The 72,089-nt window shown below is 43.4% G+C and overlaps 1 protein-coding gene across 1 annotated transcript; it reads right to left on the bottom strand.

Annotated features, from left to right (window-relative positions):
- Nucleotides 1-15,934: 15,934 nt before the first annotated feature.
- On the bottom strand, nucleotides 15,935-56,578 carry CTDSPL (CTD small phosphatase like). Its single transcript, XM_089659260.1, has 7 exons — nucleotides 56,348-56,578; nucleotides 48,569-48,601; nucleotides 43,469-43,570; nucleotides 37,656-37,712; nucleotides 25,881-25,973; nucleotides 18,690-18,875; nucleotides 15,935-17,099 (listed from the first exon to the last, which is right to left on the bottom strand). The coding sequence occupies exons 1-7, from the start codon at nucleotides 56,576-56,578 to the stop codon at nucleotides 16,974-16,976; spliced, it is 828 nt and encodes a 275-aa protein (XP_089515386.1). The 3' UTR covers nucleotides 15,935-16,973.
- Between the last annotated feature and the right edge of the window lie 15,511 nt (nucleotides 56,579-72,089).

Genomic DNA, 72,089 nt, shown 5'->3' with positions numbered 1-72,089 from the left:
CTTGCAGGGACATGAATTTATGTCAGTTATCATGCGCAGTTCAGTGAGTTTAATATATGTTGCAGAATCCTGCGCAGGAAAAAATCCTCACATTATTTCAGTGTTGTGATGTGAACAGGGCACATTAGAGAACAATTGCTTTTTTTTGTTGTGCCCTTATAGACTGCGTGCAGAAAATCTTATGTCTCTGCACCATGGTGTGAATGAGGCCTTAGAGATGCTGTCAGAACCCTTGACAACTGTTCTCTGAACAGAAGGTCGTCTACATATACCACAATGGGGATGCCGCAGGAATGCACCAGAGCCAACACCTTGGTGAACACCCCAGCTGCAGGGAAGAGGCTGAATAGCAAAGCCACAAACTGGCAGTACAGAGACCCCAGAGAAAAGTGTACAAATCTCTTATGTACTGGAAAGATGGGAATGTGCAAGTAAGGCAAGCCATAGATTATTGCATTTCTTTCCTGCAACCAGAGTCAGTGTTGATGGGAGAATCCCTCCTGCAGCGCTACTGTGTTCTGCCAGCAGAATATAATGATCACTTCTAGTGGCCATACCTCCCAGAAGTAATAAACTTCAGTAAAACCAGCATGTTGCATTTTTTTTGCACGCAATCGATGGATCAATTTAGCATAGCCATCCTACCCTTGCATGGGTCAAATTGCAGCCAGCCCATGCTGAACCAGCCAAGATTCAGTCCATCTACGGCTGGCATTAGTCTCAATGGTTGATGGCTGATGACTGATCTGGTAAATTCCATACGGAATTTCTAAAAACTCAAACATTTCTAAACATTCAGAGCCTTAAGAACCAAGTTGAAACGAATACTCCCTTTGCATTGAGAACAGTGAACAGGTTGGGGTGAAACCCCTGGAACCATTCTGCCAAAGGGACTAGGACAATGACCCCTTAATCCAAAAGTCCCGAGCAGGTTCAATGAAGATCTTAGTCAGTGAGGAGAAACAGGAAAACTCAAGTGAGGGCAAAAAAAAAAAAAAAAAAAAAAAAAGAGGCAGGGAGCAAAACTCTGGGAAACCACCTCCCTCAGCCAGACTTCTGGAAAGCAAGCTGTCCAAGCGTCTCCAAAGGTCATTGTGGAAGTGGGGGTGTACCTTCATATAGACAAAGGTTTGTCTGAAATTTAGGACCTTATGGGGAAACAAGCTTGGGAGGTGTCAATGTTGAAGAAGGGAGTCGAGAAATAATTCTTGCCAATAGGAGAGGGAAACAACTTCGCAGTCTCATCCTTATGCCTCTTCCGCTAGGGAAATGGTGTACTTCTACCGCCAACAGAATGCTTGACAATATTAGCAAGAGCTGGTCTGAAGGGTGGTTTTACCTTGAAGGCCAAGTACCCTATGCCTATGAACAGACATAAGGCAAACGTCAGAAATGAGATGGAAGGCTTCCAGCAAACCATCACAGCTGAAATGTAATATTACAGCCTCCTGCTCCATACTATCAAACAACGGAACAATCCCAGCAGCCATTTTGCATTAAACTCCTTTCCACCTAAGGGTAAAACAAGTGTTAATGCCTAAGCACAATTCTGCAACTCTGACCTGTGTTAGGAAAACTGGACAACTACTTTGTCCTGAAAAAAACAAGGTATAATGCACCTGAATGCACAAATTGGGCTTTTTTTTGTTGGTAAATGATAAATATCTCCTGATTTTTTTTTTAACCCCTCGCCTACCGGGCGCTTTCACCCTCTTCCTGCCCATGCAAATTTTCAGCTTTCAGTGCTGTCACACTTTGAATGACTATTGTGCCATCATGCAACACTGCACACGTAACATTTTTATCACTTTTTTGAGACAGATAGAGCTTCCTTTTGGTGTCATTGGACACAGTTAATCATGTGGTAAAAGAGCGCGGGGATTGGCTCTTTACATGTGATGTGATGTGATCAGCTGTCTCACAGCGTTCACAGAGCTCACCAGGTGTGGGCCCCATGGGGTGCATTTCTGGAAAACGTCATATGACGCCCTCCCAGAACTAGACAGCCACGCTGTAGTTGTCATTCAGCTATAGCCCAGTTGTCAAAAAAAAATAAAATAAATAAATATATTTATTATATATAATTTTTTATTTTTTTTTAAATTTAGCTGTATATTTCTTGCTACTACCATGACCCCACAAAAATTCTGCTCCTGATGATCGCAGTGATACCACATGTGTGTATGTTGGTTGTACCTGTAGTATGGCCCAGAAACAATGGGGAACATTTTGCTTTTTTTATCCTACCTAAAAACACACCGATACAATTTTTTCAGAGAAAGAAAACATGGGGGCAGGCTTCAAAGTGATTGATCACTGTGATAGCCAATCAGAGGCTATCACAGCAATTAGGGGACCTGGAATCGGGAGTTTAGGGTCCTGACCGTTAGTACGGGACTCGGGGCTCTCAGTGAGACCCCGGTCTCTGCTGGGAGCGTGCCATGCAGCATGCTCCTGGCACGAAGACACATATACGCATAGATGTGGACCCCACAGAGAAAAAGTCTATGCACCACGTCTTCATTTTTATACAATGCTCTGCATCCCACATCAGCAGTGTGAGGTGATTTGTGCAGATCAATGAAAAGTACCATTTCTGGACAAATGTATGATAGGATAGAATGATAGCAAGTACAGGGGTGCAATCTACATATCTGGTGTTTTCCAAACTTCATAGAGAAAATGTAGAAAGATGGGTTTACCGCCCCCCCAAGACTTCCTTAAGAATCTTTAGAAATGGAGCAAGCACTGAGGCAATTGCTGGCAGCTACGGGTGTGAAAAATGCTTCTGGTCTTTTCTTTTACCAGAATGGAGTCTGTAAAGCTCCGCCCACAAAAGCCAGTGCTCAAAAGGTCACTTCCAGGCTATTCCCGCAACGTCCAGTCCAGTAGACTCCGGAAGCTGCATTCCAAAAGCCAGGCTGAGGGCAACCACATCAGATACCTACAAGTATTGACTGAAGAAAAAAAATGTAGAAAGGCTATAGCAAAATAATAGGTCAGTCTTTACGGGAGAAGAGCTGAAGAAAAGATATGCATCCACTTAGGGTACTAGTAGTATGACAGATTATACAGGGCTGGGATACAGCTTTCTTGTTTGCCAGCTTCCAATCCTACACTGGTGGCCAAAATTGTGGATATACCTTACATTTTTACAAACTTTTGCAGCTTCAAGTACTTTTTATATAAAAATGTCATAGCACAAGTAAAATTTTATATAGTAAATGAACGCCTTAACAAAAAATCTTGAAATAAGTTACATTTTGGCTGGAAATGTTCCAGAATGCATCTTGGCTATTCTATAGCATAAAAATGATCATTTCAAGTTTGTCACAATGTGTTTTTTCAATAACGTGTTGGATAGCCTTTGGCCTTAACTAATGCTTGACACCTTCTAGGCATTGACCCTTCAAGTCTTTTAACATCCTCTTCTGTGATCAACTGATGCCAGAAATTGATTATAGCTTCAATGAGTCCTCACTTGTTGCTTGGATTCTTGCTCGAGACCATGCGTTTCAATCTTGACCACAGATTTTCAATGGGATTCAAGTCAAAGCTACTTCCAGGCCAGGGAAGCAGACAAATTTTCTTGTCATTGAACCATTTAAGGCATTTATGAGCTGTATGGCATGGAGCTCCATCCTGTTGAAAAGTAAATTCTGTGCCTTTGTCTGCTAAGACGCTTATTGATGGGATCAACTTTGGTTTCAGGACCTCTTGATGTATCGCTCTGCATTAATAATGCCATCAATAACCTACATTCATCCAACACCATACCAAGACATGCAGCTCCATATCCTGATGCATTGAGGGTGTTTCATTGTTGCTGTCATGCACTCAGGAAGGCATTCTTCGCCTGACCTTCTTTGCACGTATCGAACACCATCGCTTCCGAAAATAGAAATTCGTGTTTCATCACTCATTCATTTTTTAACAATCTTCTGTTGTTCAATTTTGATGTTCCTTGGACCATTCAACTCTTTTCTTTCTTTGTTGGCAGTTCAAAAATGTTTTTTTTCTTGGTAATCAAGCTCTTAATCCAGCAGCAGCAAGTCGACTTCTTACTGCTCGGACAGACACTGACAGTCCTCCATCTGACAACACCTTGTTGATATCCTTCGCAAAGGATTTTCTATTCTGCAAAGCAAGTCTTGCAATTCTTCTGTCAGTTTTGGGTGTTGTAGATTTTTCCTTCCTCTGCCTTGCTGTGTTTCGATACTTTTGGTGTTCGTAAATCGTGCACACAGCTTCTGGACTCCGGATGCAGAAACTCCTTGACCCATTTTCCTGGCAATTTCATGAAAATTATAACCTTCATTTCTTAATGTTATTGCTGTTGATATTTTCTTTGGTGACCAGTCTGACCTTTTAAATGATGGCATCATTAATTTCTACAAATGTAGTTATCTAAGTACATTTTAGGTCAAAACACCACAATATTATTTTATTTAATTATTCTAATATAATTAAAAAAATACATAAAATGGAAAACAATTTCCTAAGCGCTATATAAAATTGCAGGCATTACTAATAGAATCTCTGTAATGCAACATAATGCTTTATTCTGACCAAATACTATAGCACTATAGCATATACACAATAATACACAAACTAAAATTGGCAAAATTTTCTCACTTTCTTAACTTCCTCACCAGCTAGCTTTGTCGCTTAATTTTCAGTAAATCTGCTCAAATTAACTCAAAACCTGTATCATATGTTATCAAAAATATTTTGTTTACCATTTGCATAGAATAGCTAATGTCTATAAGAAAAAAAACAAGGGAGTAAGTAAAGATATCAACCAAAACTGACAAAATCAGAAGGTGTATCCACAATTTTGACGACTAGTGTATATGCATACCAAACTGAAGAAATTGGTTATGGATTGAACAAGTCCTGGTTGAATCCATAACCAATTTCTTCAGTTTGGTATGCATATAGGTGTTTGATTGGGGATTCCCAGACTAGAACTTTTGAGACCTTGAGGCCCTTTTTTCCTGTGAGATTTTGCAGCTTCCAATCCTCCCAGAAGCATGAATCCAAAGGTTCATGAATTTCTGTGTCCCTCAATGGATGAGAAAGAAAAAAGGTTTTGGTAATACATACACCAAGTTCAGGTGTTTCCAGTGAAGGTTACAGTCAACACTCCAACATACAAAGACTTTGTGGAGAAATTCATTGGGCCTGCACAGAACCACAACCTTAACCCCAGTAAACATCTCTGGGTTGAATTGGAAGACCGACTGCGAACAAAATCCTCTTGTGCTAGTTTGTGGTCATTTCCATTCAGCCAAAAGAGCATTTGTGAGGTCAGGCACTGGTGTTGAACATTTTGTAAAAAGCCTGTTGTAGCTAAAAAGTGGGGTCCAAATCCATAATAATGGCCTTGGTTTTAGAACAACCAATATATTGGCCTATATTTTTGAGTTTTAGTTATATGAGCTGGATATACTGAGTTGGCTATCCCCGCTTCAGTCCATCCTGAATACGGCTGCCAGACTCATTCACCTTTCCAACCCCTCCGTCTCCGCCACCCCCCTCTGCCAATCCCTCCACTGGCTTCCGATTGCGCAACGGATCAAATTCAAAATCCTAACACTGACGTACAAAGCCGTCCACCATACTGCCCCGAACTACATCACCGACCTAATATCCAAGTACCGCCCAACACGCACACTCCGCTCCTCACAAGACCTCCTTCTCTCTAGTTCCCTGGTCTCCTCCTCCCATGCCCGCCTCCAGGACTTCTCCAGGGTGTCACCCATCCTCTGGAACTCCCTGCCCCAACCCATCAGATTATCACCTACTCTCCTCTCCTTTAGGCACACCCTGAAAACCCATCTCTTCAGGGAAGCCTACCCCACCCCCTGCTAACTTGCCGACCTCCTCCACTCTTCCTACCACTCCATCCCCCACAGCTATCTCCTCTTGTGCCACCATCCCCTCCCTCCTAGATTGTAAGCTCCAAAGAGCAGGGCCCTCAATCCCCTCATGTTTTGCATTGTATTGGTATTGTTCTGTCCCCCTTTGTAATGTACAGCACTGAGCAAACTATTGGCGCTTTATAAATACTGTATAATAATAATAATAATAATATACTGAATGTAAGCATTTATAAAAGAACTTATTGGGTCATTTTATTTGGGGTAAAGGCTTTGTAGAAATTGTGGTAAAGGGGGAATTTCTGAATGTCCAGAATAATGCCCAAGACCCAAATTGACAATGATCACTCATAGCTTTATGAGCAAATCATCCAATATTGAGTAGGTCCCTCTTTTGCCACCAAACCAGCCCTGATCCTGACGCCTACTGTGCTATCTGGCAACTAGCTGTCAGTAGCAAGTCCTGTAAGTTGTGAGGTGGAGCCTCCATAGATTAGACTTGTTTTTTCCAGCGCATCCCACAGAAGCTTGATTGGATTGAGATCTGGAGAATGTGGAGGCCAAATCAACACTTCAAAACTCATTGTTATGTTCCTCAAATTATTCTTGAACCATTTTTGCAGTGTGGCAAGGCACATTGTCCTGGGGAAAGAGCCCACTGCCATCAGGAAATACCGTTTCCATTAAGGGGTGTACTTGATCAGCAACTATGTTTAGGTAGGTGGTACATGTCAAGTAACATCCACATAAATGGCAGGAGCCAAGGTTTCCCAGCAGAACATTATCCAAAGCATCACATGTCCTCCACTGGCTTGCCTTATTCCCATAGTGCACCTTGGTGCCATCTCTTCCACAGGTAAGTCACACTCGCGCACGCACACATACATATACACACACACACACACACACACACACGGCCAGCCACACAAATGTAAAATAATGCATCAGACCAGGCCACCTCCTTCCATTGCTCCGTGGTCCAATTCTGATGCTCACATGCCCATTGTAGGTGCTTTTGGCTGTAGACACAGGTCAGCATGGGTGCCTTGACCAGTATGGTGGCTACTCAGCTCCAGATACAACAAACTGTTTTTTTCTGCTTTCAGGACAACATGTTTCTGTTCTGCCTAATCTATCCCACCAACTTTCAGGTGCCATTGAAACAAGGTAATCAATGTTTTGAGATAAATAAATGAGAAGTGAGCGCTCCAAAACCAGCAGCTAATGCACTCAAGGTAATCACAGCAAACCTTAAAGGATAAATAAGGATAAATAAATATAAATAAAAGTGCAGCACTAATAAAATGGTAAATATGAGAATGATAAATTGTCCCATAAATATTATAAATGTGTAAAAGCAGTTCGTAAAACAGGTGAAGGATAATCCACTTGATGCAGCCGTATGTCAAAGAAAGTTGTCACAGGAACAAGTGATATAAATGCGCATTTGCCGGGCGCGCTAAAATCATGCGCATGTAGTCAATATCCACTCAGATCACTTAGCACGGCGGAGGTGAGCATCCATCTAAAGGCAAGAACTCCTGGTAATCTTGTCTCAGTAGTGTGTAGTAGAAACTTCCAGGTCCAGAGGTCCCCTTAAGGCTGGATGGGTGCCTAAACTGGATACAGGAGCTCCCTCCCTCTGGTGGTAGTGGATAATGGTGGGATGTCCTGGAAATCAATTAGCTCCAATGGGAGCCAAGAACGGTGCCCATAGTGTAGTATGGTTAAGAAGATTTTATTCAAAAAGATGCAGTGATAAAACAGGGTAGTATACACTCCTTGTAAATCAATAGGTGATAAGGAATTGTACTGACCCCTTAGTAAAGATGGCCGCCGGGCCTCCTCATGGCTCCGGGCGGCTGTGACGTCACGCTCTGTTGGCTCCTCCTAAGGTCTTTCGTGCTATGCACATCATCAGAGGGGAGGCCAACTGCAGCATGACAGACCTCCATTCCTATTATAACCTGATGCGGCGATCGCGCGTGCGCATATCAGCGCCATTTTGTTAGAGTCCGTGAAGTGCACACGCGCGACTCCGCGGGCGCCATCTTGCCGTGGATCAAGCTCAAAAAAACGATTCTCCATTACAGGGAAAACACAAGCACTTATCCTGTCACTGATCTGAAGACATAACAATCCACAGTGACACAGGAGCGGCATCTTTAGCGCCCTAATGATATAATCCAAAACATGTAAATGCTCCCCAGCAAATGTCATTATGTAAGATAAAAATCACATAAATATCTTAAAAATGTAAATATTTAGACAAAGTATAGGTGCTTATGCCTGAAGTGAAGGAATGAAATACATCACGGCAAAGAGGTGGATAATAAGGGTGACATTTTCACTTACCCAGAAGAGATAAGAGTTATCCTTATCAAAAAAATTAATCCGTACCAGTACAATAAAAAGATGTAAACATAATGTAAGCAATAAAAATATTAGAATGTAGTTAAAAACATGATTGAAGTACAATAAAATTATAAAAGGGACCAAATATTAATAATGCTCAGTACGACATAAAATGTATCCAAAAGAAAGTAAAAAAATTAAATTATAGTGTACATAATGGATGATGGTATGCGGGTGTGTTAAAAAAGTATGAATAAACCAAAACCTTCTCCTGTACAAAAGAGGGTCATATTTAGTAGTACATGGCCAAATAATGGTAATGAAAGGATTTGTATTAACTATTAGCAATAAAACAATTCACATCAATTTCAATGTTATGAGCGGAAGGGTATAGGGTACCAAGCTCATACAACTATCTGGTTTCTGCTTGAGAGACCGCCCGGGTTTTGTTCAGACCCCTCCAGTGACGGATAACTATGTCAATGGCTGTAAATCTGAGGGAGGTGGGGTCCTTGTTGTGGTAAATTCTGTAATGGTTGGATAAAGAGTGCTCTCTGTATCTGCCTCTTTGCCGTGATGTATTTCATTCCTTATTCACTTCAGGCATAAGCACCTATACTTTGTCTAAATATTTAAATTTTTAAGATATTTATGTGATTTTTATCTTACATATTGACATTTGCTGGGGAGCATTTACATGTTTTGGATTATATCATTGGGACGCTAAAGATGCCGCTCCTGTGTCACTGTGGATTGCTATGTCTTCAGATCAGTGACAGAAGTGCTTGTGTTTTCCCTGTAATGGAGAATCGTTTATTGAGCTTGATCCACGGCAAGATGGCGCCTGCGGAGTCACGCGTGCGCACTTCGCGGACTAACAAAATGGCGGCGCCGATATGTGCACGCGCGATCGCCGCATCAGGTTATAAAAGGAATGGAGGTCTGTCATGCTGCTGTTAGCCTCCCCTCTGATGATGTGCATAGCACGAAAGGCCTTCGGAGGAGCCAACAGAGAGTGACGTCACAGCCGCCTGGAGCCACGAGGAGGCCCGGCGGCCATCTTTATTAAGGGGTCAGTACAACTCTTCATCACCTATTGATTTACAAGGAGTGTATACTACCCTGTTTTAGCACTGCATCTTTTTGAATAAAATCTTTTTAACCATTCTACACTATGGGCACCGTTCTTGGCTCCCATTGGAGCGAATTGATTTCCAGGACATCCCACCATTATCCACTACCACCAGAGGGAGGGAGCTCTGTATCCAGTTTAGGCACCCATCCAGCCTTAAGGGGACCTCTGGACCTGGAAGTTTCTACTACACACTACCGAGACCGGATTACCAGGATTACTTACCTTTAGATGGATGCCCACCTTCTCCGCCGTCCTAAGTGATCTGAGTGGATATTGACTACATGCGCATGATTTTAGCGCGTCCGGTGAGTGCGCATTTATATCACTTGTTCCTGTGACAACTTTCTTTGACATACGGCTGCATCAAGTGGATTATCCTTCACCTGTTTTACGAACTGCTTTTACACATTTATAATATTTATGGGACAATTTATCATTTTATTAGCGCTGCACTTTTATTTATATTTATTTAAGGTAATCAATGTTATTCACCTTACCTGTCAGTTGTCAAAGTTATAACGGATTGGTGATGATCTCGTCTACATTTTCTATGTCATCCAAGCAAACAGCAAAGTTCATGAAAAAAAAATACCCTTTTCTTTAAAATGATGAACGCACCATCAGGTTTTATTACAAACATGATACTGTTTACAAGAATTTCACTGATCAACGCTGCAAACCGGCACAGTACAGTGGCAGAAGACAGTGAGCCTCATGTTCCAAAACAAAATCAGTTTTTATCAACCAACAAATCTTGAAAAAAAAAAAAAAAAAAAAAATCACAAACCAGTGATCACCAAACCTATTTTGGGGAGTGTGGTGGGACAACAAAACAAAAAAGTATAATAATTAAAAAAAAAAAAAAAAAGCGTCACCCATGATCTTCCACCATGCTTGAAATGTGATTACCCTACCCCTGATGGGTGTAAAGGACGGCTTCACTCAGTTATTTTTTTGTCTGAGAAAGTCATATGTTGTCTCCAGCTGGACAGTTGTCAGAACCCTTTTATGCGGTTTAGTAATAGCTCTCCGATCTCTTCTGATAAGACACCCAGCCTTAGGACAGTAAAGGGCAAGATCAGAGGGACGGTCTATGGAAATGTCCTCTGCAAGGCCTCAGCTACAGGTGGTGCAGGGATACAATGGCTCCAGAACACAACACCTCCTGTGCATGAGTGTGGTAGTCTAGTAACAGTTCTCCATTCGCAGAACAAGGATACTCCAAGCCTTGCTGCCCTCTGAGGACTGGGGGAATCCCGGAACACAGCGACAAAAACACCAACAAAAGAGGGCGCACCAGCCTAGTGCATTATCCCATGTAACATTGATTCATAATCTGCATTAATATATACTCACAAAACATGTGAAAGAAACGGCATATCAAGCTACACATTATTCATCAGACTCCACGTACTCCAGAGCTCAGAACTACACCAGGATCCTAGATGGCTTATGCTTTTCAAGGGCTAGACCCTCTTCGCAACTTATGCCACGCTGATCATGACATGAGAACGACAAGCCCCTCCCATCATGGGAGAAGGCCACACATTACCCTGGGAAAACGTGGCCCACCCCATGATGGGAGGAGCTTATGTTTCTCACATCATGATTAGCGTGGTATAAATTTCTGAGCCGAGAGGGTCCTGATGGTTTGGCTCTATAGCCCTCGAAACGTGTAAGCCATCTAATATCTCTGTGGAGTTCTCCTGAGCTCTGGCATGTGCTCAGTCCGGCGAACACCCGTGCTACAGATGCATAGCTTGATATGCGGTTTCTTTCACATGGTTTGTGAATAGATTTTAATGTGGTTTATCAATAAATGTAACATGGGATGATGCACTAGGCTGGTGCTCCCTTTCTCGTCTGTGTTTTTACAAGTGGTCCAGGGCCCAGCCGTGTACAGGATAGGTGGCACTTTTCTGTCCTTCATCCCTCATCTGCCTTCTCTTATGTGTCTAGTGAGCTTATGATTGATAAAAGGTAAAATCTGAATCTTTATTAAAAATTAGCACCTCTTGAACTGAACTTGGCATCTCAGTGATCTACATAGATCTCTATGGGTTTGTATTCCAAACATGTCCAGGAAGGCCACGGCTGTCAGATTCATGTAACTGAGCATCTGGGGCAGGTGGGTAGTTGAGGGGGTGGGGGGCTAGACAGGATAAGAGCACCTCATTTTAAAGTACATTTATCCTTTGAATGTATCATGAAGCAAGTCCATTGCAATTTCAGCATTCATAAAGCAGATCTAAACCCTAAATGACATTTAATTTGCTAAAGCACACGTCACCTTCCTGCCCATCTCAGCTGCATATCATTGCTCTGGGCTGGGTTCACAACTGACAACGCTGAACCATGTCTGCACACTGCTGCAGTAGGGGTGGAATTGAGAGGGTGACAACGTAGGAGAACTTTAGTGACACTGTTGTCACCCAATAACAGGAAGTTCCTGAACAATGGCCTTCATGATAGGATCATCAGTTATCATTATATTAAAAATATTTCAAACAACTTTGAAAAATTACATCGTGTTAATGCTCCTATAGGAGGCGTTAGAAATCGGGTTTAGATCCAATTTAAATGCCACCCTTGCGGCAAAGAGGGACGGTGAGGGGGGGAAAGGGTGTGTTTTCCTGAGCGCGCACACACGGGGGGGGGGGGGGGGGCTGCGGTATGTAGAATAAAAGTGAAGTGATTTAGACGCCTGTGTACTGCCCGAGTTTGCAGTAAACGTACTAAACGCCTAGGCACAGCGGCAAAGGAACAGTTTCAAGAGCCGGTGGTCAACATTTTATGGAGACTGTACAGTAGCAGCAGTTAAAAAATAAAATCCTTTTCTCTTATAAACCAACACAAAGCATCTGCTAATTATATCCAAATTTAAAAACATTTCTCTCTTATGATCAATAAATAAGACCCCCCCCATCTTCCCCACAACCATTCCATAAAGGATTAGGCCTAAGACTGGGATTGCAGTCCTTGGCGTAGACTGGTCAGCTGAATCACAGGCTGTTCTAGATCTACTGGGACTCCAGTTACAAGGTCTCCTTGCAGGAAACTTCTGTTCACATTGCTGTGCATTAGAAAAGCATGCAATTGTATATGCATATAAGCATTTTTCATGCGTAAAAAATAGTAAAATGCTGTTAAATGGACTCTGACATTGGATGAAACAATTTAATAGGAGCACCCGGTAAAGAAAAGGTTGAATACTTATCTGTTCACACTCTTGAAGAGCTAAGCATAGGATAATTCAGCTACTTTGTAAAAACTGCATGCATACCACGAGTTAGGTCTAACGAGGTGCCTGACTTATCTCTATTTTTCACATTGGACAGGTCTATTGTGCTCCAGGAAGAGAACTTCCACAACTCTGACCTGTGGTCTCAGTTCCTTCAAGAGCAGAGCCGCTGGAACGGCTATACCCGCCATTCCCCTCCTGCCTATTCACAGAAGCCTTTGCACTGTGATCCAATTTACAAAATACAAAGGCTTCTGTGAATGGGCAGTGGAGAAGAGGGGCAGGCATAGCGGATCTGTGTGCTTCTCTCCTCCTACATGCAGAGTATGTCCTCCAGGAGTGCAATAAATCTGTCTCATGAGTAACAGAAAAGTCCGGGAGGTGACATGCATTTGATTAGACTTAACTCACAGTGTGCCTGCCCTTCTTGTAATACCTGGAATTCAGCTTAAAAACTTCTCAGTAAGCTTAGCTCATCTGGTGGACAGACAAGTACGGTTTTATTTTGGGGGGTGGGTGGCCCTTTAAGGGGATCTTAGCACCATGCCTTCCTGATCATGTTATTACTGTAAACAGCTATAACAGTGGTCACATGACCGGGAACCAATCCTACCAGCTCTAGGATCTAAGACAGTGATTGAAAGCGGTTTATGATAGCACCATCACAGTGCCGGATAGGCTGATTAGGCGCACTTCCAGCACAGAACAGGGATGCATGCATATACAGTCAGGTCCATAAATATTGGGACATCGACACAATTCTAACATTTTTGGCTCTATACACCACCACAATGGATTTGAAATGAAACAAACAAGATGTGCTTTAACTGCAGACTGTCAGCTTTAATTTGAGGGTATTTACATCCAAATCAGGTGAACGGTGTAGGAATTACAACAGTTTGCATATGTGCCTCCCACTTCTTAAGGGACCAAAAGTAATGGGACAATTGGCTTCTCAGCTGTTCCATGGCCTGGTGTGTGTTATTCCCTCATTATCCTAATTACAATGAGCAGATAAAAGGTCCAGAGTTCATTTCAAGTGTGATATTTGCATTTGGAATCTGTTGCTGTCAACTCTCAAGATGAGATCCAAAGAGTTGTCACTATCAGTGAAGCAAGCCATCATTAGGCTGAAAAAACAAAACAAACCCATCAGAGAGATAGCAAAAACATTAGGCATGGCCAAAACAACTGTTTGGAACATTCTTAAAAAGAAGGAACGCACGGGTAAGCTAAGCAACACCAAAAGACCCGGAAGACCACGGAAAACAACTGTGGTGGATGACCGAAGAATTCTTTCCCTGGTGAAGAAAACACCCTTCACAACAGTTGGCCAGATCAAGAACACTCTCCAGGAGGTAGGTGTATGTGTGTCAAAGTCAACAATCAAGAGAAGACTTCACCAGAGTGAATACAGAGGGTTCACCACAAGATGTAAACCATTGGTGAGCCTCAAAAACAGGAAGGCCAGATTAGAGTTTGCCAAATGACATCTAAAAAAGCCTTCACAGTTCTGGAACAACATCCTATGGACAGATGAGACCAAGATCAACTTGTACCAGAGTGATGGGAAGAGAAGAGTATGGAGAAGGAAAGGAACTGCTCATGATCCTAAGCATACCACCTCATCAGTGAAGCATGGTGGTGGTAGTGTCATGGTGTGGGCATGTATGGCTGCCAATGGAACTGGTTCTCTTGTATTTATTGATGATGAGACTGCTGACAAAAGCAGCCGGATGAATTCTGAAGTGTTTCGGGCAATATTATCTGCTCATATTCAGCCAAATGCTTCACAACTCATTGGACGCAGCTTCACAGTGCAGATGGACAATGACCCAAAGCATACTGCAAAAGCAACCAAAGAGTTTTTTAAGGGAAAGAAGTGGAATGTTATGCAATGGCCAAGTCAATCACCTGACCTGAATCCGATTGAGCATGCATTTCACTTGCTGAAGACAAAACTGAAGGGAAAATGCCCCAAGAACAAGCAGGAACTGAAGACAGTTGCAGTAGAGGCCTGGCAGAGCATCACCAGGGATGAGACCCAGCGTCTGGTGATGTCTAGGCGTTCCAGACTTCAGGCTGTAATTGACTGCAAAGGATTTGCAACCAAGTATTAAAAAGTGAAAGTTTGATTTATGATTATTATTCTGTCCCATTACTTTTGGTCCCTTAAGAAGTGGGAGGCACATATGCAAACTGTTGTAATTCCTACACCGTTCACCTGATTTGGATGTAAATACCCTCAAATTAAAGCCGACAGTCTGCAGTTAAAGCACATCTTGTTCGTTTCATTTCAAATCCATTGTGGTGGTGTATAGAGCCAAAAATGTTAGAATTATGTTGATGTCCCAATATTTATGGACCTGACTGTATATGGCAGCACAGCATTAAAGCCGAACACCGTCCTACTGCCACAGATATACGTATGGCCAAAAAGAGGCAGATAAAGTGCCCTTTAATTGTAATTTTGTCACTATATTGCTTTTTAAATAAAGTTGAACTCCTGTACATCTGAAATCTATGTGGCATCCCTGCCAGACAGCACAGCCAGGTCCCTGACCTTATTCTCCTCCTGTGCAGTTACGCAGAACAGTTTGGTCAAAGGCTCACTATGAGCCCACTGATTGGATAGGACAGAAGCAGGCTCATGAGGTCATCACTTCCATTGTTAGACTGACAGCACTGGGCAAAACTGAAAAACTTGCCTGGCTCAGAGTGCTCCTCTTAGAGTTCTGCTATGCACAGGAATGCAGAAAACAAGCAAACATTAAGACATGTACACATGATATATAGAGTTGGGAAAACATCAACCCTCCAGTTGTGGGGAAACTACAAAGCGTATCATGCCTCTCCCTTTGGGAGTCATGCCTGTGGCTGTCAAGTTTAGCAATGCCTTGTGAGACTTGTAGTTCCTCAACAGCTGGAGGGCTGAAGATTGGCCACCCCTGATATTTTGGACAGCCTAATTAAACATTGGTCTTCATACCTATCTGGAGTTCACCATTACAAATGCACAGATTCTGAATGCACTTCATCATTAAGAGCTCTCCTGTGGCCCCTAGACATCATGCAATCAAATTCCTCTTGCTGCATTCTCTGCAAAAACAGGAAAGGAAAAGGGAAATATCAATCCTTATTTCATGGCGGGTGGACGGAGCTGGAGTCCCTGAAGAACACTGAGTGAACACGCAGGCACACAGGCCTTCACCTGAAACTGAACAATCCCAGTCTGGACAGGCTGACCTTTCCAAAGAACGGCAACAAAAAGGTTCCTGCAATCTCTGCTTTCAAAATGGAATCGCGAACATGAGCTTTAGATACATAGAGGCAAAACAAAATGTATTTTGTTATCATAATGTAGACACGGGGGAAAAGAGAAAAAAAATAATAATAATAATAAACACACAAAATCGCAATTAAAAATTTACAACGGCCTTGTCTGTGGACTGTAGAGCAATGAATGCAACGAAAACAAAATTACAAGATGGGGCTGGACCGCCCTCCCCAAAAAACTGCAAACCTGTAACCCAGGATTTGGGAATTCTCCTAAAACAATAGTGTTGCAGCATGCGCTCTGCATCGAGAAATCCATGTTTAGTAGCGAGTGTCCTGACAGTACTTTATAAAGTCGTGTTTGCTTTTTTTTTTCTTTCTTTTTTTTTTGTTAGACGGTAGAAAGGTAAGAGATATGTAAATTTTTTGTTGAGTAGAAAATGTTTTTTTTTTTTTTTCTTGTATCTTCTTAAAATCAAACACTTGAAAAGGCACTTCATTCTGTAGGAGAAAGAAAAGCGGCCTCGAAGACAGGTCAACTGCTCGAAGCAAAGGATAAAGATATGTCTGCATAGTGTAGGGAAAAACCAAGAGGGCAGAAAAGGAGGGGGGGGGGGCCGATATGTTTGCTAGCATTAAGCGTGTTCTTACATCCTCTGTAGAATCAAATCATTTGGTGTTTTTTTGTTCCTTTATAAAAGCCTGAAAAGTTCTTAACAATTTGTTACGAAAATTAGTGAAAAGCGCTCTTTAAAAATATTTTCGTTTTTTGTAACTCCGTGTCAGTTGTTCGGTAACCAATGTGACGCTGAGAAAGCGGCAAGATTTATTTTTGTACAAAACGAGGTCCCTCTGCGGAAAATATTTTTGTTCCGAGCTCAGCGGAAGGATGGCTCCAGAGGGTTCAACGGCCTTGGTCACCAGTGGGAAGAATGAGAGGCTGTGGCGGCTCAATCGCCTTCTGCGGGGCTAATTTCATAGCAAATGTGGAGAAGCAAAAAAATAACTGTGGGCCCCAAAAAGACGAGCTTTAGCCTGCAGGTGTTGCAGATCACAGCCACCCGCTGGAGGGCGCCATTTGGGGCTACCTGGTGCAAAGTTTATGCAGCATGTTGTAAACGTTCTCTTCTTTGCTTAGCCCTTCAAAGAAGGGAATCAATTCGAGCAATTCTGTATCCGACATGTCATCAAACCAGGACTGCACTGGGACCTTTAAAAAAAATAAAAAATAATGCACATTTATTAGCCATAATTAAAGGGTAATTACACTTTCATGGGAAAAAAATGTTTAAAAAAAAATATAGCATATATAACTGCTATACAAGTTATATTGTAATTAAATATTAGAAATGAAGATATAAGTCTGATTTTGGGCATCCCCTGCAACAAATATTTCATTTTTGGTGAGATACTCCCAAAGAGAAAGCTGTTCCAAAGGGATGCAGACCCTGCCACTTTCCTCATTAGAGCCCTGATTGCAGATTGATACTTATAAAGTCATTGCCATCCACTTTGCACATGGACACAAACAACTATTTCTTCAGAATAACAAAAGTAAAAACCTGTTTGGGTGATCTCTGTACATTGCAGGGATTTTAACAAAGGGGGGGATGTATTGCTCAACAAAAGTGGAGTTGCACTTTAAACTCAAACCATTTTAATGTTTTCATACACTGTACTGATGATGGCCAACAAATCTGATACATCAACAGCTCTATAACATTAGACTTTATGGGAGTTGATTTATTAAAGGCAAATAAGCTGTTCACTATGCATGCTTAGCGATTGTGGTAAAATCTCACTTTGCAAAGAACATCAAATCATGGACTCCAAATAAAATATGCAAACCTCTTCACACCAGCACTCAGACTGGGGGGTGTGGGGGACTATTGACAATGCAGGAAAGTGTCATAGGCAAAACATTCATGGGTGAGCTGCAATTGCCGAACCACTAGTGACCGATTTTAATGCTCAGGGGAGGAGAGAGTGGTGCAACACCCATAAATCATGGACTATCGATCAATGGAAGACTGTAATACGGTCCGATGAATCGAGCTTCACAGTGTTCCCAACCACCAGATGTGTTTAGGTGTGGTGAACACCGACCCAAGCTTATGACCAGGACTGTCTTGTGCTAATGCTAAAGCATGGTGGAGGAGCAATCGTGGTTTGGGCAGCCATGTAGGTGGAGTCTCTGCCAGTGACTATGTACAAATTCTGGCCAACCATTTGCACCCCATGGTGCACACATTTTTACCAGAAGACAGCGCCATTTACCAAGATGCTCCGATTCACGCAGCTGGTGTTGTCAAATCGTGGTTTGATGAGCATGCAGACGAAGTATAGCACCTTCCCTGGGAGCAGCAGTCACCGGACTTCAATATCATAGAGCCACTATGGTCACTTTTGAAAAACAAGGTTGAGACTTGTTTCCTATCTCCAGCATCTCTGTGAGAACTGGACCGAACTTTGCATGAAGAGTGGTATCAGATTCCATCCAAGACTTATATTTGTCAATTCCCAGGAGAATTCAGGCCGTCTGGGATGCCAAAGGAAGTCCAACACCATAATAGGTAACAGCTTCATTTCTTTTGTTTCCATAATTTTGTCACACACACACATATAGATATACACACACACACATATATATATAGATATATACACACACACACAAACATATATATATATATATACATACATACAGACACACACACACAAACATATATATATATATATATATACACACACACACTATATATATTTTGTATACATACATGAAACACACAGTAGGTTTACTTACCGCATTCTCCGGGTGGAAGATGTAGGACGCTGGCGAGTTGTCCACTATGATGACCTTGCTCAGCTCTCTTCCTAGACGACTCAGATCTTTCACGTAGTTTCCTCTGTGGAACACGCAGGATTCTCGGAAGAGTCTCGCCTTAAACACACCCCAGCGATCCAGCAAGTCAGCCACAGGGTCGGCATACTTAAAACAGAATTGCGATAGATGAGATTAAAGAAATGGTGAACGGATAGTCTGTATTTACAAGACTCACGGTCAATGGCAAACCATTTGCTGAAAGCATAGGGGGGGGGGGGAGAGACACACTGACCACTCTGTGGATAGATTTGTGGCCAGTCCAGCAATTTCAGTTTTGGCAAGTTAAGTAATAGGCTATTCAAGGCAGAGTTACAGTGCCTTCCAAAGTTCAACCCCCCCCCCGCCAGCAAGGTGTACTCACCGATCCTCTTTCCCTTGCTACCTTAACACTCTGCCAGAGCCTTCCCTCCTTGGCTCTAATGGAACCAGGCTTCTGGATATGGGGCAACATCTGACCCCCCCTTTGTACAGTCCTCCAGCCTAAGCGGCCACGCCTGAACACCGTCAAGTGAACAGAGCAGTAACATCACTCTATATGGTGAGCTCCAACATTGGACCTTAAATCACAGTGGACTCATGGACTGTGGAGGTAGCAAGGGAGAGTAGATGGGAGAATACGCCTTGCTGCGGTAGTCCGCTATTAAGATGTTCTGTCAAGTGGAAGTAGCAGGTGATCGTGTTTAAGGTTCAGCTGAGCTACATTTCACATACTATAGAAAACAGAATAATCTACCGCTGCGTCTAACACCTAAACTACCAGCGCTGCAGAAATAACAAACATGAAAGTATACAGTGCTAGAGTACGCTTTAAACAAGCCAAAAAATACAATAAAACCGTCAAGGATAACTAAAGGCAAAGCTTCTTTTCATTTTGGACAGAGTGGAGAGGGATTAGAACGTCAGTTTTTATTGCCGTGTCCCCGTCAGGGAGATTCCACCTCTCTATCTTTCCTGTTTACCATGATCACTGAAAATGGAAGTAAAGAAAATCCCAACTTTTGGGTTGTCCCCAGAAAAGTAAGAGGGGAAATCTTCCAATGGGGACACCAGTTCTGGTGACACCTCAGGATTCTCTCACTTTGGAGGGATTTCCACTTACTTCCTGTTTTGGCTATGGGGTAGGAAGTGAAGGGAAATCTCCCCAATGGGACACAGATGGTAAAAAAGCAAAACATGATGGGGGTTATGACCCTCCCTTACTTTATCCAAAATAGGAAAAAAGTGTTTTGCCTTTAGTTACCCTTTAAATCATTTACCCAGCAGTAAGTTCTAATCTAGTAATTCATTTACCAAAATGGTGAAAAGAAAATACATGGCAACAAAAGAAGTTCTGGTGATTTGGGGGTCCCCAAGGAATTCCCTTAATTTGCAGGGATTTCCTCCCTCACTTCCTGTTTGGCTATGGGACAGTGAAATCTCTGCAATGGGACACAGATGGCAAAAAAATAAATCTGACCGGGGTTATAACCCTCGCTTGCTCTATCCAAAATGCCTATAATTCTACTTTCAGTGTAGAAAGAAACCGGGTACAACACATATCTTTTTTCCTTTACTTCATGACAAAGTGAACCAGCTACAACTGGGTTATTGAAAGAATTGGATTATTCATTCAAATTATTTGATTACTTATTTGCCCTCCAATTTAGGGGTCAAGGCTGGAGGTGCCCTCTATTGGAAGGGTCAGGTTACAACTTCCAAGGGAATGCTTGGTGGTTCTGTAGAAATACTGTATAGGTAGGTATACACAACTGTTACCCATCAACTGCAGATTTCACAATTCGTCCTAAAACAAACAATCTCGCATATAAAACAACGGATTTCTTTTTAAAGGCTAACGCCGCTACCACGTTTAAAGATCGGAGCCCACACAGCCACGTCTTTCAGTCAGAGATCTGTGAATCAGTAAACTACAAGTCCCATCTGCCACCACGGCACAGTGCTAATTTTGAAGTCATATTTTGACTTGGTTTTAGTCTTCAGAATTGTTTTAGTGGTATTTCAGTCGCCTAAAATCTAATAGGTATAGTTACACTGTAATGCATTATTTGAAGTAGTTTTCTTACCTTCATGTATTCTATGCATGAAGGTAAAAAAAAACCTTGTGTCTTTTTTCAGCGGACATAGAGCAGAATACATTTTGGCTTAAATGTATGATAAAATCTGGATTTTTAAATTTTTTTACTGGATATGTTTAATAGCAAAAAGTCAGAAATTTAGTTTTTTTTTCTCAAAATGGTCGGATTTCTTTTTTATAGCGCAAAAAAAAAAACAAAAAACGCACAGGCGATCAAATACCACAGAAAGAAATCTCAATTTGTGGGGGGAAAAAAGGGTGTAAATTTAATTTGGGTGCAGCATTGCATGACTGCGCAATTGTTAGTTAAAGTAACGGCGCCGTATCGAAAAATGGCCAGGTCAGGAAGTGTGTGTGTCAGACAAAAGAAAGCTCTAGCGAAAAAAATGATATAAAACTAATTTGGAATGTGGGTACACTACTGCATGACCGGGTAACTACCAAACTATCAATGAAAATAATTTATTTTTTTTAAATGGCCTGGTAAAGGTATAGGTTGGTAATCAAGTAGTTAAGGACATCGTCGTACACATAAATCCACCATGCCTCCAGGTCATAGAAATCAAAACCGTGTATGTGCGCTGCAACTGCCCAAACGGTCTCCAGCACTTACAGCTGACATATTGTCCTTCCTCCTGGCTACAATCTTAGTTGTGATGGAGCTTTGTCAGCACCAGTCCTTTCTGTCAGTATGCTGCTGAGATATGGTTCAAAAATACATGTGATGTACAATATTCTTGTATTGATCTAATATACAGTGTATGTATATATATATATATATATATATATACACACATACACACACACATATATATATATATATATATATATATATATATATATATACACACATACACATATATATATATACATACATACATACATACATACACACACACACGGTGGGGGGGTTACCAGAAATTGTTGGTCATGGAATATCATAGATATTACCTTGCGAGATTGGGAAGGAATTGTTTTTCCCCTCTGTTGGAGCAAACTGGACCATGCTTCATGAGGGTTTTTTCTGCCTTCTTTTAGGTCAGTGGTCTGCAAACTGCAGTCCTTTGCTTGCATTTATCTGGCCCTTGGGGCACCATTCCTCCCACTGACATACCAAAAAAACAGGCACTACTCCCACTGACACCAACGACGGGGCACCACTCCCCCCAGCGACACCAACGACGGGGCACCACTCACCCCAGCGACACCAACGACGGGGCACCACTCCCCCCAGCGACACCAACGACGGGGCACCACTCCCCCCAGCGACACCAACGACGGGGCACCACTCCCACCACTGACACCAACGACGGGGCACCACTCCCACCACTGACACCAACGATGGGGGCACCACTCCCACCACTGACACCAACGATGGGGGCACCACTCCTACCACTGACACCAACGATGGGGGCACCACTCCTACCACTGACACCAACGATGGGGGCACTACTCCTACCACTGACACCAATGATGGGGCACAATTCCTCCTTCTACTGCCAACAAGTGATATATATTTGTTTTACTTCCACTGACCACCAAGCTTGAAACATGGTCTACTCTCACCGATACCAGGGATCAACTGTAGGTATAGGATTCTGTATATGTACGTTTTCTATTATTGGTGGAACTTGATGGGTCTTTTTCTCAAACGATGCAGAAAAATGACATATAAGCCTGGTTTCTTGCTGTGGGCAGAACAATTGTCTTTGTGAAAAGTTTATAAACATAGAGGCCCTGACTTTGATGAACTTCTAAGCCGCGCTGCTGTACACATGTTCACACTGCACAATACCTACTGCTAGCAAATCAAGAGGAATATTTTAGTTTGTTTTCAGTCTGATACCATCTCATTTATATTAGAGCTCCCAGGTATCCACACCCCGGTGCCTATGTACAGCTGTACAGTGAACAAAAATGTAAACAGACTGCTACAACTTCTACCTGATACAAGCAACTAGTAAGCTGCTAGGAAAAAAAAAAAATACAAAAAGCAGACCTTTAGTGAAAATACAGCCTGAACATCCTGCCGCCTTAAAGTAATTTGCAGGGAAACACAGCCTAATACATTACCAGGATCCCATGTATGTGCAGGCATTTATTCACTGGATCTCAGTTGAAGGGACATGCAGCTGGATATGGAGGCAAAGCTGGCCAGTAAGCACCTATGCCTCTACTAGTCCATGCCTCCTACTGAGATCATGTGACCAGATGCCTAGGCACATGATCATGTGATCAGTCTACCATTAGAACGGTAACTGCAGGCAGCTCATACTTTACAGGAGTATGGTGGCCAGTATGAGTCCGGGGTTAGCTCTTCAGGTCTACTGGAACACCTCTAACGTGCGAAAATACCACTAGTATTGTTACTAGGCCACCAAACTGTACCTGCCTCATACATAGAGCTGTCCGCTAACTTGGTTCTAGGAGACCACTGCTGAAAACACTGTTTTTACTGCCCCCCCCCCCCCCCCATCCATTGATGTATCTTAGTGTTGCTGACCTTTTGCAGCCACTTCCTATCTACAGGCACTCCAGCGATAGATGCATGGTATCGCTCAAAACCAGCATTGTGATGGTGGCAACAATGAAACATGCCAAGGGGGTATCAAGTGGCGGTGCAGCTTATAGTCTCCATCGCAAATGTAAGTGACAGGGTGACAACACAGGAGAGAAACTGGAAAACAGGGACAGAGTGTTGTCAAGCGTAGGCTGCTTTCACATTGCAAAATATCTAAAACGCACTATGCGTTTTTAAATATGTGGCATTACAGTGCATATCAGTGAATAGCCAGCTGTTAACAATGCCATTGGGTACTGGCTCCTTAACATCCAGCTAGTCATTGGTTGTTAAGGACTCAGAACCCGCTGGCATCCTTAGCAACCAGTGATAATGCTATCCCCAGTTTCTCCTTGATGCTCAGCCTGCTCCAACTCCTCTGGTGCAGGAGAAATACCACCGGAGAGAGAAGGAGGCGGAGAGACAGCATGCAGAACAGCGGAGAGAGTGGGCTCCTAGAATCTGAGGGTAGGAGGTGGAGGAAGACCAGAAGAATATCTACAGAATGGAAGACTGAACTCCTGAGCGCCTGGTGACCACCAAGAAATCCTCTGAGTACAAGAGTGTCCCCACCACTCCTGCCCTTGCACACTAGCCATCTTGTGAATAGGCTGTTCCTGACATCATCACGCCCATAGACCGACTCTGGATGTGAGGACGGCAGGATCCGTCCACCGCTGCACGTGGGGGAGTGCAGTTTTCCCGGGAATTGGAGAACAGGGTAAGTATAGCTTTTCCCTGAGCCCCTGTACAGAACGAGCAGTTCTACTTTCTTTGCCACTACTGATCTATTCGCTGCTTGTTAACAACATCAGCGGGTGCCCGCTCCTCAACAACCAGCATTCTTTTGCCATGTGACCCCACAAACGCACCTAAAAATGCACCTTGATTGTGTTTATGGTGTGTTTCCCATAGATAGAAGGTGCAGCTTTGGTGCACTTTTGAAAAGTGCACCAAGATGCAGCATGCAGTATTTCAAACTGCAGCGCAGTGATATTAAACATCTCATAGAATTTAAAGGGAATTCATTTTGATGCTTTTTTTCTCCACTAGAAAGGTGCATTCCAGCACGGCAAAAGCGCATTAGTGGGAAAGGGGTCTTTGCACTGAAACCAGTATGGTAGCCAAAGAAAAGGCATTATTCAAAAGGAACTTTCTGCAATGATAGCCCACTTGTTTAATAACAACCGTACCTTCCAATTTTGTGAGAAAATTTGCAATACATCCCTAGAAAAATAAATCTCAAATAATTGTTGAGAGATAAATCTCTCCATCCTATTTTATTGCAGGGAGGAAATTCAATGCAAACACCCCGTATGAACTAAGAAGGGTGTGGCCCTTTCATGGGAGATCCCCTTCACTACAGCAATAGCTGTTCTCCTGAAAAACCAAAGTAATGCAAAGAAAGCAACAATACAGGGTTTTCATAGTGAAACAATATAAATCACCCCAGTAGACCTAGCCATTATATGGAGACACCAATAAAGTGCCACTCTAACCAAAACTTTCTCTACTAGTTTTAGATTGGGTAGGGAACAGTTAGAACCTCTGAGAAGTTTTTTTTTTTTTTTTTTTTGCTGCCTGTGGCTTGTTAAGAAGAATTCTCTTCACTTCCTGTCCTGGTGACATCATTGGCACTCTTGCCAGTGGAAATCTTAAATGGGGACCCAGGCGGCAATAAGGGTTTGTTCACATGAGCTTTGCCCTCTTAAGAGTGATCTGTGTTCAGGTCACTCTTCAGAAAGTTGACAGGTGGTGTCACCTCCTCACTGCCTGCTTTAACCCTGCACTCAACCACAGGGCGCTTGCAGATCCCCCCTACTTGAAAGTGGCAGGGGTAGGATTCCCAAGACCAGCTCCAAAGTGAATTCTTCAAATGAATAGAAGGAGAATGCGCTGCAATGAGGGGGAAGAAAAGTGCAGCTCATAGGTCACCAGGAAGAAAGTCAGCGGACATTTCCCAAGCTGTGGCACAGGCAGCAATAAAACTGAGAGGATCTACCTCTTCCCCATTCTACGCAAATAAAAAGTGTCTGGAGTGCAACATTTCCCAGCATGCTCTGCTCCACCGTGCTGCTTTGAGGGTTAGGAGCCTTGCCTGCAAATGCAACAGGAAAGGGAGACGGAGCTTGCCAAGGTCTGCAGAGAAACATATTGTAATGGCTGCTATTTAACCATGGTAACGTGGGGTCTCTACATACAGGCTTCATGAGCGGTGCATGGAGTCTACATTATGAGCATAGCCCATATGTCTTTGAACTGTTACCATGGGAACACTTACCCACAAACTAGCAGAAAGCACAAAGACACACTGGCAGACAAAAGAAGCAAGGAAGAAAAGGGAGAAAGGTAAGACAATTTCTGAAAAAAAACAGCCTTCGCCCTCAAGAAAAAGAAAACGAGAAAGGCTAAAGACAAGAAAATAAAATGAAGACATACAAAGAGTGCAGAACCTGGCAGGGCAGGACCTGCTCACCTTCGCTAGGCTGGCCGTGAACAGGACGCACTCAAACAACTCGCCCATCTTCTGAAGGAATTCATCTACGTGCGGTCTCTTCAATACGTACACCTAGGAGGTACAACGGGCAAGAAAATGGAAAAGTAAAATTAACGGAAAAGTAAAATTAAACATTTTAGTCCAGACCTATCAAAGTTATACAAGAAAAAGATATACGCTCTATGAATGAAGAATGAAAACTACATCAATAACTAAACCATTTCTTTTTTTTTTTTACTTGTGAGAAAGCCATTAACAAGAACAATGGCCACAATATTTGGCCAACAAGTCAAATCAAGAAAGACAATAGAACGTATGTTAGTATAAGCTGGGAGAGGTCTAACAGTGCTGGGTCTAATGGAGTATATTAAGAAACATTTGAATGGATGGTGGTCAAACTAGTAGGTAGCAAGTAAATGAAAGAGGGGGAGGCCTCAATTTGTAGATTAGTAAGTGCAATTCAAATTAAGAGCTCCAATCCAGTGAAAAACCAACCCAACAAGTCCAATGTATAAGATGGCCTCAGCTGCTACTCCGGTCATGCCGCTAACACATTTCACCCTGCCTCAACCATTGTGACCAAGTCCAGGTGGGCAGGGCGAAACGCATCACAAGGCATGGCCGGGGTAGCGGTGAGGCCATCCTATACATCGGACTCATTTGTGCAGCATCATTTTTTTTTCACTGGATTGGAGCTACTTGCGACACTGCTCCTTTCTTCCATATACCGGCGGGGTGGATCTTCTTTACTATATGGCGTGCAGCGGAACCAAAAGTTAATTCTGCTGACCATCAATTTAGGAGGGGTGTGGAATACCAATTGTAGGATCACTGCTTAAAAATCTAAGTAGATACCATTGAATATATTGAAAGTGTTGCATTACAGATTACTACAGGCAAGGTTTGAATGAAGGATTCCCAAATGATGAAGAAACTTTGAACCCGTAATTCCCTATGCAAGGAGGCCTCCACCCATTTCATGCGAAAAACGCAGGACAATTTGGCTATGAATATAGAGTTAGTAGGGGGTTTTGAGTAAATCCATTTATGTAAAATATTTTTTTTTTGTACCACAAGGGATATGATGGTAAGGAGCTGCTTGCGGCCCATTGAGATTTTAATGCCCGAAAAATTGATCAGTGCCAAAAAGAGCCCAAAATATGGAGGAGAGCAAGTTGGTGCAGAGCATGGAGTCTAGTGGGGGGGGGGGGGGGGGGTAAGAGCAAGGAGCAAGCCTCTTCCCAGTTTTAGATTATAAGAATCTGCATATTGGGTAGCTATAACATTCTTTTAAGAATGGAACTTCATCAGAAGGGGGGAGGGGAGTGCATGTGTATTTGTACTGCAATTGATAGCTAATCAGTGGGGTGTGTCCTATGGATGACCACTACAGAGATCACTGCACAGCATACTGTACTTCATCTCTTCTTGCATACAGTAGAATAGCTATGTTTGGGCAGGAATGCATGGTAACAAGTGCATTTAAGTTTTTTCCGAACTGTGGTCAAAAAGTTTATTTTTGGTAGTCCACAACCAACATGGTAAGGGTCCATATAGCAAAAGTCTAATTCTCCTTTAGTCTCCAAACTATATGGCCAGTGGTCTCCAAACTATGGCCCAGGGGCCGAATGCGGCCCTTTGCTTGCCTTTATCTGGACCTTGAGGCACTATTTATAGCACGGACAAAAGGCACTATTTCCCCTGCTGACACCAACAGTGGGGCACCAATTCATCCCACTGACACCAAGAAAAGAGCACTATTTCTACTGACATCAGAAATAGGGTACCATCACTTCCACTGACACCAACAGTGGAGCATTATTCCTCCCACTGACACCAACAGTTGGGCCCTATTCCTCCGACACCAACAATGTGGTACCATTCCTCCCACTGACACCAGCAATGAAGCACTATTCCTCCCACTGACACCTACAGTGGGGCACCATTCCTCCCACTGACACCAGCAATAAAGCACTATTCCTCCCACTTGCACCTACAGTGGGGCACCATTCCTCCCACTTGCACCTACAGTGGGGCACCATTCCTCCCACTTGCACCTACAGTGGGGCACCATTCCTCCCACTTGTACCTACAGTGGGGCACCATTCCTCCGACTGAGAGCAGCAATGGGGCACTACTTCTCCCACTGATACCAATGGTGGGGCATTATTTACTCCCAAGGTATTTTCTACTCTACCCCTCTGTCCAAGTCCAAATGACAGTAAACTGGCCCTGTGCTTGGAATGTTTGGAGATTTCTGTTCTAGGGGACAAGATTTACTTACCTTATTTCTTGCTTCTGGAGGCTTCCTTTTGTCAAAATTACAATTCTCCAGAAACAGCTTCTCTTCACCAGTTGTGTGGCTTTCCCCTTGCTGACGTCATCATGTACAATGCAAGACCGGTTGTCCTGCATCGTACATGAAAACATGACAGGGATTCTAACCCTTCCCTACACTATTCAAACCTTAGAAAATAAAAGTTTTGGCTTTGGGTTTGCTTTAGCTCTGTAGCATATAACTACTGGTCTGTACTGTACAGAATTCACTTTTTAACCTAAAAGTAAACACATTCAGATCATGAAACTTTGTGGTAGGTGTTCCATGTGAAGGAGATGAGCCGCTGTCCGGGTGCAGAGAGATGACACACAGCTGTCTCCCAATGCAAGTAATCGAGGGTAGGCCAGGTGCAGAGTGAACAGCCTATCCTGGATTACTTGAACCGGGCACCAGCCTTATTCCACCTTACAGATCCGAGATCCTCTTCACTGCAGCTATGAAAGGAAATCAAAGATTGAAGAGCTAATGTAGGCAAGAAGTAAGTTTACTTAGTAAATGGCTAACGCTACCCAGGAACTATTTTACCGTACTGAACACAGAAAGTCAATTTACCATGACAAGTGAGAGGTCTATCTATAATGTGGTGGCACAGACTAATTATGACCTCACCACTGCGTCCCAATGAAAATATTCCAACAAGAGCGCTGGACTCCTTAGTAGGAGATCCAAATTCTGGAGGCAGCTCTCTATCAACCAGGAGATCCATAGGGGTCCCTAGGAGTAGTGTAAAGGATGTAGCCAGGAAGAAAAGAGCACCACTAATCTAATGTGAGTCCAGTAAGCCATTATTGCCAATTAAAAGAGGTCAGAAGAGAAAGCCAATGCGTGCTGGGGGCTCAACCCCCCACCCCCACCTTTCATCAAGGTTTAGATGCTGGCAGTAAGGCTCCGTGCACACCGGCTTTTTTTTTTAACCTCCCTGGCGGTCTGATTATTTCAGATTTTTGGTGCTGAAAGCGGTACCATTATTTTGCATGGAAATATGTAGTTTTTTTTATTGTAAGCCTGTAATTTTTAGGAATAACTCACTGAAATCTGTCCGAACAAGAGTCTAGTAAACATCCCGGGTAGGCTAAAACTTGAAACACGAAATCATAAATTATAATTGAATAAATAATCATAAAAAAGAATATAATAATAATAAAATTCAATAATATAATCAAACCAAAAACACTGAAATGTGAAATAGAGCGCCAAGTTCGCACATCACTGAGCTCAGTCGCAGAATCGTTTTCAGTGTCTGATGACGAAATTCCCCCACGAATCATTATCACTCAATTCTACAAGTGGTTCTAATTTACTATCGCTGTTCTCTAGCCGGTCTAAAACCGCTTTTGACCTAAAGGGACGCTTTTTGGACGCCATGGACGTTTCTCAGTTTCCAGGCAGAAAACAGTCAAAATGCAGGCAGGGCGCAGGACAAAATGTTTGTGAAATGCTTTGAAACAGCAATGTTTTGCTATGTAATATTCATTTACAAAAGAATTACAGTTTAAATTTGCTGCCGGTTCCGGCCCTCATACGTCCCGAAATCACAGGGACCGGAAGCCAGATGCCGGCATCGGCCGGAGGAGATGGCCGGGGACGCTGCAGGAAGGACATCGTGGGAGCGCAGAACAAGGTGAGCGCTGCAGGGAATCCCTGAACAACACCGCATGGTATTCCCGAGTGTAGCTCGGGGTTACCGCTTGTGGTACTGAAGCTCTACCCCAAGCTACACTCGGGAATACCTCCAGGGTTAAGCTCCCAGAAGCTATTAGCATTTTTTTTCTGCTCCTAGAGACTAAATAGTGTTCTCTATGTGTCCATCATGCACACTACTGCAGGCTGTTAGCAGTTTTCAAGCTTCTCCGTTTAGGAGCAGAGAAAAAAATTGTTTTTGTAGCGTTTTTTGGGAGTGTTTTTCCAGCAGAAAAAAACACTGAACACTCCTAAATGCTCTTAGACACTACTAAAATGCTCCTAACACCTTTTTTTTTTTAGCTTTTTTTGTCTTGATGTACTGTAAAAATGCTACTAAAAACGCTAATGCTCCTAAACGCTGCTACAAGCTGGCACAAAAATGCTATTATCAGCATTTTTCATCCAGCTTCAGCATTTAGGAGCAGAGAAATTGTTTTTGTATAGTTTTTTGGAGCAGTTTTTCAGCAGAAAAACAAACACTAAACACTGCTAAATGCAACTATATATGCTCCTAACCACTTTTTTCTACATGTACTGTAAAAATACTAACACTTCTAAAATACTACTAAAAATGCTATTACCAGCGGTTCTAATCCAGTGTTTTTTCATTATTTTTTGAGCTTAAAAAAAAAAAAAAGCGCTAGTGTGCATGGAAACTAAATGGAGAGTCATGGAGAATGCGGTGTTGCTACACAATCTGGTAATAAGCATACCTGATTCTGGATATTTATAAATATCATCAATATCCGCTTTGAGAGAATACAATTTAAGGCTCCAAGCACACTAGTGTTTTGTTTTATAAGCTCAAAACCATTAGAGAAAAAAAAAAAAAACTGATAGCGTTTTTTTTGTGCCAGCTTGTAGCAGCGTTTAGGAGCATTAGCGTTTTAGAAGCGTTTTTATAGCACATCAAGGAAAAAAAAAAAACTAGAAAAAAAGTGTTAGGAGCATTTTAGTAGTGCTTAGAAGCATTTAGGAGCGTTCAGCATTTTTTTCTGCTGGAATACACTCCCAAAAACGCTACAAAAACTTTTTTTTTCTGCTCCTAAATGCTGAAGCTTGAAAAACGCTAATAGCCTAAAATAGTGTGAATGGACACACAGGAGAACACGATTTATCTTCTAGGAGCAGAAAAAAGAAATGCCGATAACAGCTCCTAGGAGCATTAAAAAAAACACCAGTGTGCCTTGGAGCCTAAAGAGATTGTAAAGGCTATAGGTTTTTAGCCTAATGCAGTCTCAGCATTAATGTAAAAAACCTTTTAAGTGCAGTTCCCCCACCTCACAAATACCTACCTGAGCTCAAGCTTGGTCCAGCACTCTGTTCAAGAGCAGCGGCGCTGCTCACTCTCTCCCCCCTCACTAAACTCAGTGAGAGCAGAGGAAGCCATTGGCTCCTACTACTATCAATCAAATCCAGTGATGGAGTGCGTAGACATAGCTGAACGACACCATGGGGTTTATTTACTAAAGCTGGAGAGTCCAAAATCAGACTCCCTTCTGCATAGAAACCAATCAGCTTCTAACCTCAGCTTGTTCAATGAAGCTTTGGCAATGAAACCTGGAAGCTGATTGGTTTCTATGCAGAAGTGAGTCTGATTTTGCACTCTCCAGCTTTAGTAAATAAACCCCTGTGTGTCAACAGACACACACAGCGTGGCTTAGGACTGAGCCCGCATGAGTACCAACCCTAGCAAGTAGCATGCGGGTGGGATACTCAAAGGCAGGAAGAGCCAGGAGCGCCAGCGGAGGACCACAGAAGAAGAAGACTGGGACAGCTCTGTGCAAAACCATTACACAGAGCAGGTAAAGTAGAACATCTTTGTATTTTAGAAAAAAAAAAAAAAAAAAGTATTTCAGTGATATTAAAGGTTTATTTTGCAATGTGTTTTCCAGGACTCTCCATTTACTGCCAGCATCTGGGCCTTGATGAAGGGGGAGTCTTGAGCCCCTGAAATGAGTTGGATGATTCGGATCTCTCGTCAAGTGCAATAAAGACTTACTAGACTCACATTAGATCATTTCTACACTGAGATTACTTTGGCACAGGGGCGGACTGACAACTCATGGGGCCCCCAGGCAATAGGGAATCATGGGGCCCTTGTGTCCTTGCCCAAACTCAAAAAAGCCTATGAAAAAGGTACCAGGGGCATCTCATGGGGCCCCCTACTGACCCCGGGCAGTGCCCGAGTTTCCAAACGGTCAGTCCGCCCCTGCTTTGGCACATTCAGAAAAAACAAAAACACACAAATGTTGTACTTTGCGATTGAGAATTCCACTTGCTTTGAGACTGAAGAAAAGCCCTATTCCTTTTATTGAGGAGTAAGAAACCTGTCACATGACTGACAGGTCATGTGATCACAATTGTCCCCTATCCCTGAGTGTCTTCTGTAGCACTATGCAGAGAACACCTCAGGATCAATGAACAAAACATGAATGCAGTTTGAAGCAATCACTGCAATGTCCTAGACAGTAGATAGCAGCTTAGCTCTGAGGAAGAGGGTGTGTCCACCAACACATGCCAGTAATGCGTATGCGCTGTATTGTGCGGAAGAAGAGTACTTCCATTGGTCAGTTTGAAGATGGAGATGTGAGGAGGTCCTGGCCTCTGGATGTGATCGATGATGACATACCTGTTACTTTAACACCATTGTATTTTACTGGATTTTTTTTTTTAACCCCTTGGCACCTCCTGACCCTTTACAGGGTTTTAGATGCCAGGAGGTGGGGCAGGGTTTGTGATCATGTGACCACCGCAATCAGCTGTCACAGCGGTCAAATAATCGGAAATCTTCCGATCGAAAACATGGATGGATAGGGGAGTTTGATTTGAATATTAAAAATAAATTTAGTATTACTTTTGGTGCTCAGATACAGCATAGTTCCGCTTTAAAGAGTAAGTCCACTTTTGTAGAGGAAAAACATTCCCTCCTGAAAGATCAATGTACAGTGAAGGATTTTAACAAACTTTGTTGCAGACTCCTACATTTTGTTAATTTTGAAGAAATAGCGGTTTGTCTGTGTCCATGGGCAAAATGAATGTGAATGGGAGTGACTTTATTATGATCAATTAGCTGCTACACTTGCAGGGTTCTACAAAAGGGAAGTAGCAGGGTCTGCATCCCCTTAGATGGGATTTTTTTTCCCTTGGGGAATCACCCAAAAAAAAAAAAAAAAAAACATTTTGTTGCAGGGGATGCCTAAAATCTGATTTGTATCTTAGTGCAGACTTCTAGGAAAATCACACAAGCAGGCAATGACATTTCTGGGGGGGGTGTTCTGTACACCAGAACACCTTCAGGTGGCCATACTGAATTTTACTGAAAATGACAGCACTGCACACTGTCCAAAAAATGCCGGTTTGCGGCGCTTTACCGCGTTTTTCAGTGTTAGGGTGTTTTTACATCTAAAAAAAACTCTAGAAACCCACTAGTCCTGGGTTTTTTTCCAGCCAAAAAACGTTGATTAATCTATGTTAACATGGACACATAGGAAAACATGCTGAGGGGTTTACTGGCTGTAGAAAAAAACATTATATATGTATGTATGTATGTATGTATGTAGTGTGTATTTATATATAAATAAGTATTTTATCCCCTGCTGCGCTTGAATGTTTGCCCACTCACAAAGCAATGATCAGTCTAAAAATCGAATGTTCGGTGTATTGTAACACAGAGACAGAATAGCAACAAAAAATTCAGCAGAAATGCATGTCTAATAAATGATGACTTATTTGCATGTTCATGAGGGAAAAAAGTATTTGATCCCCTTCACAAAACATGACTTAGTACTTAGTGGCAAATCCCTTGTTGGCCATCACAGAGGTCGGACGTTTCCTGTAGTTGGCCACCAGGTTTGCACACATCTCAGGAGGGATTTTGGCCCACTCCTCTTGGCAGATCCTCTCCAAGTCCTTAAGGTTTGGTGGCTGACGTTTGGCAACTTGAATTTTCAGCTCCCTCCACAGATTTTCAATCAGATTAAGATCTGGAGACTGGCTAGCCAGGGCTTGAAGAAGCCGTTCGCCAAATGCGAGGAGAAATTCTCCACCGGGGAGGACAGATGATGGAGCGGCTGTGCTCCAAGCCTCATTTTGAAGCAGAGTTCCAGTTTCCGAGTTCCGGTTTCTTCGGCACCACCGCTGAGGGGACAGGTGCAGGAGAGGTCCGCTCTCCTCCGCTGAGGAGACACCCTCTCCACCGCCGCGGGGGACTCAAGGAGTAAGTACTGTGTACATGTCATATCACTATAATGGAGACAGGGGAGCTGGGAAATGCATTACTGTATACAGTTTTATATTTTGGACTCTTTATTCTAAAGAAAAATGTAATTTCATAAGCTTTAAGGGGGTGTGGTTGGGGGCAGGGCTGGGGGCGGGGTTGGGGGAAGGCCAGGGTGGGGTTGGAGGCGGACTTGGGCAAGGTTGGGAGGGGCAACTGGTGGAGAGTAAGGTTTGTGCCTGGCTAGTAGGTCTAGACTTGAAATTTTAAGCCCTGGCCTAAGCCACTCCAGGACCTTAATGTGCTTCTTCTTGAGCCACGCCTTTGTTGCCTTGGCATTGTGTTTTGGGTCATTGTCATGCTGGAACACCCATCCAAGACCCATTTTCAATGCCCTGGCTGAGAGAAAAAGGTTCTTGCCCAAGATTTGATGGTACATTTCCCTATCCTTTGTCCCTTTGATGTGGTGCAGTTGTCCTGTCCCCTTAGCAGAAAAACAGCCCCAAAGCAGAATGTTTCCACCACCATGTTTGACAGTTGGGATGGTGTTCTTGGGGTCATAAGCAGCATCCCTCCTCCTCCAAACATGGGGAGTTGAGTTGATGCCAAAGAGCTTGATTTTGGTCTCATCTGACCACAACACTTTCAACCAGTCCTCCTCTGCATCATTCAGATGTTCAATGGCAAACTTCAGACGGGCCTGGACATGTGCTTTCTTGAGCAGAAGGACCTTGCGGGTACTGCAGGATTTCAATCCTTGTCAGCGTAGTGTGTTACCAATTGTTTTCTTGGTGACTGTGGTCCCAGCTGCCTGGAGATCATTGACAAGAGCCTCACGTGTAGTTCTGGGATGATTCCTCACTGTTCTCATGATCATTGACACTCCACGAGGTGAGATCTTGCATGGTGCACCAGACCTAGGGAGACTGACAATTGTTTTGTGTTTCTTCCATTTGTGAATGATTGCACCAACTGTTGTCACCTTCTCACCAAGCTGCTTGGCGATAGTTTGGTAGCCCAGTCCAGCCTTGTGTAGGTCTACAATCTTCTCCCTGACATCCTAGGACAGCTCTTTGGTCTTTGCCATGGTGGAGAGTTTGGAATCTGATTGTTTGATGGCTCCTGTGGACAGGTGTCTTTTATACAGGTAACAAAATGAGATTAGCAGCACTCCCTTTAAGAGACTGCTTCTAATCTCAGCTTGTTACCTGTATGAAAGACACCTGGTAGCCAGAAATCCTGCTGAATGATAGGGGATCAAATACTTATTTCCCTCATGAACATGCAAATCAGTCATCATTTGTTAGACATCCATTTCTTTTGAATTTATTGTTGCTATTCTGTCTCTCAGTGTTACAATACACCGAACATTTGATTTTTAGACTGATCAATTTCTTTGTGAGTGGGTGAACATTCAAAATCAGAAGGGGATCAAATACGTATTTCCTTCACTGTGTGTATATATATATATATATATATATATATATACAGTCATGGCCGAAATTGTTGGCACCCTTGATATTTCTCCAGGAAATCATGTATTTCTCACGAAACGTATTGCATTAACACATGTTTTGCTATACACATGTTTATTCCCTTTGTGTGTATTGGGACAAAACAAAAAAAGGGAGGAAAGAAAGCAAATTCGACATAATGTCACACAAACCTCCAAAAATGGGCTGGACAAAAGTATTGGCACCCTTTCACAACTGCGGATAAATAAGAATGTTACAAGCATGTGATGCTCCTGTAAACTCACCTGGGGCAAGTAACAGGTGTGGGCAATATAGAAATCACACCTGAAAGCAGATAAAAAGGAGAGACGTTCACTTAACCTTTGCATTGTGTGTCTGTCTGTGCCACACTAAGCATGGACAACAGAAAGAGGAGACGAGAACTGTCTGAGGACCTGAGAACCAAAATTGTGGCAAAATATCAACAATCTCAAGGTTACAAGTCCATCTCCAGAGAACTAGATTTGCCTTTGTCCACAGTGCGCAACATTATCAAGAAGTTTGCAACCCATGGCACTGTAGCTAATCTCCCTGGTCGTGGACGGATGAGGAAAATTGATGAAAGATTGCAACGCAGAATAGTCCGGATGGTGGATAAGCAGCCCCAAACATGTTCCAAAGACATTCAAGCTGTCCTGCAGGCTCAGGGAGCATCAGTGTCAGCGCGAACTATCCGTCGACATTTAAATGAAATGAAACGCTATGGCAGGAGACCCAGGAGGACCCCACTGCTGACACAGAGACATAAAAAAGCAAGACTACAGTTTGCCAAAATGTACTTGAGTAAGCCAAAAGCCTTCTGGGAAAACGTCTTGTGGACAGATGAGACCAAGATAGAGCTTTTCGGTAAAGCACATCATTCTACTGTTTACCGAAAACGGAATGAGGCCTACAAAGAACAAAACACAGTACCTACGGTAAAATATGGTGGAGGTTCAATGATGTTTTGGGGTTGTTTTGCTGCCTCTGGCACTGGGTGCCTTGACTGTGTGCAAGGCATCATGAAATCTGAGGATTACCAAAGGATTTTGGGTCGCACTGTAGGGCCCAGTGTCAGAAAGCTGGGTTTGCGTCCAAGATCCTGGGTCTTCCAGCAGGACAATGACCCCAAACATACGTCAAAAAGCACTCAGAAATGGATGGCAAAGAAGCGCTGGAGAGTTCTGAAGTGGCCAGCAATGAGCCCAGATCTAAATCCCATTGAACACCTGTGGAGAGATCTTAAAATTGCTGTTGGGAAAAGGTGTCCTTCCAATAAGAGAGACCTGGAGCTGTTTGCAAAGGAAGAGTGGTCCAAAATTCCGGGTGAGAGGTGTCAGAAGCTTATTGATGGTTATAGGAAGCGACTGATTTCAGTTATGTTTTCCAAAGGGTGTGCAACCAAATATTAAGTTAAGGGTGCCAATACTTTTGTCCAGTCCATTTTTGGGGTTTTGTGTGACATTATGTCATATTTGCTTTTCTGCCTCTGTTTTATATTTGTTCCAATACATACAAAGGGAATAAACATGTGTATAGCAAAACATGTGTTAATGCAATACCTTTTTTGTGTGAAATACTTGATTTTCAGGAAAAATATCAAGGGTGCCAACAATTTCGGCCATGACTGTATATATATATATATATATACACACATACATATACATATACACACACACACACACACACACACACAAAAATTCCAATTTTTTATGTGATATTTTTCCCTTGTGGCTTTCCCCTTTAAGCATGGGAGGGAGTTGAATAGTCATGGTCCATGATGTGTGAGGAAGCATAAGGCAGAAGGAAATGCTTACACCAGAGAACACACTGGCTGAGTGTCACACAGACGCCCATTATAAATATTCTCCAACTTGTATTTGTGAACCATTGATCCCACAACAGAGGAGCTTGTAAGTGTCATGGAGCAAAAACATTATAACATATTCTTCTACCAGCAAGAGAAAAGTGAAGACAAATGCTGTTCCTGTATGGAATAAAAGATACAATGAATCACCTACCTGATGTATTGTTCCATCAATTTCCACAGGAACAATAAAGTCAGCATTGTTAATTGGCTAAAAGAAAAGAACAAAACATCCAATTAAATACAAGATGCATGCTCTGGATGAATACAATAAAGAAGGTGTCACTGACAGAACTGAACCATGAATCATTAATATGGTATCAATGGATGTAGTTGTACACCTGCAGTGTGAAAGGCTACGAAGCACAGCCCCGAGACACGCCAAGTAACAAAGTCTGCCCACAGATGGATCGATATCCTACCAGAAGAGATTGGAGACAGCCTCCTCTGAACTTGTCTCACTGTTGTGAGGTGTAGCCATGTTCTCTTGACTTGGCTGGTGATTGCAGCACAGACGGCGTTTAAATCTGTTCTCCTCCCCCCAGCTCCGCAGAAAACAGAACGATTAGTGCTTCAACTTTTCTGCACGTCGACCTTAAAAGGAAACCTGTGCTTGACAGTGGGCTTGTTATTCCGTCATTTTAGTGATTTACAGCATCTTGTGTTTTAGGGCTTGTTCACAACAAAAGCCCCATTGAACTCAATGATGCTGGTGTGCACTGGGAGGAACAGTGCTGGTGCGCCAATCCCAACACAGCACATGGTTTGTTTGTTTTTTTGGACCTTTGTGTAACCGCTTCAATACCGGGGCACGTCTCCCCTCCCCCTTCCTGCCCAGGCCAATTTTCAGCTTTCAGCGCTGTCACACTTTTAATGACAATTGCGCGGTCATGCAACACTGTACCCATAACCACTGTAACCAGAAGAGATTGGAGACAGCCTCCTCTGAACTTGTCTCCCCTCCCCCTTCCTGTCCAGGCCAATTTTCAGCTTTCAGCGCTGTCACACTTTTAATGACAATTGCGCGGTCATGCAACACTGTACCCATATTACATTTTTTTCACAAAATAGAGCTTTCTTTGGGTGATATTTATTCACCACTGAGGTTTCTATTTTTTGCTAAATAAACAACAACAAAATTTTGAAGGAAAAAAAAAAAGCTTTTTTTTTTTTTGTGTTTCAGTTATAAAATGTTGCTAATAGGTAATTGTTCTTAATAAATTTAGGCTAAAATGTATTCTGCTACATTTATCTGGGGAAAATAACCCAAATTAGTGTTTATTATTTAGACTTTAGGAAAGTTATAGAGTCCACAAACTATAGGATGTATCTACAAATCGATCAATCCCGATGTACTGACAGCCAATCTCATTTTTTGAGGCCCGAGAATACCGGGACAGTACAGATATCCCCCAAATGGCCCCTTTTTGGAAAGTAGACAGTCAAGGTATTTAGTAATAGTCATGAAGAGTTTTTTGAAGTTGCCATTTTTTGTCATAATTTTTTAGAAAATGAATTAAAGAAAAAAAAAAACACACATTTTCACGGTTTTTTTTCCATACTATATACTGTAACCAGTGCAGTACAGCGTCATCATAACTGGTGTGGTGGTGACCAGGGACACTGACTGGTGACAGTACAAAAAAAAAAAAAAAAACTTTTTTAAACAAACTGACCAGTTACCATAGTAACAATGTACTACTCTGGGGAAGTGATCTGGGTTTTTGTTTTTTTTTTTTACACACCTTGTGATTACTTATAGCAGTGAATTTCATTCCCATCAGCAAGCATTTTACTGAATGAAAATTGATTCATTCAGTAAGTATTGTTGTGATAAGCTGTGATTGGCCACCGCTAACCATATGGTACAGATGGGCTGTGAATGGCCCTGTCTGTACCATGTGATCACTGTGACCAATCACAGCTACCTAAACAATTGTAGCCATTCATGGTTTACAATTGTCATGTGACCTGCTGTGATTGGTCACAGCGATCACATTACTGGCAGCGGGCCGGTACAGTGACCTATCGTCAGCTGTGTCTGGTGGACACAGCTGGTGACAGATCGCACCTGCAGCAGAGCCGTGCGCAACGAGGAATGTACTGCCCAGCAGTGATATTACAACAGGCCGGGCGGGAAGTGGTTAAAGGGCACATGAGTGCACTTATTATTAATATTATACAGGATTTATATAGCGCCAACAGTTTGCTCAGCGCTTTACAATATAACGGGAGACAATACAGCAACAATACAGTTCAATACAAGAGGGAAAAGAGGGCCTGATCCTGGGAGCTTACAATCTAAGAGGAGGGGGCTAGTGGTACAAAAGGTAATAACTGCACTTAGTTCTGTGCTCCTGTGACCCAGATTCACTAACGTCACTCAGCTAGTCCAGGCTCTGGAAGGATCCTGACTTTAACGTCAGGATTCACCCAGATGCCTGAGCGACCCCCACCCGCCCTTTACACAGCCAGTCACTCCAGTGAGTGCTGGAGGGGCAGGGCACAGAGCCCGTGACTTACAGTGGACTGTCATTGGACAGTTGCATGTGACACTGTAGTTGGAACAGGATTCAAACACTGTGCTGAGTTCCTATTATAGTGCAGACTGTTCATAGAGAGGAGTGTAATAACACCGGCAGGGCAGCTCCAGATGCATGAGAGAAGCAAGCAAGCAAGCTCCGGGTCAACATTCACATGAAATAAGAATGGCTTGCCACAACAATTGAGAGTTCAAACAGAACTTTACATTTCCTCAAATTACATATTTTTATTAAGAAAATGTCCTCCTATTTAAAAAGCCATTCAGGGCAAAGTGGTAGTATCTGCAGATAGTCCCTCTCCCCATCAGTCAGCCATTCTCAGGGTTCCCTGAGCTCCAATTGATTGACCTCCCATCTGGTGCCTGCACAGTTCTGGAGCCAAGGCCATGGCATGACACCAAAGAACGTTTCAGCTTTCTGTAAGGCTGGCATTCTGACCATCACAGTAAGCTGGACTTTCTCACCACTGACCTCCAACGCAAGGAACATTTTTCCCACAACCCCCAAATAAATTGGTTTACCAGGGGCTTCCCAAGGCCTGAAAATTATTTAAAAGGGTTCCTCTGGGGTAAAATGGTTGAGAAAGGCTGCTATAAGTTATATTTCGTGAGCCATGCTCCCAACACAGCTGCCTGCAGAGAGGAGCTTCTGTGAACATGTGACTTTCTCAATGTGTCCGCTTACCAGGCCTAACACTGACAGGGCTTCGTTCTTCACCCGGTCTTCCATCCGGATTCACGGGCTCCAGCCGCTTGAATGGCCGGGGCCATAGTAAGCCGCGGTACATCGCTCTACATCCCGCGGCATACTGTGTGCCTTGAATGTAGAGCGTCACTGCATACGCAGGCGATGTCATCAGCTGCTGCCGATGCAGATATCTCCTAAATGGTGCACATGTAGGAAATATTCATTGTACCTACAAGGTACGCCTGTCTGTGAGCTCCAGGCTTACCAGACCTCAATCTGTTATACATGCGCTTCTACTACGGAGCCTCACTAAATTTATAGAGTTAGGACTGCAGATATCGGGGTGCCATGAAGAGGCTCTGCAGCTTACGCATGTATTTGCAAATGTGTGCTAGCTAATCCCGTTTTTAACATGAACTGTTAGACAGGACAATTCGGTTGGTTTCAGGCCTGTTGAAAAGTTAAGCTGGGAATTTTTTCTTTGTTGATGCTTGACTGTTTGTGAGATTACCTGTAGGGTTCAAAAGGAGAGCTTACTATGGCTTTTCATTTCATTAGCTATCCAGAATATAACGGAATCGATTGATCAGGGAGGCATTTTTTTCCCTGCAGGAGCAGATTGGATCATGCTTTGCTGGGTTTTTTGCCTTCCTCTGGAACAACTGTGGGTGTAGGATTATAACCTTTTTTTTTTTTAATGGTTGAACTGGATGGACTTTTGTCTTTTTTCAGCCAGACTAACTATGTAACTATGCTGCAGCATAAAGGAAGCCCGGCTGTGTTTGCATGTTATTAGCCTGTGTTGCTGCAGCGTGAAGGAAGCCCGGCTGTGTTTGCATGTTATTAGCCTGTGTTGCTGCAGCATGAAGGAAGCCCGGCTATGTTTGCATGTTATTAGCCTGTGTTACTGCAGCATGAAGGAAGCCCGGCTATGTTTGCATGTCTGGAAGGATGAACTATGTGCAAACACTGTCCCTTTGCCATAAATACAGTCAGGTCCATAAATATTGGGACATCAACACAATTCTAACATTTTTGGCTCTATACACCACCACAATGGATTTGAAATTAAACACACAAGATGTGCTTTAACTGCAGACTGTCAGCTTTAATTTGAGGGTATTTACATCCAAATCAGGTGAACGGTGTAGGAATTACAACAGTTTGCATATGTGCCTCCCACTTGTTAAGGGACCAAAAGTAATGGGACAATTGGCTTCTCAGCTATTCCATGGCCAGGTGTGTGTTATTCCCTCATTATCCCAATTACAATGAGCAGATAAAAGGTCCAGAGTTGCATTTGGAATCTGTTGCTGTCAACTCTCAAGATGAGATCCAAAGAGCTGTCACTATCAGTGAAGCAAGCCATCATTAGGCTGAAAAAACAAAACAAACCCATCAGAGAGATAGCAAAAACATTAGGCGTGGCCAAAACAACTGTTTGGAACATTCTTAAAAAGAAGGAATGCACCGGTGAGCTCAGCAACACCAAAAGACCCGGAAGACCACGGAAAACAACTGTGGTGGATGACCGAAGAATTCTTTCCCTGGTGAAGAAAACACCCTTCACAACAGTTGGCCAGATCAAGAACACTCTCCAGGAGGTAGGTGTATGTGTGTCAAAGTCACCAATCAAGAGAAGACTTCACCAGAGTGAATACAGAGGGTTCACCACAAGATGGAAACCATTGGTGAGCCTCAAAAACAGGAAGGCCAGATTAGAGTTTGCCAAACGACATCTAAAAAAGCCTTCACAGTTCTGGAACAACATCCTATGGACAGATGAGACCGAGATCAACTTGTACCAGAGTGATGGGAAGAGAAGAGTATGGAGAAGGAAAGGAACTGCTCATGATCCTAAGCATACCACCTCATCAGTGAAGCATGGTGGTGGTAGTGTCATGGCGTGGGCATGTATGGCTGCCAATGGAACTGCTTCTCTTGTATTTATTGATGATGTGACTGCTGACAAAAGCAGCCGGATGAATTCTGAAGTGTTTCGGGCAATATTATCTGCTCATATTCAGCCAAATGCTTCACAACTCATTGGACGCTTCACAGTGCAGATGGACAATGACCCAAAGCATACTGCAAAAGCAACCAAAGAGTTTTTTAAGGGAAAGAAGTGGAATGTTATGCAATGGCCAAGTCAATCACCTGACCTGAATCCGACTGAGCATGCATTTCACTTGTTGAAGACAAAACTGAAGGGAAAATACCCCAAGAACAAGCAGGAACTGAAGACAGTTGTAGTAGAGACCTGGCAGAGCATCACCAGGGATGAAACCCAGCGTCTGGTGATGTCTATGCGTTCCAGACTTCAGGCTGTTATTGACTGCAAAGGATTTGCAACCAAGTATTAAAAAGTGAAAGTTTGATTTATGATTATTATTCTGTCCCATTACTTTTGGTCCCTTAACAAGTGGGAGGCACATATGCAAACTGTTGTAATTCCTACACCGTTCACCTGATTTGGATGTAAATACCCTCAAATTAAAGCTGACAGTCTGCAGTTAAAGCACATCGTGTGTGTTTCATTTCAAATCCATTGTGGTGGTGTATAGAGCCAAAAATGTTAGAATTGTGTCGATGTCCCAATATTTATGGACCTGACTGTATAAAAAAGGTGGTGGCTGAACTTGCAATGGGCTACAGAAACATGCGATGCGCTGTATTTGAACCCACACAAGGCCAGAGCAGCATGCATTGCTCCAGGTCACATATACAGTACAGGTACCTTAAATGAACTGTGTACTAAGGTTTCATCCAGATCAATGACCACGCACTTCTTGCCATAATCGGACACTTTCAGCTCTGGAAGGAGGTATTTAGTAGGTGGCTATCAGGAAATAAAAGAATAAAGAACTTTTAAAAGATCGTAACAAACAAACAGTTCAAACAACATTATATTTGTAGCTCAGCAGGAGCTTTCAGGGTTTTCCATGCATACAAGCATAATATAAGAAGGCAAAAACAAAACCAGTTAGCAGCAAATGACTCACAAAATTAAAGAGTTGTAAATTATTTTAATTTCTTAATACAACTTTATTCAGAAATGTTAAAGTGGAACTCCACATACTTTTATTGTTTGGGATAGACTAGATTAGAAATGGTCCATCCTTTCCTGCTGCCTTGTCCTCAATTAGGGAGTACTGGCCTCACTTCCAGTGTGGTTTCCAGGACTGAAGTGACCAAAATATCCCCAACTAGACACAGCAATAAAAACGTCGGACAATTCTAAACCTTCTACACTAACCAAAAAAGATGTACGAGGTGTGACAATTTAATTCCCAGAATGCCCAGGGCATAGCACTGATGGTGAGTCACACGGACATTCACACTTCAGCGTGTTCTGACATGTTCTAACTTGCACTTGCCTGGGTTGCAGACCAGGTGACTCGATTTTTACAGAGTAGTAGAAGTAGTAACGTGTGTGCATTGCACTATTGACGGAAAATGAGTGAATGGAATCCGGAGCAGCGGATTAACATCAAATTTTGTGTGAAAATTGGCAAAGGTGCGCGCTAATCTTTAGCTCTGTTACAACAGTCTTATGGTGAACATTCCATGAAGAAATCAAGTGTTTTTTTAATGGCATAAGCGGTTTAAGTAAGATTGGGTAACCAAAACCACAAAGGACAGATGCAAATGTGGACAATGAAAAGGTTCTGGGAATCTGGAAGAAAAGACGGAACTCTAGCCTGACAAATGAAATCTCCACGACAATGCTCCTGCACATAATGCATAAAGTGTTTGGTCAAGTTTCAGAATAGATAACTGAGCCAGGAACACGGAACCACCTCATTCCCCTAACTTGGCACCCTGCAAAATGAAAAAAAAAATATTTTAAAAGGAAACAGATTTGATGACATTACAGAGATCCAGCGAGCCGGGAACGCAGCGTTCCAGAAAACAAAATCGCAGGAAGGTTTCCAGCAGCGGCACGGTCTTGAAAAGTGCATCATGTCACCTTCAAAGCAGTCCTCTTGTGAAAACAGCCGCTAGTGTATAGCTAAGCAATTTTTTTATTTTATTTTTGTACAGTCCATCCCGGGAATTAAATTGTCACACTTGGTATTTGCTGGAGTTCTGCTTTAAACATTTTCTCCACCCAAGATGATGAATTAGCAGCAAGACGAAGGGCTCAAGCACAGCGCAGACAGTAAGCTTGCGGCTAGATCCAGAAGATTCTTTAGTCCAAGCATAAAATATTAAAAACGGTAACGAGCATTTCTTATATCTGGTGAGAAGCAAAAAAGTTAGATAAAGCAAACGCCTGCCAAGCAAAACACAGTTTGTCCTGATCATTGAAAGGAACATTTTCGGGCTGTCTCCAGAAAAGTAATAGAGGGGAAATCTTCCAATGGGGACGCTAGTTCTGGTGACTTGGGGGATCCCAAAGAATTTTCTTTAATTTGCAGGGATTTCCTCTCACTTCCTGTTCGGCTACGGGACAGGACGTAAAGGTAAATCTCCCCAATGGGACAAAGAGGGCAAAAATGAAGCGGACAGCAGTTATAACCTCCCTCCCCTTACTCTATTCAAAATGAAAAAAAAGTTTTGCCTATAGCTCTACTTTAATGGTTTAAAGACCTGAAGAAGCCTTCCTCAGCCAAACCTGGACTGGGATATAGATGCGATGCTTTTAGCTGTAATATAAATGTGCATATATTAAACATTTTAGTTTCTATACCACCGAGTGCGCATTTGTGCTTTGAGTTCCTTGCAGAATTTCAGCTGAAGGACTTTCATTACATGACCAAAGAAGGAGCCTGAGAGTGGCCATGCTGCTGGGATAGAGGCTGCACTGACAGTAGGTGGGTGCACAGGTCTTGGAATCCACAGTGCATGCCTGCAGTGGGAAAGCAGGGGAACCAATTTGTTATCTAGCAGGAAATTTCAGTTACCGTTGGAGCACAGAGTGCCTTTTACCTTCGCAGTGATGAGCCAAGATTCTTGCTGAACCATAGAAAACTATCAACATAGCAGGCCAGTGGGCCCAATTGGCTGCGGCCAGGGAATTCCCCACCCTGCCGCCCCACATAATAAAGGAGTGGGGATGCTGGTGACATCGTTAAACTAGTATGGCCACATGAACACAATGGCAGTTGGGTGTTTTTTCTCTGCCTCTAAACTCCTATAAAAGCCTATGTGTGAACAAAAGCAGACAAGGGCGCACTCTCATCGTACATTACCGTGGTACACCACGTATTTATTGTGCAGACAAATAGATGTATACTCACAAACCAAAGGAAATTAAAAGCAAATTATGTAGTCAGCAAAGACAGTCAATAATGCTGCGCCCTTGATAGGGATAAGCTGACGCGTTTCGAGAGACGAACCCCCTTACTCCCCTTTAGCTCTGAGGAAGGGGGTCCGTCTCCCGAAATGCGACCCTTCCTCAGAGCTAAAGGGGAGGAAGGGGGTTCGTCTCCCAAAATGCGACCCTTCCTCAGAGCTAAAGGGGAGGAAGGGGGTTCGTCTCCCGAAATGCGACCCTTCCTCAGAGCTAAAGGGGAGGAAGGGGGTTCGTCTCCCGAAACGCGTCAGCTTATCCCTATCAAGGGCACAGCATTATTGACTGTCTTTGCGGACTACATAATTTGCTTTTAATTTCCTTTGGTTTGTGAATATTTATTTATCTACACAATAAATACGTGGTGTACCATGGTAATGCACGATGAGAGTGCGCCCTTGTCTGCTTTTGTTCACCAGTGTCCAGATTCCCCGATCTTTGAAGGGCAGCACCTCTTCGTTTGGCATTCTGAATTTTCTTTGGTCTGCATGAGGATTTGAGCGCTGGTTTCGTTTGTTTGTCTTTGAAAAGCCTATGTGTGCATGGATACATGGGCTAACATGAAGGGCATTTAGGACAAGAAAAAAAAAATTGAAAAAGCCAGACGTCCTTAGGAGCAGCTGAAAAAACATCCAGTGTGCATAAAGCCATAAAGTGTACATTCACCTTTTGATAAATAAAATGCCAAAAAAATTAACTCTCTCTACACCCCCACCCCCCAGTACTTAGTCTAGGGCACGGGTGTCAAACTGGCGGCCCTCCAGTTGTTGCCAAACTACAAGTCCCATGAGGCATTGCAAGATTAACAGTTACAAGCATGACTGCCAAGGGCAGAGGCATGATGGGACTTGTAGTTTCTCAACAGCTGGAGTGCCGCCAGTTTGACACCCCTGGTCTATGTGGACAACTAAACTTCTCACCCACAGAGGTGATGTAGCGGTCATGAGATTTTAAAACCACACTGTTCTTCCTCTTCTTTCCCTAGGGATACTGGGACAATTATGATTGGTTGGTGCCAACATCTGACCAATCAAAATGTAGAAGGTGTGTGGTGTTCGTTTACCTTTTTCCTATAAAATGTGAACTTGCACTTTAAATGGTGACTGCTCTTCGTGGTTGTGTAGGCTTCTCCCAGGTACTCGGCCCATACACCAAAAACACACTGCAACAGACTGATCAGCATCAACGTAAAACACGTGTGCTGTAAGGAAAACGGTGCTCAAGCCCATGCTCAAAAAAGTGTGCACAGAATTAGGACCATGCACACACCTACATGGGTGCATTAGTGTGCTGTGCGTACTCATGAGTGTGTATGTTGATGAATTATCGTGCCTAATGGCCTTTTAAAGCCCTACAGGACTCAGGATCATTGCTGAGTGGCCATCTGCTCGTGACCTGATTCTGTGTGCACCCATATCCCGACCCTGCTTACTCTCATTGCCGACTCTGGATTTTGACCCAACCTTGCTTCCTGCCTGCTGTTGCGGTACCCATTTCGCTCACTTGAAACGGACCTTGGCCTGGATCCGACTCCCTTCCTGGGTCCCAACTCTGTATTCCCCACTGCCCAATTGTTGCAGACTTCTGCCTGTCTGACCACACATCTGAGGTCCTGCATCTGCCAGCTTGCTGGCCGCATCCCCTGATCTCCTACAGGCACCCATGCCACTCTGTGCCCTGTTATACCTCGTCACCATCCCCAGGGGAAACGGCAAGAAGCCCTCTCATCAACTCGGCCTCAACCAGGTACATGACAGCTCTATGTAGCTAAGTGGTTAGCACTTCCGCCTAGCAGTACTAGGGTCATAGGTTCAAATCCCAACCACGGCACCACCTGCCTGGAGTTTGCATGTTCTCCCTGTGCCTGCGTGGGTTTCCTCCAGGTACTCCGGTTTCCTCCCACACTCCAAAGACATGCTGGGAGGTGAATTTGATCCTGTCAAAATTGGCCCTAGTATGTGTATGTATGAATGTAAGTTAGGGACCTTAGATTGTACACCCCTTGAGGGTTAGGGACTGATGTGAATGTACAATATATATGTAAAGTGCTGCGTAAATTGACGGCGCTATATAAGTACCTGAAATAAATCTATGGCTAGGGAGTGACATAAATGGGTAAATGTGCTCCGTAAAAGTGCCAAATATACTGATGCTAAATAAATATATGGCATTAATGAATAAATTAAAAAATGATCAAATATTTATTTTAAAGGACCATTTATCTCTAGAGCTGCTCAGACTGAGCTTTCAGACAACGCTCAGAACTTCCCAAGCAAATGAATTCCACTCTTGCAACATTTAGGATTTACTATGTTGATTAGAAAAATTAAAACACATAAATATATGTATAAACCTAGCAACAGTCAGGCAATAAAGAGAGCAAATTTATCAGAAGGCAGCCAAAATGTGAGTATAACTTATCACACCAGCTGAAATCAGTTTTCTAGCGGAGATGTTAATGGAAGAACAGCAAACATATATTAACAAGAAAGCAAAATAACAAATGGCAGAAGATAAAAAGGGGTAAAATAAAATACATACAGTAGGAATGGTAATGACTTGCGTCTGATCACCCTATGAGAGAACAAAAAGCAGAAAGATTACTAAAACGAGAGATCTAATGGAGGGGAAATGAAAAGGAAGCACGGCAAGGACACGACAAAAGGATGTACAATGAGCTCTATAGCAGCGGAAGAACCGCCTTCCACTGGATGTTCTATGGCTGAAGGCCGCAGATTGTGTGTACCTGCAGAAATCATCAGGGAGAATAATCCACAAGCTGCTTTATGGAAAGGCACTCTGGATGGAATTCACAGGTAAAAATAAAACATTACAGTTCGAAATGAAGGTTTTGAGGACATTTTCCATTGCAATGCTTTCCATCCAGTAATTCCACCAAAAAAAAAAAAAAATTGTAGGTGCACACAGGTATATTGGCCCCCTAAGACTTGGACCCCTAATATTTAGTAAAAATCCACTAAAAAGTCTCTTAAAAGGAGGGCAAAGTCCATGTCACTAGGGCAGGCTTCCCAGAAGTAGACTGTATAGGAAAGTAAAGGAGAAAGGAATGCGCCTCTAAGGGCTTGTTTACATTTGCGTGGAAATGTGGCATTGGACGCGCTTTTTTTTTTTTTTTTTTTTTTTAAAGCGCTCCGAATGCCAATCAAAGCCCGTCACTAAATAAAATGGTGAGCTTATAGTTCTGTTTACATGTTGCGTTTGCTTCAAATATTATACCCCATGTCATTTTGTTGGTGCTCAAAAAGGATCTTCAAAAGACGGCCCTTATCCCTAAATTTCCAATTACAGTGTGCAAAAAATTCCTTAACCACTTCCAGTCCGGACACTTTCCCCCCCCCCCCCCTTCCTGTCCAGGCCACTTTTCAGCTTTCAGTGTTATCACACTTTGAATGACAATTGCGCGGTCATGCAACACTGTACCCATATGCATTTTTTTGAGACAGATAAAACTTTATTTTGGTGGTATTTATTCACCACTGGGAGATTTTTATTTTTTTTGCTATGTAAATGAAAAAGTCCAAAAATGTAGAAAAAGTTTATTTTGCAAATAAATAATATTGCATCATAAATCTTGGCCAAACTTTATTCCATTATCTTTTTAGTAAAAAAAAAAAAAAAAACCAAAATTAGTTTATAACCAAAAATTATAATTTGTAAACAATTTTATTTTTTTATATTATTTATGGTTTTTTGTATGTTTTGTTTTACATACTGTCACCCTAGCAGTACAGTGTCACCATGGTGACACTGTACTACTTGTGGGGGGTGAAGATTTTTTTTGTTTTTTTTTTTTTACACTGATTAGTGCTTTTACAGCCCTTATGGGTGTAAAAGCACTAATGTCTCCTTCTCTCTGGCTGCATTCTTGCAGCCATTGAGAACCACTGTGTGAGCTGTGATTAGTCACAGCTTGTCACATGGTACAAGGCTGTTGTGAATAGCCTTGTACCATGTGACCTTTGCTTACTACGTGTGAAATCTGTAAATAATCACAATGTCCTCAGAAGTGACATCTTGCTTACTACTCTGCATGTGATCACTGATTGGCCAATCAGTGATCACATGATCGGGACCTTGCACAGAGGTCCCATCCAACGATTGGTGTTCCACTGTGTCCGGAGGACACAGCGGGCACCGGATCGAGGTGCTGCACGCTCCCAAGCAGGCAGTTTATAAATGGCCACCCAACCCTGCACTGCCACCGTCTGGCCGTTTATATACAACGGACGGACGGGAGGTGGTTAAGTTGCTCACCTATATGTTGTTAGCAGCAAGAATCACTATAGCTAGACATTGGAAGAGATCACTTACTCCACTTGAATATGTTAAGAACAAATCGAGCTGGATCATGATTAACGACACTTACCTGTGTTCTGCACAACAATACTACCAAATCTGATAAAACGTGGGACCCCTGGATTCATTATATTTCTGTGCTTTGATATTTCCTGATTTGACCCTTTTCTCTACTTTTCTTGTTTCCACTTCTTATTACTTTTTGCTGTCCCCTATTTTATTCTTCCGTTTTCTGGGGCTAAATGTACCTATTCTTTTACTTATTATACATTTGTTATGTTTTTCTTAACGCTTGTTCTGTGCAATTCCTGAGGCTGCAATCACTGACTTCCGTATATTAGATGGACTTATTGCTGGGTTTTTTTTAATCCGAATTGCCCAAGTGGTTTCGTACAGCCTCTGATTATCTCAGATATGTCTGTTATAATCGATGTTGGTCGATATTTTAATATAACATAACAGTTGTCTTTATACAATTTGTAACTTGATAAAAATTTTCAATAAAAACTATTGGAAAATAAAAGGGTCTCCAAAGCCTCCATAGGAGTCGATGACAAAGCTCACTAACAGCACCTGCAGCTTTGGAGAGGCTTGTATTCAGCTTTAGCTTTGTAGGTATTGCAGGTATGAGATATCCCAAAAAGTTCTGAAAAAACAGCAAGTGAACCAGAAAGACAATCAGCAATCGCTTCCAGTTCATGTGTATATATTCTGGGAGTGTCTGGTGCAGCCGTCATATCTGGTGAGCAGCAGGAAGGTGAGCGGGGTCCAGACTGGAGCAGACAGCACACGTGGTGCGCAACATGGAAACTAGAGCGGAAGGGGAGAGGCGGAGAAGGGCAGGAGAGGAGCAGAGTATACAGCGAGGGAGCAGAGTATACAGCGAGGGAGCAGTGCATACAGCGAGGGAGCAGTGCATACAGCGAGGGAGCAGAGTATACAGCGAGGGAGCAGTGTATACAGTGAGGGAGCAGTGCATACAGCGAGGGAGCAGTGCATACAGCGAGGGAGCAGTGCATACAGCGAGGGAGCAGTGTATACAGCGAGGGAGCAGTGCATACAGCGAGGGAGCAGTGCATACAGCGAGGGAGCAGTGCATACAGCGAGGGAGCAGTGTATACAGCGAGGGAGCAGTGCATACAGCGAGGGAGCAGTGTATACAGTGAGGGAGCAGTGCATACAGCGAGGGAGCAGTGCATACAGCGAGGGAGCAGAGTATACATTCAGGCTCCCTCACTGGCTGCCGCTATACGTCACTGCTGGTTTTCTAAATCTAATTCCTGGCTTTTTTTTCTTCCTTTCACTATAGTTCCGAGAAGGAGCCGTCACTCTCCATGCCGCTAAAGAAAATAAAGGGGCGGGGTCACCTAGTGACATTACCCAGTGACCCTGACCTTTAGTTTCCTTTAGCAGCGGGGCGAATGATATCTCACCCAGCCATGCTCCCTTGCCACCTCTCCATTGCAGCACATCAGTCTAGCTAAGCTCCAGTGTTGACTGGTGTCAAAGCTAGCCAGGCCTGAGAAGGGTCACATGGTGAAGTTTACATGCCCCTTTAAACCCTGGAAGCCCCACTGCGTCGTGGAGGAAGCTTGGACGCACACCTGCCTGGAAGGATGGGCTACATATGCTTTCCCCTTAAGAGACAGTGCCCATGTCTCCTTATGCCAGTTGGAATAATTCAGGCTGCAATTTTTCATGACCATCAAAGGTTGTAAGTTGTTGCCATCATCAGTGCGACTTCACTGGCTCTAGTAGGCCCTGTATTCCCATCTGCAAACCTTTGAATAGACGTGTGATCCTTTCATATGACACCAGCTTGTCCACATGACAACTAGGGCTTCCATCCGTCTACAGGAAGCCAAATGACAGCACCAGAGGACAGCATGTGACAATCACTGCAGCTGCTGGAATAGGAGAGGCTCCTGATGACAGATGACACTCTGAATGAGGTCTTCCAAGGAAGTCACTAGAGCAGCCTTCGCTCGTAAATGACCCCTACACTCTGCTGCCCTGGAACGGCTTCTAAATGCTTTTCTATTCTAAAGAACCACACACATCACTAACTCAACACAGGCCCAGCAGGTCCAAGCTTCTGCTGGAACTATATTACCCAAGAGCAGTGGATGGGGCATAGAATCGCCAGCCACTAATTGACCAGCTAGGGGCTGGTCCTTCAACCATGGTGCATGCATAAAAGCATAATCCACCCTTTGCAAAAAAAATCAATGAATGCACCCACATTAATCACCTGCCGCCCGCCATATAGTAATATGAGCGCAAGATGGTTCTCTCGTTCTGGGAGGACGTCATATGACATCGTCCCATTCTAATCGCGCATGTGCGGCTCCGGGAGCGCGCGGCGATCGGCGGTGCGCTGTTTCTCTCGGACACAGCAGATCACTGATCAACGGAAAGAGCCGAAGATGTCGGCTCGGTCATGTGATCAGCTGTGTCCAATCACAGCTGATCACATGTAAACAGGGAAATGCCGGTTATCGGCATTTCTCTCCTCATGAGCTGTCACGCTGACAGAGCAGAGGAGAGCTGGCAATCGGCTTTCCTTGGAGGGGACATGTACCCAGATCATCAGAGCACAGATGATTAGTGTGCCCTGATGATCGGTGTAGCCCCAGCAGTGCCACCTATCAGCGCCCATCAGTGCCAGCTGTCAGTGCTCATCCATGCCACCTGCCAGTGCCCATCAGTGCCACATTTCAGTGCACATCAATGCCACATATCAGTACCCATCAGTGATGCCAATCAGTGCCGCCTATCAGTGTGCGTCAGTGCCACCTATCAGTGCCGCCTATCAGTGCCATATAGGAGTTCTGCCTTTCAGTACCCATCAGTGATGCCTGTCAATGCCCATCAGTGCCACCTACCAGTGCCTCCTCATCAGTGCCACCTATCAGTGTCCATCAGTGCAGCCTATCCGTGCCCATCACTACAGCCTCATTAGCGCACATCAGTGAAGGAGAAAAAGTACTTATTTACAAAATTTTATAACAAAAACTAGAAAAAACTTTTCAAAATTTTCAGTGGTTTTTGGTTTCTTTAAGAAAAAAGAAAAAACCCCGAGGTGTTTAAATACCACCAAAATAAAACTCTGTCACAAAAAAAATGATAAAAATTTCATATGGGTACAGTGTTGCATGACCGCGCAATTGTCATTCAAAGTGTGACAGTGCTGAAAGCTGGAAATTGGCCAGGGCAGAAAAGGGGGTAAAAGTGCCCTGTAGGCGAGGGGTTAACATTTAAAAAATGTGCATTTACTTAAGTTTTTGCTTTTGAGCCTGCAGAGTACGTGTCAAACACAAGGCCTGTGGGGCAAATTCAGCCAACCAGACCATTTCCTGTGGACCTCGCACTTCTCCTCCAGCTGTTGCTCCCCCCCCCCCCCATCGTCTCAGCCCCCTCAGGACAGAACTCCTCTGTCAGATCCAGAGCTTTTCCGTGCAGCCATGGAGAGGCTCAACATTGCGCGCCCCCCCATCCCCAATCTAAGCAACAGGCAGCAGAGAGAACAGAATTTCTCCTACAGATCCTGCACCCCTCTGTGCAACCACATCAACCCCCCCCCCTACTCCCATCTCCACCTCCCCTGGTCTCAGCATAAAGTAGACTCAAGCAGCTGACTTCAGCCCTCCTCCACACCCTGCACTTTCTGCTTGCCAGCTCCTCCCCAGCAGCACAAGGTAAGGGGGTACACTGTGATAGAAGGAAGGATGGGGGGTTCTTGACTTCTGCTGATGGGGTGCTCTGGACATCTAGCCTTTAGATAGAACTGTCCCTTAGTGCTGATGCGGCCCACAATGAGACTGAGTGCGACACCCCTGCTGGAGAGCATTGCGATTATTGCATCATATGTGCATTGCCAGACTCCTGCATACTATTCTTCCAGCTCTACATAGGGGAGGTAAGGACCACGGGCAGACTGACCATTTGGAAAGTTGGGCACTGCCCGAGGGCCCGGGGTCAGTAGGGGGTCCCAGGAGATGCCCCTGGTACCTTTTTCATAGGTTTGTTTAGTTTGGGCAAGGACACAGGGGCCCCATGATCCCCTATTGCCTGGGAGCCTCATGAGTTGTCAGTCCACCCCTGGTATGGACATTGAGTTACAAGTAGTAAACAATGGTTCAGTGACCTCAACACACTTGTGCTGCATTGAAATTCATGAGTCTCTCCACTGCAGTAGCAGATAGGACTTGTAATCTCCCATTCACATGGTACACTGAGGCTACTTAAAGCAGAACGTCACCCTAAAGGGGAAGTTCCGCTTTATGCCCTTCTTTCCTGTTTTTAACGGTTTTTGAAAGGGCAGGGGGCGTTGGGGGGGTTCTGGGGGTATATACAGGTACCAGGTTCACTGGAAGTTCTCCCCACCCTGCAACCTTCTAGGACACATCACAGGCCCCCGAAGGCTGGGGGACCATTTACAAAGCGCAGCATGGCTTGGCTGTGACGCCACAGTCACAGCTGGCTGCCCACAGTTAACATGCTGGCGCCATGACCTGTAAACCGGAAAAGAAGCAGCTCGCACAAACATGACAAAGGACCCCTGGACAGTATCTGTAGCTGCTGACTTTTAATGTTTTTGAAAAGGCTGAAGACCCGCTTTAATGCAAAGAAATATTAGAGCTAAAACAGACAGTGCAAGGGACCGATGTTTTTGGCAAAATGTTTCCCATGTAGGATATCTGGGCCTCAATTTCTAGGACTTCAGGTGGCCCTGGCATGTTGCGTGCTATCATCTGGGTGGAAATTAGTAGACTTACCTGTTACACTCAAAGTTTTGGGGAAAAAAAAAAAATGGAAAAAGGGTTCCAATCCGGCTGTCCCGGGTCTCTGCCTCCTTGTTGACTGAGACAGTAAGCAGGAGCCACTGTTGTCAATCACAGCCAGTCAGCCAGTGACAGAGTGGGGTGGGACCAAGCCACAGCTCCGTCTGTAAATGGACACACGGAGCAGCGGGTGCCCCCATAGCAAGCTGCTTGCTGTGGGGGCACCCGACAGGAGGGAGGGGACAGGAAAAGCAGAGGGGGCCCTGAGAAAAGGAAGATCCAGGTTGCTCTGTGCAAAACCACTACACACAGCAGGTAAGTATAACGTTTGTTATTTAAAAAAAAAAAAAAATGAACTTTTTAGAATCGCTCGAACTTAAAGCCCTGGTTCACATCAGTGCGACCTGACAGTTCCAAGTTGCATGACAAGTCGCACACTATTTGAACCTTTCAAATCGGTGTGACTCCAACTTTGAAAAAAAGGTTCCTGCACTATTTTTGGCAATTTCATGTGTGACTTACATAGATATCTGTACATGAAGTCGCACAGATATCAGGCAAGCCGCACTGACCAGCGGCTTTGAAATCACACTACAACTGAAGCAGCGAGAGATCAAAGGTGCATTCAGTGTGAACCAGGACTAAGGTGATTGTATAGGACTAGGCAATATTCTTTTATAAACAACCATGTCATATTTACATGTTTTTGTGAAATAGTTTGCAGAGCAGCCCCGATCCTCCTGCCCCCCCCCCCTTCTGAATGCAAGGCTCTGTGTGTCCATTGACACACACAGTGTGGCTTGGCCTTACCCCCCTGCTCCTTTTTACAGGATTTGATTGACAGCTGCAAGAGCCAATGGCTCTCACTGCTGCCTCAATGTTCAGTGAGAAGGGAGAAAGAGCCATTTCACAGCGCTGGATTGAGATTTGGCTCAGGCAAGCATTTATCTGGGGGGGGATGGAGGTGGGCTGAAAACAAAAAAGAATGCATTAGAGTAAAAAAACACAACCACTTTGATGGCTTCACTACACAAAAATAGAAACAAACAAACAAAAGTGCCATAGAACAAATCCCATAGCAGTTAGGAGTCCTTGATATATTTACGTAGCTCGCTTTCATTTTTGACAGGTGAAATATTCACCATTAGTTTGCTTTTTTTAAAGCAACTTTTTAAATGAGATAACAGATTGTTCAAATATAAAATATTAAAACATTTACCTTTTGAACGCCGCCATTTTCTTCCACCAGCGGAGGCAGCGGGCTGGTGTTATTATTGGAGGTTGGCGGCTCGACGCTGTAGCTGCGGAAGCAGCAGAAGAACGAGCTGAAGATGCTTCTGTTTCGCTGCTTTTTCAGGCTGATATTGCATTGTGAAACTGCAGGACAAAAAAAAGGAGAAAAACAGGAAAATACATGAGAAGCTGAGCTCATCTGTGACTCAAGAAACATCCACGCTGCAAGGCGGTGTGTAGACTTTAGAATACAGAACATTTGGAAGCACATCTGAACTGTGACTTTGTATGCCTCTTCCTCCTAGAACATCAGCTATGATTTTGTTTTTCACCAACACTGCCTGCACCACATATGCAGTGTGCATACTCCACATGTGCTAGCTGCACCCTACAGTCAGGCTGGTGGAGCTGCACTGAACATGTGGGCAATGAATCATTGGCCGCACTACTGACTGTGCACAGGGAAGGACAGCACAGAGCGACAGTACTGTGAATAAAGTATTTGCCCCCTTCCTTTTTTTTTGCATATTTGTCACACTTAAATGATTCAAATGAAACGAATTCTATCATTACACAAAGATAACTCGAGTAAATACAAAGCAGTTTTATTGACCACTTCCCCTCCTGAGGATCTACCCCCCTTCCTGATCAAGCCATTTTTTGCGTTACGGCGCTGCGTTACTTTATTGTGCGGTCATGCAACGATGCACCCAAATTAAATTTACGGGTTTTTCTCACGAATAGAGCTTTCTTTTGGTGGTATTTGATCGCCTGTGCATTTTTTTTATTTTCTGCTCTGAAAAAAAAAAAAAAAAAAAAAAAAAAAAGACCGACAATTTTGAGAAAAAAAAAATATGTATATTTTTAACTTTTTACTATTAAACATGTACAGTAAAAAAAATAAATAAATAAATTTTGTCATAAATGTAGGTCATAATGTATTCTGCGACATGTCTTCGCTAAAAAAAAAAAAAAAAAAATCCCAATACGTGTAAATTAATTGGTTTACGTGAAAGTTATAGCGTCTACAAATGGCAGTATATATACACCGGGATTTTTTTTTTTTTTTTTTTTAATTTTCATTTTTACTAGTAATGGCGGCAATCAGTGACTTTCAGCAGGACTGCGGCGGACATTCTGACACTGGGGGGAGCTGAAAAATAACGTGCGGCGCTAAGCTGACATCCCCAGTGACACCAATACAATGACCAGTGCTAAAAAAAGAGCACTGACACTGTACTAATGGCACTGGGAAGGAAGGGGTTAACATGAGGGGTGATCAAAGGGTTAACTGTGTGCGTTTTACTAGGGTGGTATGTGTGTGTTTCACTGTAATCACACTGCTCTGGATGGCTGTGTTGTGCACAGCCATCCAGAGCAGTGTGCCCGAGCTGACAGGGAGGAGGACCGTTCGGAAACAAAACATTCCTTCTCCCCGTCAGTGATCGTCGGAAACCACCGGGCGCCGGCGAGTAATTACCGGCCGGGACCCAGTGATTGGCAGCCGCGGCTGCGAATGGTGGCGCGGGTAACTCAGTCTGATTACAAAAAAAAAAATCTAAATTCATTTAAAATTGTAAAATATCACGCTGTGGCCCTTGTACTGAAAAGTTTAGAGACTCCTGCTTTATCACAATCACCATGGAATGGGTCAAGGCTGCTGTTGATTGACAAAGAAAAGGATGGGAGGGGCAAAAGTTGTAGAACCCCCTTCCCTGCTCAGGCCACATTCTAGGACGATAAAATTAAAGTGTTAGTTCATCTTTACAGAAAAAAAAATAAAAAGTGAACTCCGTACACCCTCCCCACCCAGTGTTTGGATGCACACAACCCGGCTCGGGAGCGAACCTGCATGTCTGCCCCAATGCAAGTAGTTTGATAAGGGGACACACAAAAGGAGGAGTGGAGTGGACAGCTCTAGTGGGGAACTCCAGAAGAGGAGGTTCGGGCCCACTCTGTGCCATATACCACTGCACAGAGCAGCCGAGGATTTTCCAGAACCTCTCCCATCCTCTGGAACTCCCCATCTCAGTATGTCCAGTCAGTCAGCTCCTACCCTTTCCGCCTTTAGGCCATCCTTAAAAACTGATTTATTCAGGAGAGCCTACTCCACCTCCACCTGTAATTTACTGTACTTGAGTCACCTCCATCAGACAGACCGCCCTGCATATTACCTTTTATACCACCTCCCCCTCCATTTAGATTGTAAGCTCCAAGAACCGGGCCCTCCTCATCCTTCTGCAGTGAACTGATTTGTAATCGTACAGATCCGCCTTTGTTTTGTACAAGGGGCAGACTGACAACTCATGGGGCCCCCGGGCAATAGGGGATCATGGGGCCCGTGTCCTTGCCCAAACTCAAAAAAGCCTATGAAAAAAAAAGGTACCAGGGGCATCTCATGGGGCCCCCTACTGACCCCGGGCCCTCTGGCAGTGCCTGAGTTTCCAAATGGTCAGTCCGCCCGTTTTGTACAGCGCTGTGCATACTGTTGATGCCATGTAAATCATAATTAATAATAATGTTTGTTATTTTAGAAATAAAAATGATCACCTTTTGTACCACTAGCCCTTCCCTCTTAGATTGTAAGCTCCCAGGATCAGGCCCTCCTAGCCCTCTTGTATTGAACTGTATTGTTGCTGTATTGTCTCCCATTATATTGTAAAGCGCTGAGCAAACTATTGGTGCGATATAAATCCTGAATAATAATAATAAATAATAAAAGCCTTTCCAAACCGCATTACTTTGTTGAGAAACCTGCTTCTGAACAGTAACCAATGCATCCTTCCTCCACAGATGAACGCAAACAAAACGGCAGATGCAGGCAGAAGATAGTGGCGGAGGGCGATATATCAGTCAACTGCCCCCAGCGTCTCAGCGACACATCTGCCCAACTGCTGTAGTAACAGGCGCTTTGTCAATAGGTGGCACTGCTGCCATGGACACGATGTCCCCTTCCTATTGTAAACAGAACAGGGAGTAGGCACATATATAAAACTTTAATTACTCATAATTACCATGTTCCACTAAAGGTCTCTGGCACTGATGTCTTATTTATTTTTATTTCCAGCTGGATTCAAACAAAGCAGTAAAGCAGAAGCAGGAAGGAAAGCGGATGATTAAGCAGTTCATGGAGGGGGAGCCCAAGCTCAGGTTCAGAGGGCCCTGGGCTGGGAGCTGAGCGGACTCATGCAGAGCTCAGTAATGGATCTTCTTTCTCAGGGGTTACCGGGAGAAAATGATGAAACAGCCCATTATATAGTGTTTATAGAACTGCAATGAGGCCTAGAATTTATTATATTTATATATATATAAATATAGTGAATAGCCTAGGTGGTCAGACTTCTACCGCTCCTCCTCTCCATGTGCCGATGATTGCCTGTGACCTGAGAGATGCTGGGAGGGATTTAAAGTGGTTGTAAACCCTACCGAATGCCCAGTGAAGTGCTTAGCCTCAGGTGATACACAGAGATGAAACAAATCCTACATAAGTTGTACCGGTTTAGCTGCAGACCTCCCCCCCCTCCTCTGCATACATGCAAAGTCCAGAATTTACACAGAATTTGTGAAATTCAGAAATCAAAGGGCGGGGATCTGATCTCACACACACCGCACAGCATAGAGCAAGGTATAATCTGAGAACTGAGTGGAGGGAAGGGACAAACCCACCTCTACACAATCTTATTATTTATTTCAGGTACTTATATATCGCCGTCAATTTTACGCAGCGCTTTACATATATATTGTACATTGACATCAGTCCCTAACCCTCAAGGGGTGTACAATCTAAGGTCCCTAACTCACATTCATACATACACACACTAGGGACAATTTAGACAGGAGCCTAGCAGAGTACCCGGAGGAAACCCACGCGGGCACAGGGAGAACATGCAAACTCCAGGCAGGTGGTGCCGTGGCTGGGATTCAAACCAACGACCCTAGTACTGCCAGGCGGAGGTGCTAAGAGGAGAAGTTCACCTTTCAGAGCATGTTACACACATAATCCGAGTGTAACATGCCTCCCGCACATCTAATCCCGCCCCCTGTGATGGTGGGCAGGGGGGTCCTCTCCCTGCATCTGCGGTCTCATTTTGAAAATAGAGTGGCCATTTAGGGCTCCGCCCACACAGGCACATCATTCATTCACTGCGATCTGTAAATGAGAGAACTACAAGTACCGTCAGCCATTGCAGATGTTAGACTGTTACCTATGCCCTTCAGAGCTAGCAGCTACCTGGAATTATTGTTCTATATTTATTATTTTATGTATGCGCTTGCTAGTATATTTCTTTGACATTCATTCGCTGCAATCTATGAATGAGAGAACTACAAAAACAATCTGCCATTGCAGCTTGTAATTCTCAGTGAACTGCAAGGGCGCAGATGAGCGCTCTCATTCGCAATCCCTGCAGTTTGTAGATACAGGGATATGGGCTAAAAGCTGTAGGACATGTCTGCAGGATCCTTGCATTGCACCCCTGATCCACTGATCACAGGTGCAATGCTTTCCAAACTCCTGAGGGAAAAATAAATGCACATTCTTTTTTTTTTCTGCAAAAACATGTGCATATCTTTTCCCAAAAAGTGAACTTGGCCTTTAAAGAGGAAGTTTAGTCTCTTCTCTAGTGGCTCAGAATCCAATCCCTTCCCTCTGGCACCATTATACCGCATGCTCAGATGTACTGAATGACCCTGCTGAGCCTACGGTTCCTGGCAAAGCCCTTCGGCACATCTGTGCAAGTGCAGGAGAATTTCCCACGCATGCGCAAAGGTTTGAGATTCCCATAACAGTCGCCTTGAGCATGCGCACTTGGGAACTGAGGCTCAGAAAAAGGAGGGGGGGGGGTAACAAACATCATTTTCGTCTAGGCTAAAATGCTCAGAAAATAAAAACAAAACGAAAAAAAAACAAACTTTAACATTCTTACATGGTGTATACTTGCCTCTTTTCAAAGCACCTAGTGTGATTTGTGTTTCATTCCTCTGCTGTCTGCATCAGTCACATCCGTCAGTCTGTGCCTCACAGCAGCAGCACACAGCAGGTGATTGATGACCTCAGCTGTGCACATTTCCCTAATGTGGGAAGCACAGTGGCTAAATGGTCAGCACTTCCGCCTGGCAGTACTAGGGTTGTTGGTTCGAATCCCAACCACGGCACCACCTGCCTGGAGTTTGCATGTTCTCCCTGTGCCTGCATGGGTTTCCTCCCAGACTCCAAAGACACGCTGGTAGGTGAATTGGATCCTGTCTAAATTGTCCCTAGTATGTGTATGTATGACTGTGAGTTAGGGACCTTAGATTGTACACCCCTTGAGGGTTAGGGACTGATGTGAATGTACAGTATATATGTAAGGTGCCGCGTAAATTGATGGCGATATACAAGTACTTGAAATAAATAAAGTGCATCTCGGAGCAAGGAAAAAAAAAAACAAAACAAAAACACACACCTCTCTCTGCAACGGACACTTCATGTTTTTCCTCTTTAAAAAGATTGCAAGCTCAAAAAAATACCAGCTGATCTTCCCGAAATCCTGTGAGCTCCTACCTTCATGTGTATGCTGACAACACTACCTCTGCTACTCTGAAATTTCAAGCCGCCTTGCTCGAGTTTTTAGTTTTTATAGCAACGTAGGGAACGGGATTAGGAACTGAAGAACAAAAGCTTTAGGGGAAAAAAAAAAACCTGCAGCAGGAAGCGTAAAAGTCACATACTTGTTACAATATTTTAGAAGCTTGTCACAGTCTTGAAACAAAGTCTCTGTTGCCCCATTTGATCGTCTGCCAATACGTTGACTGTGGAATGGACAGGAATCTGCATTCGGTGTGTGCATGCGCAGCATTCCTTACCCCCTTCCCAAGGGCCCGGCCAACAAACAATCCTTTCTTCTACAAGATGGCCAGGAAAACTGTCAGAAATTCCCCTGCAGAGGAGAGCTTGTCTCTGAAAACAAGGATGACCATGCCTACCACATGGGGAAATCTCTGCACCTGATGCGCAAATGCTGAGTACAGCAACAACAAAATCCATTTCTTTTCATATAACTGCAATAGACTTTTGGGAACATACCAGATGCAGAGCCTCAACACCGGCAAGACATGCAAAGAAGCTATGAGGGTCAGAAGAGCTGAAAAAGAAGAGACCCGAACTGAAAAATAGACATAGGCATCTCCTTCTGAAAATGTCGGTAGTCTGTGGGGGATTTGAAGTCTGTGGAATCAGCATGACAGCCAGAGCATGATAAAGAATGCGGATCAGAAGGTCAAAAACTTAGTGCAGATTGCACTGGCTGAGTGCGTGATGCATGTTCTTAGTAAATCTCGTCTCCAGGACTTCTCCCATCCTATGGAACTCCCTACCCCAATCTATCAGACTATCGCCTACTCTGCTGACTTTTAGGTGATCACTGAAAACCTATCTCTTCAGGGAAGCCTATCCTGTCCTCAGCTAATACTGGAATCCTCTACTCTTCCAACCACTCCATCCCCCACAGTTACTACCTTTTGTACCACTAGCCCCTCCCTCCTAGATTGTAAGCTCCCAGGATCAGGCCCTCCCAACCCTCTTGTATTGAACTGTATTGTTGCTGTATTGTCTCCCGTTATATTGTAAAGTGCTGAGCAAACTGTTGGTACTATATAAATCCTGTATAGTAATAATAATAAATCACCAGAAAACTAGGATTTTCAAAAAGAATGGCTGCTTACCCATGTCCCTCAAGAAAAAAAAAATCCAATTCTTGGCTTTTGCAACAGAGACAAATGTATTTTCCCGTCCCCCCGCACTTTTCTCCTGTCTTCCTAGCTTATCTCATTGGCCTTCTGCCATCGCTCTCTGACCACGCATCTAGCAAGGAGCTAGCACTCGTCTTGAGAACCATGCGCTTTTGAGACCAGCACCGTCATCAGGCATGTCAGTTCCCCTGTTCCACTCCCTTGGTCTTAGTATTGGTTGCTAGGGCTATTGGTCCTAGTGACCAATAAAAGACAGGAACTAGAGAGCTGACAGGCTCTCTCCCCCAAGTGTACTCACTGAACACTGGAACGGTGGCAACTGAGCTCAGCTTTAGTAATGCTAATAAAAATCGGGCTCCTATCAGAGGGGAGCAGAGACGTTGGAAAGAAAATGAATAAAGAGTAGATTTTCTTCACATTTCAATAACAATTTATTGAAGACGTTAATACGTCATTTTTTCATTCTTCAGTGGACGGAATGTTCTAAGTCCGCTGCCTTCAAGTAGTACACCCTCCGGAAAAGTCCCCACAATTCCACAAAAGTCTGCGTTCCCTGACACATGCTGTGGTTCCTTCTGCCGTCCCTGACGTCACAATGGGGACTTAGGAGGTACCAGTGAGCACAGCGGGAGATGCAGACATTTAACACTCCTGAGAGTGCTGAATGTTGAAGCCGTTCCCAGAAGCTGTGAGTGGAGAAAGAAGAGTATGAGAAGTATTCAGAAGTTAAAAGAAGTGTAGATTTGCTTCTTTTTCTCCAAATTATGCTTCCTAGGTGGATGCAGCATCCGTCCGCCGCCGGCTCTAAGGGTGAGAACTGAGCGATCACATGGCCGCTGATCACCGAGTTCTCACCGCCGCTCTGAGCAGAGAGTGGTGACCGTCAATCACCGTTCTCTGCCCTGCCCCCCACTGCACTCACTGGAGCACTTGGCTGCGGAGGGGGATGAAGTGGCTGGCTCAGGCTCTTAGCATATCGCTAAAGTCGGGATCTTTCCCCAGCTTGGACCAGCTGAGTGACGTCAGCCAACAGAGGACCTCAGCTCGCTGTCAGCTGAAAACGGGTCCCAGGAGCGCAGAACGAACTGCACTCCTGTGATCCAGAGAAGTACAGCTCCTTTAGAGAAGAATCACTGTATATTTTTACATTATACCAATGGACCAGTATTAGTGGTGCACCAAAATGAAAATTCTAGTGCCGAAACCGAAAATTCAAAATGCACAGCTTTTAACCCCTCGCCTACAGGGCACTTATACCCCCTTGCTGCCCAGGCCAATTTCCAGCTTTTAGCGCTGTTGCACTTTGAATGACAATTGCGCGGTCATGCAACACTGTACCCATATGAAATTTTTAGCATTTTTTTGTGAAAGATAGAGCTTTATTTTGGTGGTATTCACCTCTGGGTTTTTTTTTTTTTTTCTTAAACCAAAAACCACTGAAAATTTTTAAGAAAAAAAAAAAGTTTCTCACTTTTTGTTATAAAATTTTGTAAATAAGTGATTTTTCTCCTTCACTGATGTGCGCTAATGAGGCTGCAGTGATGGGCACTGATAGGTTGCACTGATGGACACTGATAAGGGCACTCATATATGGCACTGATTGGCGGCACTGAAAGTCAGCTCAGATGGGCACTGATATGTGGCATTGATGTGCACTGGTAGGCACTGATATGTGGCATTGATGTGGCACTGGCATGTGGCACTGATGGACACTGACAGGTAGCACTGCTGGGGCTACACTGATCATCAGGGCACACTGATCATCAGTGTCCTGATGATCAGTGTACATGTCCCCTCCGCGGAATGCCGATTACCGTCTCTCCTCTCGAGTTGTCAGCGTGACAGCTCGAGAGGAGAGAAATGCAGATAACCGGCATTTGCCTGTTTACATGTGATCAGCTGTGATTGAACACAGCTGATCACATGACCGAGCTGACAAATTCGGCTCTTTCCGTGGATCGGTGATGCGCTTTGTCCGAGGGACACAGAGCACCGCCGTTCGCCGTGATGCATGCTCCCAGAGCCGCGCATGCGCAGTTAGAATGGGAGGACGTCATATGACGTCCTCCCAGAACGAGAGAACCGCCTTGCACCAGTCATTTTACTGTATGGCGGGCGGGAGGTGGTTTAACATGAATATTTTTTTTTTGGAAAAAAATACACGGATTAAAAAACAAAAAATACAAACCGTATATATCCCAGTTTTTTTTTATGTAAAATATGAAAGAGCATGTTACGGCGAGCAAATAGATACCAAACATGTCACGCTTTAAAATTGCACACACTCGTGGAATGGCGTGAAGCTGCGGTACTTAAAAATCTCCATGGTTGATAATTTAAAAATTTCTACAGGTTAGAAGTGTAAAGTTACAGAGGAGGTCTAGTGCGAGAATTATTGCTCTTGCTCTGACGTTCGCGGCGATACCTCATGTGTGTGGTTTGAGCACAGAGGGAAAGGGGGCACTTTAAATTTTTTTTTTATTATTTAATTTTTTTTTTTTCTTTTATCACTTTTATTCTTATCACAAGGAATACAGGCATCCCTTGTAATATAAATAATTAGTGACAGGTCCTCTGTATGGACACCACATCTCTCCTCTGCAATGTAAAGCAGTAAATAAAAAAAAAAAAAAAAGGCCTGAACGGGAAGTGAACATCGCTCTGAACCTACAAGGGCATAAAAATGAATGGCAGCCATTTTTACTTCACTCATCTCTATGCCCTGCACCGGGATCTATGGTAGTTCTCAGCCTTACCTGAGAAACCGAGCGGCGGCCAGTGGCGGTGAGGGGCGGGGTTATTCGGCACCTGTATCAATGCTTTTTTCATTTCTGCCAACGGCCGAAAGGGGTGTCTTTTGCAGTTTCGGCCACCGAAATTTCGGTGCATCCCTAACCAGTATACCTACATATAAATACCGTATCTGTGGGATCCCTCTAGAAGCTGGAAATTACTGAAGTAGACACCGAGCAATATAACCCCATAACACGAAATGCCCGAACAAGGACCTTCATGACAGGTTTTAATGAAAGCTGCAAATTTCTAAAACTTACCTTCCATATTAAAGCTTGTATGACTGCATTGTCATATATTTTAACAAAAACAAGCATGAATACCCATAGCCAGGGCTTCCAGGTAATATTGACTTTAAATAGCCTATGGCGTCCCTTAAACAGCGTAGGCCGGAGCCTAGTGTGATACAAGCAGCCAGAAACCTTATACCAGCCATTTGGAAAAGGCCAGAATCTTGGCTCTAGTGTCAGCGCTAGCTAAGTGAGAACTAGTGGGCGGAAGTCTGTGCACTTTCCATAAAGCTATTTTAAACCAATTCAGCGGAACCAGGACAAACCAACATCTGCCCACACTGGGTCAGGAAGGGCACACAGTTCCACCTCACAAAAGTTGTGATAATTCTGGGGGGTTTTTTTAGACTGGAATTCAAAAATTTCCAATCAAATCTGAATGTGGAAAAGGTTTGTGCACCAATGGTCACAAAAAAAAGAAGTCTGGCAACGCCAACTTCTACATCACATCAGAACAAATTTACACATACACCATGTAAAATACATTTGGGAACAGGTCAATCACATCTCTTTCCACTTGACCAGTTGGGGGTGTGCGAACGGCCGCAGTATGTTACTACTCCTAAAACCATGCATGGACACGCTTCGCCCAACCAACCGGGGCTTCATTTTAGAGGTGAAACCTCTATGATTACGTTGTGGTGGACAGGGCGAAACATCAGAACATGGTTTTAGGAGGAGTAACATACTGAGGCCGTTCGCATCTCTTTCCACTTGACGAGCTGGGGCTGTGCAATTATAGTTTCGTTCCCATATGTTCTACCACTTTCTGGATGAAGCATTTGACAACCTGCTCCCATTTAACACTGTGAGACACCAGACATGCCTAGCATCACAACGCCTTGGACAGTATGAGCTATTGCACGGCACCGTGAGACATGAAATGCATACACGGGAATGGTTTTACTAGCTGAAAGATCTGTAAAGTGTTGCACAGTCCCTTGTGCTTCTTCACAGCTGCTGCAATAAACTTCTACACATTGCAAAGTTGCCCTTTCAGGAAGGCCAACCTGCGCAAGGAGTACAAATATTGGGACCCCCCCCCCCCCCAATAGGTGCCTGTGATAATATGTGGGAACAAAGCGCAATCTTAAAACAAACTTCACTGATTTGTCTAAGTTCTCATTCACATGGCCACATTGGTTTACATGGGATCCTCCTGGCCTCAACCCTACTGAACACCTTTGGGATGACCTAAACCACTGATTGTGAGCCAGGCCTTCTCATCCAGAATCAGTACCTGACCACATAAAACGTGCCCAGCTCAATAAAGACATGGATTGACCAGTTTGGTGTAGAGCAGCCTTTCCCAACCTTTCCAGTATCAGGGAACCACAACTAAAAGTTACTATACCTACAACTCATGATGCAGTGGAAAGAATTCTCCTTTCATTTGTGGTCATTGAGAAGAATTACCCCCTTAGAGACAGCTAAAAAGATCAGTCAAGAGGAACCCTGGCTGAGAAACCTTGGTATAGAGGAACTATGTCCTGAACAGAGACCTGACCTCAACCCTACTGAAGACCTTTGGGAAGAACTAGACCACCAATTGTGAGCCAGGTCTTTGTATCCAACATCAGTACCTGACCTCACAATTGGTGGCCAGCACCATACAGACATGTTTTGATGAGATTGATACGGAGAACTACAGTGTCCTGCATACAGCCTTGACCTCAACCCTACCGAACACAATTTGAGATAAACTGGACCACTCATTGTCAGCTAGGGGGTCTCATCCAATATCGGTACCTTGCCACATAAATGATGGCCAGCAACATAAAGACATGTTTTAATGAGTTTGGTGTGGAGGAACTAGAGTGTCTTGAACAGAGCCCTAACCTCAACCCTATTGAAGACCTTTGGGAAGAATTAGACCACCAATTGCTAGCCAGGTCTTCGTATCCAACATCAGTACCTGACCTCATAATTGGTGGCCAGCTCCATAAAGACATGTTTTGATGAGTTTGGTGTGGAGGAACTAGAGTGTCTTGAATAGAGTCCTGACCTCAACCCTACCGAGCAGCTTTGGAATTAATTGGAATGCCGACTGTGATCCAGGCCTCAGTACCTGACCTCACAAACTTTCTTTTGGCTGTATGGCCACAAAATCCCACAGAGCCACCTCAAAGTTCTGCAAAAAGCCTTTCCAGAGGAATCTGGGGAGAGGGGACAACTCCATTATGTCCACAAAGCTCATATAGCTGTGATGGGCAGGGACTGCACAAAATGTTGGACATATAGTACATACCATTTGCCTTTGCACTACCTTCCTGAAAATGGAAGCAGGTTTCCATAGCCAACAGCTGCTTTTGTAACTTCCTGCACAATGTAAATAGATCCAGTAGAAATCTGTAATAGGTAACCAATTCAATACAGAAATGTATTCAAACGATGGCTGTTTTTAGCAGTGGGATAGAATCTTAATGAGATCTCTTACAACAAAAAGCCCCGGTCCATGTTCTGAATCCGCAAATCGAAAGTGTCAAGCTTTGCTGTTGCCATGTTAAATCTGCAAGAAGGTTATTAATATTCACATCCTGTCCCTTAGCTTCCTGAATTGAAAACAAACATTATTACATTGCAAGTCTTCTCCATGAGAAAAACAATAAAAAAATCTCTAAGCCACACACTATGCAATTTGCACAAGCAGCAGATGTAAGCGCCGTACAAAAAGTCCTTTCAAGGTGAACACAGCCGAGTACTACTGGTGTCTAGGCTGACAACACTACATGGCCTCGAGGCTGGGTTCACATCAAAACCACATTGATGTACATTACATACAAGAATTTATGCTGAATAGGGACAAAATGCAGGTAAGTACACCCAATATACAGTCTATGGACCTTCGTCCACAATATTGCCAGGTGCTGCGAGCATTCATTATTCCATAAAGGTCTCAACTGTGTATTCTTACCGCGCATGCGCACTGCAGCCCCATTCTTTTCCTATGGATGAGCCACACTCTGCAGGACAGCATACGGCTACCATGAGTACAGATCACCCATTGGAAGGAATGGTAAGAAGGAGGCACGGTTGGGACTTTTTTTCAAGCAATAGCTGTGTGGGGCCACCTAGGGTAGGGTTAGAGCAGTGTTTCTCAACTCCAGTCCTCATGGACCCCCAACAGGTCATGTTTTCAGGATTTCCATTATTTTGCACAGGTGATTTGATCAGTTTCACTGCCTTAGTAATTACCACAGCTGTTTCATCTGAGGAAAATCCTGAAAACATGACCTGTTGGGGGTCCATGAGGACTGGAGTTGAGAAACACTGGGTTAGAGTATTAATGTCAGAACTAAAAATTCATGTATTCATGTGGTGATCTAGCTAGGAACACACCTCCTGTATTACAATGTCTCCACTCTGGATGAAGGTGCACAGGGATAGCAGCATTGTCAGTCTGGGGGGGACGGGAGTGTTAGATGTACCAGAAGATTTAGGTACACTATAAAGTATGAGCCGAAATTTGGCTTCTGTTTGTTAATCAGTTACAGCAAAACAGTTTTTCTTTTTCTTTTCGGGATAAATGTTTTACATGAAAAAAGGCTGATCATTGTAAGCACCCCTGTCTTTGACAAATGGTTTGTTTCAACACTCTAAACTGCTACATTTGCCAAATGTATTTTTAATTTTTTAAATAATTTTCTGTCAGAATGGTTTACTTTTAAGCTTTACTTATTAAAATACAGAAAAAAAAAAACAAAAAAAACAACACACACAAAAGAAGAAGTATTACCCTGGTACCATTTTTATTTTTTATTTTAGAGCAGACGGTCAGCTGTCTTGTAAAAGCAATAGTAGCAACAAACTAGCCACTGGATCACTTTTAATGGTTTACTTTTATGCTTTACTTATTAACCATTAGCCGCCCGGCCAATGGCCGTTTGGCGGCTTCAAAACGGACTCTGCATTCCGGGTGCACATGTGCCGTTTGCGCTAATGCAGAGCGGCGCAGCAGTGCGATCTGTCACCGGCCGTGCACCTCGGACACGGCCGATGACAGATCCGAGTACCGGCTCCCGTTGCTGGTACCATGTGACCTGCTGTGACCAATCACAGCAGGTCACATGACAGTTGTATACAATGGATGGCTTCATTCATGATGCCATCCATTGTATACTAGTGCCTAGCTGTGAATGGTCACAGCTAATCACATGCACATGTCATGTGATTAGCTGTGACCAAATCACAGCTAAGCACAAAAAAAAAAAAAAAAAAAGCTGAATGAATCGATTTCATTCAGCTAAATGCTTGCTTATAGCAAAGTAATTCTTTGCTATAAGCAAATTGTGTAAAAAAAAAAAAAAATACTGATCACTTCCCAAAGTAGTACAATGTTACTATGGTAACATTGTACTACTTTGGTCATAGTAAAATATGAAAAAAAAATCTTAAAAAAAATAAAAAAAAAAATTAATAAAAAATTAAATATAATAAAAAAAAAAATAAATAAATATTATTTTTTTTTTCATACTGTCACCAGTCAGTGTCCCTGTTCACCACCATGCCAGTTATATGATGACGCTGTACTGCACAGGTGACAGTATGTAAAAAAAAAAAAAAAATAGTGAAAATAGTTTTTTTAATTTTCCGAAAAATGACAAAAAAATACAACTTCAAAAAACTCGCCATTCCTCTTATGAAGTACGTCAGACTGTCTACTCTGCAAAAAGGGGTCATTTGGGGGATATCTGTACTGTTCTGACATTCTTGGACCTCAAGAAATTAGATTGGCTGTCAGTACTTCAGGATTGATCAATATTCAGATCTATACCATAGTTTGTGAACTCTATAACTTTCCTACAAACTGAATAATACATCCTAATTTGGGTTATTTTCACCAAAGACATGTAGCAGAATACATCTCGGCCTAAATTTATGAAGAACAATTATTTATTTGTAAACTTTTATAACAGAAACAAAAAAAACGTGTTTTTTTTCAAAGATTTTGGTCTTTTTTTGTTAATTTAGCAAAAAATAAAAACCCCAGCGGTGATTAAATACCACCAAAAGAAAGCTCTAGTTGTGTGAAGAAAATGATAAAATTTTAGTTTGGGTACAGTGTTGTATGACCGCGCAATTGTCATTCAAAGTGTGAGAGCGCTGAAACCTAAAAAATGGCCTGGGCAGGAAGGTGTAAAATTGCACGGTATTGAAATGGTTAAAATACAAAAAAGAAAACAAAAGTATTACCCTTGTACCTTTTTTTTTTTTTTTTTTAGAGCCGATGGTCAGCCATCTTGTAAAAGCAATACTAGCAGCCAACTAGCCACTGGATCACGTTTAAAAGCGTTGAGAGGGGACATTTCTCCCCCCCCCCCCCAGCTTTCTTGAGCGGTCCTGTCCCAACGAGACACCCGATAGACCAGCTAACGCTTCCACCAGCTGATCATGGAGGCAAATAAAGACTCAAGCCACTCTGTTCGCCTCTATGATATAGGAAACCAGACGTGATGAGCATACATGACTTCCAGTTTCCCCGGATGTAAACAGCACCATTTTTAAACATGAAAAGCATTTGATCACACCAATCTTGGTGTAATCAAATGCTTTTAGGGTGTCTCATAAAGAGTACCTGTCATTGCCTATTGGTATCACAAGGGATGTTGATCAGAAAAAAATAATTAAAAGCAACGGAGTAAATAAATAAATGTAAGCGATCCCGTCCCCACATTCTCGCCCGCAAAAGGCATCATGCATGTGAGGCATCACCACGAACATCAGATCCTGGGCAATAATTCTAGCACCAGACCTCCTGTGGAAAAGTGTTAATCTGTGAAAGCTTTTAAAGCGTCGCCTATGGATAGTAACATTTATGTCGTTTGTCGCAGTTACACAGGTGCCCCCAATATACTTGGCGTAACATCTTGTATTTTGTATGGCTCCAATCGTAATGCACCCACACGAAAAAAGGTG

This window comes from Staurois parvus, unplaced genomic scaffold (assembly GCF_062004578.1).
Source record: "Staurois parvus isolate SC_StPar_1 unplaced genomic scaffold, SC_StPar_1.0 ptg001145l, whole genome shotgun sequence".
NCBI lineage: Eukaryota > Metazoa > Chordata > Amphibia > Anura > Ranidae > Staurois > Staurois parvus.
Note: the sequence above shows the minus strand (reverse complement) of the source record. Positions and strands in the feature narration are given on the sequence as shown.

Excerpts from the sequence above, each read along its gene's own strand:
- CTDSPL (XM_089659260.1), bottom strand. The coding sequence starts at position 56,578 with ATGTTTCTTGAGTCACAGATGAGCTCAGCTTCTCATGTATTTTCCTGT. Across the intron at positions 48,602-56,347 it reads AAAATGGCGGCGTTCAAAAG|GGTGATCAGACGCAAGTCAT; the intron begins GTAAATGTTTTA and ends GTTCTCTCATAG. Across the intron at positions 18,876-25,880 it reads TCACGGCCAGCCTAGCGAAG|TATGCCGACCCTGTGGCTGA; the intron begins GTGAGCAGGTCC and ends TTCTGTTTTAAG.